The sequence below is a fragment of the Thermobia domestica genome, chromosome 1 (genome assembly GCF_964235325.1).
Source record: "Thermobia domestica chromosome 1, izTheDome1.hap1.1, whole genome shotgun sequence".
In the NCBI taxonomy this organism is placed as follows: Eukaryota; Metazoa; Arthropoda; class Insecta; order Zygentoma; family Lepismatidae; genus Thermobia; species Thermobia domestica.
Genome location: NC_137454.1, coordinates 319828887 through 319900975, shown reverse-complemented (window position 1 = coordinate 319900975; position 72089 = coordinate 319828887). Strand labels below are relative to the sequence as shown.

At 35.5% G+C, this 72089-nt stretch overlaps 1 long non-coding RNA gene across 1 annotated transcript; it reads left to right on the top strand.

The window, feature by feature from the left end:
* Positions 1 to 33774: 33774 nt before the first annotated feature.
* On the top strand, positions 33775 to 45719 carry LOC145667915 (uncharacterized). The gene is made up of 3 exons (XR_014127926.1): positions 33775 to 33932; positions 42668 to 42880; positions 45596 to 45719. It is a non-coding gene; the product is annotated as an uncharacterized LOC145667915 (long non-coding RNA).
* Positions 45720 to 72089: the final 26370 nt, after the last annotated feature.

Here is a 72089-nt window from a genome sequence, read left to right as displayed (position 1 = left end):
TAACAATAATAGTTTAATATTATGAACATATCTCTTCCAAGTAACGTCTGATGAAGATAAGGTTAACTTATTAAAACTGTTACGGCTTATTTTAATTTTAATAAATAAGAATATACTCTGGTCAGAAAAATATTAGTTATTCTGTTGTCTTCTTCGTATCTTCCTTCATTTCCTTGCTATGTTTCTTGATTCTTTTATTGCCTAATTATCAAATATATTTCCTAAACTAACAAGATTCATTTTTATAGTTTTCTCTTGCGTACTGCATACAAAATTGATGTCAAAGTGTTACACTTATTGTAGGCATGTTTGTATGTCATTAAATTTAAGAGATTGTGATGTAATTTCTTCAGTACACTTACTATGAGTTTTGTGGAAGCTGGTGGAATAGACAAAGGAATAAAAACTCTCTTATGTAATCTATCGAACATATCTGTTAAAACATTACTGATATTGAATAAATAAAGTTTGTGAATTAAGACATCTTCGAATGGGAAAGATACTCTCAGAAATAATAAATATACAATATCTCAATTTTAGAAGTTAAAATTCAAATCAACTTCTTTTCGGTAAGATATTTTGTAAAATTTACTTAGTGCTGGCAAGAATAATGACTAAAACACGTTACGTAGATGCAGTTGATACTGCTCGAACATTACAAATAAATTCTGCTATGGATAGTACAGAGGATCACGCAAATGAATGAACTTGCGTTTATAATAATAAGGATTAAGAATATAGGGATATTTTGCCTAGGTGTTATGCAACCCGTAACTCTTAAATGTTTTGACTTTTGTATATTAATGTTACAGGAAACGTAAATTTAGGAATGAAGGGATATGGATAGCCACCACTACCCATGAATGTAATAACGAGTTGACTCCATTAAGGAACTCCGTCGAGGTAATCACTCTTGCTATCGCAAAGAAAAAAATATTCGTTTTGATTCACGAGTTATCGTGTGTAAAGACGGACGCACGTGCGTACATATTAACATTACAATCTTAAATGGCTTACTAAAGTGATTTTAATAAGTAGATTTAACTACTACTCGCATACAAACTCACCTGTCGAAGGCTTGCCATATGGTAATTGGTAAATGTTTAAAATAGTCACTACATAGCCGCAGTAGATCTTCTAAAATATGCACCAGCTCTACTGTCCCCTTAAATGAAAGCATAATGCTTCGTTAATCCAGAAACCTCAGGTAATTTTTCGTGTCAACATTTTAAAGGGATATTTGTTTTAAATACTTGGCTTCATGACCACAAGCCTCATATTCGGGAAATATTAATGTTTGTGGGAATGTAGCTATTATTATTCAGATCTAGTATACATGTAGACTCAATCCTAATTTTCAGTTTACCGCTTCGCTTCAGTTTTCCGATTTTCATCTCTTCCATTACTTTTACAAAGAAACTGGCTGCCCACCTTGTCCTAATGGCTTTTCCTAGCTCTTCTAGGCAAATTGGCTAAAACTACTACATACCTATCCCTACTCTTCAGGAGTAAGCTCTTCGGGACGACCATTTCCTTGGATTATTCTGGCCCCATTCAAACTATAGAGATGCGATAGTATATAGTTATGGACTTTTGGATATTTTTCCTTCACATTGGGTCTGTTTGGATCTGGGGCGGATGCATGACGGACTCCTGGACGCAAAGCGGTGATGATGGTGGTGAAAAATTGTTTTCTCTCTCACACAGGGTTTCTATGGCAATGGTAATGACTATGCCGCTGAGGGTGGACAACAACACATTGTCTCTCTGGATCCGTCTATTTGAACTCATACAATATACAAGCTCACTCAGCCATATAGTAGATATGCATTATCCCAATTTATGTACACTCAAACTTCGGAAGGTAAATCTTGAAGTTATAAGTTGAAAAAAAAACTTATATGAATCTTCTATTACAATTAGAAAATTAATGATAATATTCTCAATGTGTCCAGAAGACGTTTTTCTTTAATTGGATTGTTTGACTACCAGAGTGATGTTAAACTTTCTGTAGTAGTTTGTACTGTTGCATACATCTCATAGTACCCAACGTAACGTAAAAAAGAAAGACGGCGTGAACATTAACCGTGCTGCCACCTATTGAGCACTTTATAATTACCTCTAAACTTACAGTTCCTTGGGGGTCTTTAAAAAGTATGAAACAAGAAGTGGTGAAACCTACCAGTTACAGTTTTAAGAGCGAAGAAGAACGCCATTCTTAAGACGTTGAATTTAGGCTATATCAATAAATAATTTTTCTCAACAACTTAACTATTGAGGCATCGGTGGCTCAGTGGTACAGCGTTCATCTCTGGTACAGGGTGTCCCTAGTGCAATAGCAGATCGCGCCAAGTGGGTTTTGTGGTGAACAAACACCGTGTGCATGGGTTTTTGCGGCTTTTCCCGTTTCCTTCCACTTTCTTCTTTCCTGCATTTCGGTCATTGTCATCAGCACAGTCTCCCTTATCCTCGGAGCATAAATGTGGGATGGTAAGCTAAAAGAAAAGAGCTTACCCAATTTTTGCTCAATGAAGACTTAATATTCAAAGCGAAAATGGTATATCTCTACTACTTTCAGTTTCAATAGAGAGTTGAGTTGAGTTGATTTTGAGTTTAAAGGCCCTTTCAGCAGCGATGCTATATGAGACGGGACCCACTGATTAACGTGGAATCCGAACCACATGAGCTCCCCCTGGGAATCAAATAGGGAGATAATGCTAAATTCATATGGGTTCCCATTGACAATTCTTGCTATTTCTTACCGTTTTATTTCTGATATTTGTAGACTGAGGGACTGAATCACTCTTCCCTAATTTTCCATACGAATGCATAACAACATACTTCGGAAATCTAAAGACACATTTTCAGCCTATTACATTTAAGATAATTTTAAACCAATTATTACGACAAGGAACGCTTTTAAAAATAACAATGTGCACAAGGATGAGTTTTATCTTGAGGTTATTGAAAAGAGAATGCTTTTCATATACTTTTCACGTAGCGCAGAAAAGTACTGAATGTGCTTATGAGGAAAATCACACTTCATACTATTATTATTACTATTATTTAACAAAAGCGCTTTGTAACTTAAGACGTTAGAGTACGGCTTACTTGAGAAAAATACAGAGAGAATTTGAACATTTAATTAACTGAGTAACATTATTACCAACTAAGTATATATAAATATCTAGAATTTATAGACCCGTCGATCTAGTTGTTTGCACATGTATCTTTGCTGGACGTAGTCCCGGATTCAATTCCCAGTGAAAAAGTTAAAATTTGAACGCATCACAACGAGAACATCTCGGAAATATTTTGACAAGAGACGTTTATTGCAGCAAAGGGATCACTTCAAGAATTCTCGCAGACGAAGATGCATACAACAACAAAAGATCATTCCTAATTAGCAGGCTTAAGGGGCTCCATCACAGCGAAATTAAAATACCGCTAATTTTACAGTAATTCTGTGATATCTTCAAATAGATAAAAGATAATCAAAAAGTTGAACAAGACCTCCCTATACAATATTATTTTACATGAGATACCGTTATCACTACTCACTTATCTATTTTCGATTTCAAGCCATTTAGAAACCCGGCATTTATTTTCGCGTTTCTAAATGGCTGCAAACGGAAAGCTACTAGGTGACTCGTGATAACGGTACCTCATGCAAAATAATATTGTCTAGGGCGCTCTTGTTCCACATTTCGATTATCTTTTATCTATTTGAAGATATCACAGAATTACTGTAAAATTGGCGGTATTTTAATTTCGCAGTGATAAGGCCTCTTAACATTGGACTAAGTAAGAAGCTGGTCATCTTCTATTTATAGAGCATAGGATTGTATGGTTCAGAGTCTTGGACATTACAGAAATTAGAGAAGTAATACTTAGGGAGCTTCGAAATGTGGTGTTGGAGGAAGATGGAGAAGATAAAATGGACTGGGAGATTAACAAACGAATGAACACGGATAGGAGAGAAAAGAACGCTTTTAGAAGGAAGGCCAATTGTATTGGATACATCTTGCGAAAAAATAGTCTTCTTCATAACAGTATAGAGGGGAAAATGGAAGAAAAGCAAGGAATTGGAAGATGAAGAATACAACTGATCGATGATTTGAAAAATAGAAGAAAATATTTTGAGACTTAAAAGAGGAAAAGAAAGATCGAGAAACGTGGAAAAACATTTTCAGATCCTAAGCTAAGAAAGAAAGTACACACACCAATAATAATAATAATAATAATAATAATAATAATAATAATAATAATAATAATAATAATAATAATAATAATAATAATAATAATAATAATAATAATAATAATAGAACATAAACTAACTTCATGATTATTTTTGTCCCAATTATTCAAATCATATTCCCGAAATTCATTCACAAAATCTTCACCAATAAAAGAGTTCAAATTTAGTCTCTTTACTCTTGAAGAGTCTTCACGATTATTCGGATACAAAATATTTAAAACAATCCTGAGAAATGCTGGCAAAGAATGGTCAAATTTGATCCTTAACCGATCAGTTGATAATTGATTTTTATGCCAATTTTACCTCAAATCTATCATTCCTCAGAAGTAAATTTTCAGTTGGATTCTGCATGCTATTAGCTTCACTGATCGCAATTAAATTTGTCCAGAAATTTCAGGAGACAAAAATTGAACTTTTCTCGAATATTGGTCCAAATTAGTCGTGTCATTCGTGAAGTACATATAGAAGTTCACGGAGCGAAACTGGAGAAACTTTGCCGTTTGTTGTTGCCACTATCTGGCAGAGCACATAAATGGACAGATCATGAATTACTGTCATGCCGATTTTGATTGAAATGAGTTGGCTGTTCGTGAGAATTAAAATATAGGTATGTGAAAAGTTCTCACACACATAAGATTTAATGAAAGACTATAGTAATTTATTGTAGGTCTCTACAGAATCCAATTGCCTGAAACAAAAAAAGAGTGTAACTATTTGCGAAAATCTCATCAAAAATATCAACAAACACTAGGAATCAATTTTTGTTTGTTAAACTTTAAAGTCCCTTTTAATTACAGATCCTATATAGCAGGAGTAAAAGTGAGGGGGAACGCGGGAGAACGCCATTCCCCACTTCCAAAATAATAATAATAATAATAATAATAATAATAATAATAATAATAATAATAATAATAATAATAATAATAATAATAATAATAATAATAATAATAAATGGCGTCCTTCCACTTCCTAAAAAAATTACAATGAGCAAAGATACGCTCTACATAAGCTAAGAAAAGGATCAATCTAATGATATTTCTATTTATTTGGTTCTTTTTTATTGCTTTTATTGTTCAATGTGAGTATTTAGTTACGTGTCCCTGCTGAAACAGGAGGAAATTCAGAAATTTTAAAATGAGGTAGTTGGAGAAAATTATGATACATTCTTTTTTCATAAAATGCTACATTATAAGTTTCATTCTACAGTTTGAAGAAAACCACTCTGTATAAATAAATTTGAAGTCACTTGCTTTTATTTTATCTAGTTAGCGTGAGACAGGAGGGGGGATCCACCAGGTCCGGGTCAGTAGCGTCATTTCACATTTGGCTTGGGGGACGGGCAAGACCCCTTGATATAAGTAAAATTTCGTGTTTTTCACTGACTTACTACTATTCTATTGATAAAATCTATATAAATCTCAAACTCAGGGGTGCAAATGCCCCTCCCTGCACCCTAAATGACGCCCCTGATCCGGGTCTCCCAAAACTTCCTAACTCAACATACATTTGTACACTTTCTCAATAAAATTATACTTGAGTAGCAGTGGAATGATTGATGTAGCATAAAAAGTTGATCTTACACTTTATCTGTACTGTTTCTCTTATAAAAGCAATCTAGTTCTATCATTTTTTTTTTTTTTTTTTTTTTTTTGAAAATATAGGTGTACGTATCTTACTAGTACTTACCGTCTTTTCAGGTGCAGAATAGTACCTGTCTTTAGAGGTAATGGGTGCGCGTCTGGCACATCACATTTTATTTGTACGATTACAGTAAACTGACAGCATTCCTCATTTGTCATGTTATTGCATTACAAGTAAGGCTGAAAAATTGGGATACTCTATGAACATTTACGATAAATTCATAATCAACTTTCTGCGACAATACCAGAAATTAAATAATAGGCCAACACTTATGAAAATGAGTAACACAGAGTACATTATTCCTATTAGTTGAGTATCAGTCCAGTAGCGTTATTTCAAATTTTGGTTGGAGAAGGTGAAATAAAAATGGTATTTTTAAAATACCGCGCGAATAAGTACACGGACATCTAGAGTTTTGAACAATTTTTGAGGGTACAGATTATGATGCCGGACTGTCCCGGCTAAACCGGGACGTCTGAGAGCACGAATTTTGAACAATATTTCTGAAACTAGAATGAGAAGACCAAAGACGAACATTGAAAATTAACATTTACTAAATTGTTGAATTACTAAGTTATATTATAGGAGATAAATAAAGAGCTTAAATTACTCTTAAGTTTTAATGACAATTTTGATCCTTTATTTTTGTCCTGTACTTTAGTATTCATCAAATACACAAAACAAAATGTTTTCAACTGTTAAAAGTACTTTCAGTAATTTGTCTTTTGCAGTAATAATAATAAATAATCATCTCAACAGTAAATGCGGCAGAGTACATGTGTGCCATCTATCGATCGTTTTTTAAACGACTCTTAACTTGTGCTGTAATTCAGTACCATCTAGCGTCCATGATACGAACTGAAGAAATAAAAAGTTTACTTTTAGTGTTTTAGATCATTTCTTCTCGAGTAGGTTAGAAATGCGTGCGCCAGGGCGTACCCAAGTGGGGGGTCGGAGGGAAACTTTTTGTCTCGACACACAGTAGTATATTTCCTTAAAAAAAAAAAAAACAACTTGTTTACGGGAGAAATGATACGAAGATTAGTTCTCATAGTTCATCTGTACTCTCTCCTTTCTTATCTATATATAGTAGGGATGGCCACAAAGTTTCGGTTCCGGCAGAACCGGTTCTTGGAGATCCGGTTGCTGAACCGGTTCCAGACCTGGATCTGAAAACACGGTTCCAGAACTGATCTTAGGAACCGGTTCCAGTCCTCTAACCGAAAGCCCCCAAAGACTCGTAAAAGAGGCACAAAGTTCACCTTCAAAACACTGAAAAGAGGACCACGCGCTTGCGCCGTCCGCGTCCAGATCCGCTTGTGCCCCCCAGAAAAAACTTTTTGGTCCACCAGTGGGTGTTTAGCCAAATGAGTTGGCCAGTTTGCCTGTTTAGCCAATGAGTTTGCCAGTTTCCCAGTTTGTTTAGCCAAACGAGACAAGCGACCGCCTCCTGGGCGCCTGCCTGTCGCTTCCACCATTTCATCTAGCACACTGTTCACAGCTAGCCGGCAGCTCGGGTTTAGCGTAGGGATAGCCACAAAGTTCCGGTTCCGGTGGCGGAACGGTATTTGTATATCTAGTTTCCAGAAGCGGTCCCGGAACCGGTTCCAGACCTGGATCCGAAAAACCGGTTCGGGAACCGGATCATGTGGAACCGGATCCGTTCAGAGCCGAAAACCGGTTCCACGAGGAACCGGTTCTTGCCTTCCCTAATCTATAGATATAGGTATATAGTTTTACTTTTTTGGGGGGGTAATGTAGGTGGCAGTACTTAACAGTTACTTTTCTTCTTTTAAACTCTACAATAAAAGTAGTTCATTACCACATGGATGTAATTTCTTGTAGTAGGCTATTTGAACTCACAAATTTTAGAGTAATCTCAAAGAAAATTTTTGTGCGTGGCGTTTCTGGATCGATCCACGGTCAAATAAGTTTAAGGTGAGAAACATCGCGTCTGTGGATTTCCTCGGGGTACTTCCATTTCCTTCCACATTTTCATTTCACCAATTCTTACTTTAAACGACATAATCGTGAGACGTTACACTGAAAGACTTCATTTCAACAAACATTTCTGAGTGCTCACCTGCTCCTTGATGTACGCCGTATAATTATATTGTTAATCTGTAAATACCTATATGCAAACGATAGTATGAATCCTGCATAATTTTTCACACTGAAATTCAGTGGCTAATGTCTTAAATAATAATAATAATAATAATAATAATAATAATAATAATAATAATAATAATAATAATAATAATAATAATAATAATAATAATAATAATAATAATAATAACACAAGAATTGCTTTATTGGTCACTTTTCAAACCCAGAAGGTGCTTTGTACACAGAACTGACCATAACAATGAAGAAAATTGCATCTACAGAAAATATCAAATCAGAAGTTAGATGTAAAGCGAATAGACCAAGGGCCAAGGGGGTGATAACTCCCCCCTTAGCAAAGTTTTGCCACTATATTAGAAATGTTTCTTAGGGTCCTTAGAATGGGAAAATAGTTTGTTGGTCTACATATAAGTGCAACACCTGGGTTCTGGGGACCCTTAACACTTTAACACCCATGTATATTTACAGACATCAATGGGATCTCTTTAAATGACCGTAGACCACACCGTTAGTGCAACACTGGAACAAGTTATACCTCGATCAATTTGTAAGATTGTAGGCTTTCAGTTTACGTAATGAACGGGACATTTCTGTGTACCAAGGAAAACTAATTGAAGAATATTTAAGAAAATTTCCCTTAAAATATCCCTTTTCGCGAGTCTTTTAATTATTACGTGGCAACACTATAAACTAGGTGAATAATAAAACGTATTTATGTGTCCTATTGTGTATCTTGTCTGTCTGTAAGTTGATAATAGTAGCACATTCGCCCCGAAATCCACGTGTGCTCAGTTATTCTGAAGAAGAATGGCAAACAAAAAGAAGTCAGTCAGACAGACGACAATTGCAAGAAGAAAAGGATTGCTGTTGTGAATAATCGAAAATTCTGTGTAATACACTACACATAAAACGAAATTTATATGAGGACGAGAAATTTCATCGAAGAAAGCTCCCATGCAAACTTTCAGGTCACAAGGGAAAGTGACACTGCAAAACTGTACCGCTTAACATGAATTTGCACCCAAATTCCTACACAAACAAACACGACCTATCGCTGGAACTACGAAAGTTTCACAATATTGCCCGGTTGGTAAGTCAATCTGCTGAATCATGTGTGGCGGAAAACTGTACACTCTTAGTAGATAATTCACCATATTTGGGGCGTACTGCTATACGACAGTATGTAACAGACATCCTGTTTAATGAGGAACAGTGCGAATTTTGCCAGAAATAGAGCTTATGGGGATCACGAAAAAAAAGAAAGGTTATTTCATGGCGAACTCCAGTGACATGTGTCACTAGAACAGCTGAACGTGCCATTAAAGAAACATCTATTCGATAGGAAGATGAATCACTACTATTACAAATTCAAGAAGTGGATTTCATACCAGCCGAAATGAGGTACTACAACTTGTTCTAGATCGTCAAGCTGAAATTGTTCATGGAAGGAACATACCTAAAGATAAATTCGTGGAAGGCGCACTCTGTGCAGGTATGTCAGTAAGTGTTTTGGTTACTGAAGCAGCTTTATTGTTACTGCGAGCTTTTATTAATTCCCGTCGACAAGCATCAGATCTTTCGTGGCTGCTCAAGGCAAAATTGCTACATTCCAAGAGTTCAGACTCACCTCATCTCCTTTTTTAGTTTATATCTATCGTTTCAGCTGCAAGTAATACAGGCCCTAATCTTCATTAAACCCGAGTCGCCAAATTTTTAACTCAAGATGTTTGTTCAGCTGTACCATGGTTGATGTCAAAACAGATGCTCCTAGATATAACAGCTGATGTCTCACAAGCAGTACAGAATTTATAACTGCTCAACCGTAAGAGCCACTATCTCCATATTCACAAATAGAACTTAAAACAGAAATTTATGATTGTGTTGGATGCTTTAGATGATGTATGCATGCGTTAAAATATCAAATAATACTTTTGATGAAAAGGTCGCTTACTCTGAGGGAAGAACATAGCCTGAAAGTATTTGATAACAAGACGCTGAGACGAATATACGGACCCAAGAGGAATAAAAATGGGAAACGGCGGAAACTTCATAACGAAGAACTACATAATTTGTACGGTTTACCGAACATTGTTAGGGTATTCAAATCTGCCTATCACTTCCAGTTAAAAGGGTAGATACAATCTGCATGAGAGATGAGGTAAATCTGAGCTCTTGGAATATAGCATTCCCGCCGTGGGCGGCCACGAAGGAACTCACTCCTTTTGGTAGTGATTAATAAAAGCTCTCAATAACGGTAAATCTGTTTCAATAAACAAAACACTTACTGACATACCTGCACAGAGTGCACCTTCAAGGAATTTATCTTCAGGTATGTTTCTTCCATGAACAATTTCAGCTTGACGATCTAGAACAAGTTGTAGTACCTCATTTCGGCTGGTATGAAATCCACTTCTTGAATTTGTAACAGTAGTGATTCATCTTCCTATCGAATAGATGTTTCTTTAATGGCACGTTCAGCTGTTCTAGTGACACATGTCACTGGAGTTCGCCATGAAATAACCTTTCTTTTTTTTCGTGATCCCCATAAGCTCTATTTCTGGCAAAATTCGTACTGTTCCTCATTAAACAGGATGTCTGTTACATACTGTCGTATAGCAGTACGCCCCAAATATGGTGAATTATCCACTAAGAGTGTACAGTTTTCCGCCACACATGATTCAGCAGATTGACTTACCAACCGGGCAATATTGTGAAACTTTCGTAGTTCCAGCGATAGGTCGTGTTTGTTTGTGTAGGAATTTGGGTGCAAATTCATGTTAAGCGGTACAGTTTTGCAGTGTTACTTTCCCAAGTGACTTGAAAGTTTACATGGGAGGTTTTTTCGATGAAATTTCTCGTTCTCACATAAGTTTTGTTTCATGAGTAGTGCATTACACAGAATTTTCGATTATTCACAACAGCAATCCTTTTCTTCTGGCAGTTGTCGTCTGTCTGACTGACTTCTTTTTGTTTGCCATTCTTCTTCAGAATAACTGAGAACACTTGGATTTCAGGGCGAATGTGCTACTATTATCAACTTACAGACAGACAAGATCACAAGGAATATAACAAATTGGTTATATTAGAGCAATTAAAAAACTACATATTACATACTATATTAAGTGCAAATACCCGTGTGCACATGTAATAAGAATACATCCCCTACGAAATAACTTCGAGAGTTTTTTGATAATTTCACATACCAGCAGACATGTTCGGAAGTTTTATTCATTGTACAATACCAGAACAAAAAGCATTTTCAAAATAACATAATGTAACCGCACAGCAGTAAAATTATTGCTTTGAAATAATTTCTATTATACCATGGGCCAACAAACCATAAAACCTTCCTGGGGGATTTCTCCTTATTGTGAATCTGACATAATGTAACGAATGAGAAAATCAACTTGAATAATTTGTATCACTTGTTTTCTATAGAAAAATAAAACGGAACACTGACACAAAGTCGTACTACCATGAAAATCAATTATTATGAACCCTTTGAAGACTATAAGATACATATTTCCTCTGCTGCTATTTGATGGATCAAGACGAAAGTTTCAGTTTAAGTTGAACATAAAGCAGGACACGTAGTTTGCAGTGTTGCTACATAATAACTGTATATTGACACAAAGTCATATTCGTACTTCCATTAAAATCCATTATTATGAACCCTGTGAAGACTATAAAATACACATCTCCTCTGCTGCTATTTGATGGATCAAAACGAAATTTTCAGTTTAAGTTGAACATAAAACAGAACACCTAAATACATTTTGATGAGCAAAGAATCAAATCTCTTCTTACACTTTCGTTGTTTAAGAGTACAAAGGGCTAGTATCTACCTACGTTGCTCTTGTCAATTTACTTAATAAAATATGAAATACGATATACGGTATTTTAACTGAAAAAGATAGTATCCTATTAGTTATATAACCTCTCGCCAAATAGAAACAACCAGGAAAACTAAGACCAAACAGAAACAACCTCCGCCACTGCTCATAATGACTTGGCTGGTGAATGTAAATCATACACCACTTATTCAGATATTAATCTAATTTAATGAAACGTCTTTGCCATAGTGATTTTTCAAATATATGGTATTTTATATCTTATTACATTTTGAAATTTGGATAAAATAGCAAAGTACAGCCTAACTCTGGTGCGAAAAGTCGTAAGTTCCCACAAACTGGCAGAAAGTTTACTTACTTATTTTTGTCGAATTATAACATATTTCTTATTAGGTATTATGTTTTAGGTAGGACAAGTTGGTTCCATACAAATTGTTTATTATTGTTAATTTCATCACCGATAATTCGACGTATTTTCCATTTGTATGATACCACAGAAATCGTGCGCACAGCCTGTATGTACTACAGCGATTCAGAGCGTGAGGGTGGAGCTTCCTGCCATCTAGTGGAGAAATGGTTAATCTCTTCAAGAAGTAACATTGCCAAGCGCAATGATGCGAATTGTCACGAGTGTACTCATGGGCGGGAAAATGCGGGCACGGACCCCCAAACAATTTCCTGGTCTCCGTTCGACTGTTAGGTGTTTATTTGAACATATTTGGTAAAACAGATGACGAATGCTTATAATAGAATAAATAAACAGTGCCCATACTTCACACATGAAGTATAAGGCTTAATGAATATAAAACCATAAATTCAAAATTATAAAAATTGTCTCTCTTTTCCCTTCTAGAGGTGAATATGTCTAAAACGCTGCAACACATTTTTACTCATTTTTGATTATGAGTTTATCGAATTTCACAAATCCAACTTAAGTGAACTGAAAATTTTAATGCTGTGAATTGTTCCGTTAGAGGCCGAAGTTTTGTAAAGGCTGAAACACGTTTTCGATTAATTTCAATTAGCAGTTTATGTACCAGACTTCTTACCTCCAACCTAAACGAACATTCAGATAAAGTTTTTCTGTGTAAAGAATCAGAAATTTCAATATTATAGAAACTGTTTCCTTTTCCCATTTGAAACGCAATAACCGAAACATATATTCCTTTATTTTCAATTAAAAGTTTAGATATTGAATTCCACATCTCTAACTTAAGTGAATTCTCATATTTGTCAGTTTCATAATAGGAATCGAAATTTCCCAATAAGAAGATAGAAATTTCCCCCTTTTTCTATTTAAGAGCGGAATCCGAGCTCCCTCTTTGGCTAAGCAGTTAGCGTATGCGCGTTTAGCGTGGGAGGCTCGTGTTCGATTTCCGGTGGGAGCTAATATGTTTCGGATCCCACCTTAAGCTGTAGGTCCACGTCTCATATAGCGTCGCTGTTGAAAGGGACGATAGACTCCAAATCAAATCAAAAGAGCAGAATTTTCGAAAAATGCCGAAACACATGTTCAGTTATTTATCTTGTGAAGCTCATATGCCAAATGTTACCTTCTTAATATGAAATATATCCAGACCAAGTAAGTTAGTGGCAGACGACATCGTGTTTGTGCGTTTTCTCGGGGTACTCCCGTTTCCTCCCGCATTCTCATCCCTTTAATTCTTCCATCATCATTCACATGCCTTAATCAATAGTCTCCCTTTGGCTAAAGGGCATAATCATGGGACTGAATGATTTCAATTCATTTCATTTTTAACTTTAGTATTATTAGTGATGAAATAAAGTGTGAAGGTGAAATAAAAGCAAGGATAGGAATGGCGAAACAAGCCTTTAGGAGGAAGCTGGGACCTTGAATAAAGAGTTGAAAAAAATACTTGTAAAATACTTCGTGTGAAGTATTATACTGTATGGGTCAGAAACATGGACATTATGCAAAAAGGATGAAAAACGACTGGAAGCTTTCAAAATGTGGGTGTGGAGAAGAATGGAGAGAACTAGCTGGGTCAAGCGGAAATCGAATGAGAGGGTATTAGAAATGGTGGGGGAGAAAAAAAATTAGATATTATTAAGAAGAGGAAGAGAAACTAGTTGGGACATTAGCTAAGAAGGAACTGTATCATGAGGGATGTGCTGGACGGTATGGTGGCAGGAAAGAGAGGGAGGAGGCGAAATAAACTACACTTACTGAACGATATCAAAACAGAAGAAGATTTTAGCGGAAAACCTTGGAGTATGGAAGCTTCTTAGCTGCGGCGAGTGACCTGCTAGTAATGGCATGTTGATGATGATCTAATGTGAGATATTTCAGTTTTGAAAATATATATATATATATATATATATATATATATATATATATATATATATATATATATTTGAAACCTCTTTAACTTGCATTAGGATATATATTTAGAAAATCCTTTCGTATCGCTTATTTTCATGGCAAGAGAGTATCTTGTCCAAATTTTATGTTTATCTAGCTATAGTTGTATAGTCTTTATGTTGATGAGTGTTTCATTTTTACTCTTTTAAACAGTGTTATAGATATGAAAGGAATCTCTTCAACACTGCAATAATTACGAACTTGCCAAATACAGTAATTAGTGCAATACTGATCAATGGCATAGCCAGAAATATATCATGAAGAGCACTAATAAATGTCGTAAAGAAGAAATACGTTTACACACATAGATAGGGGTCTACACATACATTAAGCATTATGTAACGTTATCGGCTGAAATGTGGGCCATATGGTCAGTCAGAATACTTTATGTACTCTTGTGACACAAAGTTTAGTATTTTGTTTCAGTACACAGGAAGAGAAAAGGGCTTAATCTAAGCACACACATTTCCTGAAGTTACCTAAGGTGTTTTACATCCTCTCTTCCAAAAGCAAAGGACAATGTATGTAGATGACTGACTATTTGTAGGTTGCTTCAAGTTGCATTGCAAAGTTTTATGATTTTTTAAAAGTCTTTTTAACGATTGATTGATTTGCATTTGCGTCGTTCGTCAACAGTGCGGCTATATAAGACAAGAAGACGTGCAGTTAAAAGTTGATTCTGTGTTCGATGAGATTCGATTCCATAACCTCGTTCACCAAAGGCTCGCATTCTGTTCATTATATTAGGGAAATGTGCAGAATATTTTTTTTTTTAAATGAAAATGTTAGCTTGAACGAGGCCCACATCCAGAAATTTTTGTTGGGAGGAGAGGGTCCGAAATTTTGGGAAAGGGGTTCAACAATACAAGACATTACGTCTATCTAGTATTGAAGCTGAGTTATTATACATCCGAATAGGTGATAATAGAAAAAGTCGAAGAACTAGGTTGTTTTTATTAGAAAAGAAAAGGTACAGATGAATTGGAACATTAAATCTTTATTTAACATCAATCATTTGTCTGCTAAACAAGTACTGTTTTATTAAGCATAAATGTATGTCAAGTTACGAAGTATTGTTTTGGAAGGGAAAGGTCCTGACCCGATGGGCCCCGGGTTTGAACTCAGTGGTGGCTCTTAACGATAGTCACATTGATAAAAATGTAAACTGAGAAAGAAACCTCATTTAATGTTCCAATTATTGCATGCAGGGCCGTGCCGTGGAAAATTAGCGCCCGAGGCGAGAGTATACGACGAGCCCCCATACATATATTCCAAGCAATTTTTCCTATCTTTTTTCTTTTTTCTCCCGAATTTTTCGCCTCCTTACTTCGGCGCCCGGGGCCGTCGCCCCTCTCGCCACACCCCCACGGCACGGTCCTGATTGCATGCAAGAATTAGTTAGGTAAGGTATCTTCTCTTAGCTCCTTCAAGAGCCAGCACTGGTTAAATCAGAGAACATCATTAACTCATTAGGCAGTGATTCCCAATTACTACTGATTTGCGGAGCCTTTTTTTTTATTTTTTCTGGTAAGGTACGGAACTCAGACTTTTGAATTTTGTTACCTGCGTAGTAGTAGTAGTTAAACGGAAGAAAAAATATCAACAACAGTTAAATTATAGACCTTCATTGTGTTAAAACCATACAATATACAATACATACATATAGAAGGCGAATGACACTATTTACATCTTATATAAATTATGAGATGTAAATAATGCCATGGATCTCTATAGGTCCGCGGAACACCAATTGGAAACATTGCACTGGAGTATTATTTCATGGGAACTATTATTACTTGAAATTAAAATATAGCGAAGTATGGTCTTTTATTGAAAAGAAATAAAGAAACATTTAAGCAGATGATCTGACTACGCCTCACCCAGTTGAACGAGCATCGTCATGCTCATCGCACATAACACTTAATCCCAGAGGCGTCAGGACTACAAACCCCCTCTGAGTTCGAGAAATAGGCTATATATATATATATATATATATATATATAAATGAATTAAATGGGTTACAGTCACTCAATGGTACAGCGCTTACCTCTGGTACGTGGTGACTTTGTAGTGAACAACATCGTGTCCAGGGATGTACACATGGTGTGGGTCCTGGGGGTCCGAACCAAGGGCGCCGATCCTGGGGGCGAGGAGGCTTGGGTCCCCCAAAGCTCATGTGGGCCCGTTCATTGTATTTGTAAATTTATAATATTTGGCATAATTTGATTGAAATTTGTCTTTGAAATCCTCATATATGCTTTCTGCATCTGAATACCCCCCCCAAATTTGCAGAGAAATCGGCGCCCTTGGTCCGGACCCCCCGAAATTTCGATTTTTGTGTAAATTTATCCTAATTTTAGGGGCAATTTTAGGAATTCTAATATAAAAACTCTCATATTGAGTTTGGACCCCCCGAAATAAATTCCTGCTTACGCTACTGATCGTGTCCATGGGTTTTCTTGGGCTACTCCCGTTTTCTCCCACATCTCATTCCACCAATTCTTCCAGCATCTTTTATTTGACTGGGCATAATCGTTGGACGTTAAATTGAAAGATTTCATTTTATTTCTAAATCAATTATATACTAATAACAAAAAAAAAAAAAAAAAAAAAGTTTATGTCGGTGGAGAGTCTTGTCTACTCCAAGCATAAATCTGAACATCTGACGCTGCTGATGTTTACTTCACGAAGGAAGTTTTTTTTTTTTTGTTTTTTAATCTTTTATAAGCAATCATTTTCCATTTAAGCCATGGACATTAAGACTCCGTAGCTTTAGTTATACAGTTTACAATAGTATTAGTGCTGTTGTATGTCGATCCAGAGAATAGCCAACCATGCCTCCGTACACTGTCAAGGAGACTTATCATTAGTCGGGTGTATTAACGACCCCAGGCTGTCTCATACAGAAAGAAGCAACCTTGAAGTCAGCGTCCAGAACAAAGGCAAATTTCGAAGCAACAGAAAGAAGAAACAAAGGCTAAGGGCATGGAAACTTCTGGTTCCACGTGTATTTATCCTTTTTCGGAAGCCCTGCCCAATCTCTAATGGACTTTGTATTTTGGCTACGCTAAGAAAAAACTAGAGATTATTTATTGTAATATAACGAAGCTTAAACATCACTGTAAGAAGGTCTTATTTTGAAGGAACGCGATGGAATCTCAGGGTCCTTCACCAAGCGTAGATGTCCATCACTGACGATTAAAAAAAAAAAAAAAAAAAAAAAAAAAAAAAAAAAAACTCGGCCAATTTCAGCTTACAGTGAAATAAGTATGGTAAACTAATCCAATAGCGTTTCTTATTTCTGAAAGAACATACAGGGTGGGCCAAAAATGAAACAACTGTATCATTACTATTGTTACAAAAAATACTCTATATTTGGTAACATACTTAGCTATAATACTTGTCATAAGAAGTTATTTAAGTGCCGGACTTTATTTGAATGCGCTTCTGGAAGCGTAGCAGATTGTTTGTTGATTTCCTTTTGATGCTATGGATAGCGTTCGGTTTGTTGAGATTGTTAACAAAACTTGTTTTATGCTATTTCTATACCAGAGTCTCAATACAACGTTTAGCTTTTTTTGTGGTAATTGAGAAAACAATTTTGTACTTAACATCTTCTAAATGGAGCATTTTGTTCGATAATCTACATAATGTTTCATGAAAATTAACAACAGAACACAAAACCACCTACAAAAACTGGAGACTTAGATAGGGGAAATCCCCGTCCTATTACAAATTTTCTTCAACTAGAAGATAGCCGACTACCCCTTGAGTGCGATAGTTGGGTAATCTAAGGAATGCATCCTAAAACATTGTTTAAAATTTAAGACTCGACTGTATTCATGTTGCTCACCGAATTTTTCCGTTTCGTCTCGAATTTAAAAATATACTTATCATGTTTTTGAAACAAGTACAAATGCGCATGAGACTAGACATGTTCCTAATCTTGTCTCATTTCAAAACAAGACAAGAAGCAATTTGTGGAACGAGACGAGACAAATACCTATCTTATCCCTGAAATTCAAATATGAGACTAGAGGTCCTTAAAACATCTAGCCTCGTCTAAAAAAAATTAGTCTAATTTTAAAAATTATTTCTAGAAATGTATTCACTCAGACGATATATGGATCTTGGAATCAATACCTGCAATTATAAATTTAAAAGGATGCGGTAGAGAGTGCTTAAACTTAATCTTTCTAAATCAATTTTTATTAATTATTATATAAAAGTAGTGAGGTGCAAATTGTTATGTATGGTATGTTCAGAACAATGCACATTTAAGTGCTATTCTATTATCATTTAAATATTGTCGATATGAACTTGAGTGTTTGAAAATGTTCTGTATACGCCTCCAGTATACAGTATCATATGTACATAGGCTTGACATTTCGCTTGCTTGGAATATTCAAGCATCAGGGTTCATTAATTAGTTGATTTTTAGTTTAACGCCCTTCTCAGTACCGACGCTATACGAGACATGGAACTACAACTCAATGTGGAATACAAACCACATGAGGTCCCGGGTTCGATTCCCGGTGGGGGTACTCGGTCAAAAAAGTGTAAAACGCTTTTCCAGGCCAGCCACCCTGAATGAGGTTCTCCTGGGTTTTTCTCATTCACACTAGGCAAATGCCGGGGTGGTACCTAACTTATAGGTCCCAGGCTGCTTCCTTCCTTCCCCAATCCTTTCTTTCTTCCCTTTCCCCGGATTGTGTGCTCGCCGAGGGACGTCATCCCTCAAAACGCGACGGACTAAATGGCCTTAGATGCCGAAAGTCCAGAAATCTAAATCCTAATCGTAATCCAAACCGCATGAGGAAACTACCCCGGGTCGTATGCTAACCATGCAGCTACAAGAGAGCTCTCGGTTGGAAACAATTATACATAGCAAGTGTGTTGATTGTAAGTTGTAAAATTCTGCTTGTGCAGGTGTTGGTAGAACATAAGTAGAGCAAATTACAGTCCGGATCGGTTTTCTCACTACCAGTCGAGCGGTCTCTGGAAGGAATCCTCACGGAGAAAGCTACGTGAGGAGATGTAGGACATTCGTTGCTCCACTTCCAGCAGAGAGGGGTTAGGGTCCCGACAAAGGTCTACTGCAAGGTAGGTCAGGGTTGTGATTAGCAATCTCTCGCTTCTCCACTGCAAGCAGAAAGAGAGGTAAAGTTTTCCAAAGACTGTATTGCAAGAAAAGGAAAAAGAGGAACCCATAGCTCCACTGCAAGCTAAAGGCTTTGGGTTTAGGTTAGATACTTCCTAGGCTCCATTGCAAGCCAAGAAAGAGAATCTGACCAGCTGAGACTGATGACTGTAAATGGTATATAGGTGCTCCTGATGAGGCGTTGGCGCTGCTGTTCCTCGTCGTCATGTGACCAATGATGTCGCTGTTGTCCCACTCAATTGCAGCCATAGTACTCCGTAGTAAGATGCACGTGGTTGTTGTTTGTAAATAGGAGCACATGTTGGATGTTTGTAAATAGGAGCACATATTAGGTGTCTGTAAACACAACCATGCGGGACATTACAATAACCCACAAATGCAAAAGCTGGAGACACTTCCTTGCGACCTTATAATAACTATAATCGTTGGTACTTATTTTCGTAGAATAGACACTAGTGTCTTTGTAGTAACTTACGACTTACGTATTTGAACTTCAGGTGATTATCAGTGTTATTCTCATCTTTGTTTCAAAATAGTTCGGAAATTGAAAGAACAATACTATAACTTCTTTATGTAAATTTCTAGAGAACACAAAATACTATTTGGTAAAAACCAATATTTTTGAGATGGTCCTCGTCCTTGTTTAGTTCGTAATCTAAGCCAACAAAATTATAATTGAATTGAAGTCTTATTGTTTTAGAATGTGGAGCACATCGACAATACTAACTATTTCACTAAATGATATATTCGAAGTAATTACGTAGAGAATTTTTAGGATTAATTTTTAGTTTATCAATATTTTTAAAAATATGAAAAAGTTGGGTCGCAATTTATGAGCATCTAAACATAAAATATTCACAAGACATAAAAATTTAGTCGACCTCAAAGATGGACAACCTAGAAAGGCATAAAAATAACACTTGGCAACTGACCATTGTATTGTGTGAGAATTAGTTACTTTCGTCATAACTTGTCACATTTATTACATATTAATCAGAGTATTGTAAATTTCCCAATTTTTATAACATATTTTACATCGTATTATTCTTGTCTCGTTACGAATTTCAAGGTTTTGTTGAACCTCGTGTATCACTGCCAGATGGTTGGACGTGGTGAGTTATGCGTCTGTAACGCTTCCGGAAGTTCCGCTTGATCTGGGTGGCAGATTTGGTCTCTATCCACCATTCCGCTATGCTATCTCCTGGGGGGTTTAGCCATTTTCATCAATGCCTCACCTACAAAGACAAAAAACAAAAACAAAAGAAATTATAGAGAAGAGATTTGTTGGTAATGTTGATTTAAAAAAAAAAAAAAAAAAAACTTTAGGTGTGTGTGAACATTATGAGGCAAACCGCATCCATCTTTCTATCTATACCCATTTTCGACTTATATGCGATCAGTTTGAAAGATAATTTTAGGGCATCCTGCATTTTTTAGACAAGACAATATTTTCCCGATACAAGACGACACATCTTTAAGTCTCGCTTTGTCTCGCTTGCATTCCTGGAGACAAGATGAGAAATTTTTCGTTTCGTAGGCAATGCTAGCTCCTACTAATATATATATATATATATATATATATATATATATATATATATATATATATATATATATATATATATATTTGACCTACGATCCATTTACCCACTCCAACTCTGGTTGATTCCCTCCTTCATAACCTTGGCGTTGCATAAAGACGTAAAAGAAAAAAAACAACCAAAAATTCTAACTTGAACCAGAGAATTATTCAGTTAGACAAGTATGTGATTATTATTGAAATCAATAACTTTCTTTTTAACTTTAAACATGAATGCATCCTGTGATAATGATGGCGCACTATCGAAGGTAAAGTCTGTATTACTTCTTCTTTCTTTACATCACGTGACCCGTAAGTGGCGTCCCAGCCTCTGGCAATGAATCTTAGAACAAGTTTTTGTTATTATTATTATTGCAAGTTGCTCTCTTGTTTCTTCTTATCCTTCTGGAACTCTACCACTGCCTAGTGACCTAATTCGAGGCCAGCTATAAAAATTAGATCAGGTTTCTCTTCTTAAGAAAGATCACATCTATTTTCTTCCGTTTCTCTTTGTGCCCTGCCAACAATATATAGACAACAAAATATATACAACATTTAAGCACGGCCGCACACACTCAGTTTTGTTTTGTTTTTTCTAATGTACTTTTTAGATTCATAAGCTCCTAATGGAAAAGTAGATGATTTATTTTTGTTAGGTGAGCCAGGGTATTAAGGATATAAATCAACTCTGAACTCATCTTCCTCGTTTCTTATGTATTGTTTATTCTTTTTCACTGTTCCTTTCATAGGAAAATATCTTGACGTCATCGATATCTTCACCTACACTGTTCTTCCCTTTTTTCTGTCTTTATTTGTTGTCTTCATTTTTTTCCTGTCTACATATTAGTTTTTCTTAATGTTGTTCATTCTAGCATTGGATTTGATTGTTCAGTTTCGCGTCCTTTTCAGCAGCGAGGCTATATGAGACGTAGCTTAATGTGGAATCGGAACAACATGAGCTCCCGCCGGAAATCGAAGCCGGGTCTCGCACACCAAAGGCGAGTATGCTAACCGCTTAGCCACGAGGAAACTCTTCTAGCTCTCGAACTGCTTCAGTCAGATTTTAATTGTAGTTTTTCCTGTCTCCATTCTCTTTATTATTTGTCTTTTGATAAGGGCTACCAGACGTCCGTGTTTAACAGGACTAGTCCGTATTCATAAGATTTGTCCTGCTCCTGACGTCTGTACTTATTTTTCATTAATTGATTGATTTTTGGCTTACCTTTCCTTCCAGCAACGAGGCTATATGAGTATTTATTTTGGAAAATAAGTGTCCGTATTCTTTATCTACAAGTGATATTCATGAAGTAGGCCAGAAGTTAAAGAAAGTAAGAGTTTTGTAAACACAAAAGGAGGTCCATACTGATGATGTTAAATTGTATGATCAATTAGTAAATTTTAAAAAACTAAATAGTACGCACAGAAAAAAAGACAAAACCTTCATAGATACTCCAATGCGCAAAAAGTGAGCAAAATATTTCAATATCTCCTAATATTAAATATTTTACGAACTATTAAAATTGTGTGTATGTTCCTTTTCAGTTATATATATTAATTTTCAGTTAGTACACAGTGAACTAAGCTTCTCTTAAGTGTGTTCTCAGGGATAGAGTTATCAGCACCTTCTGCTAAAAACAGGAGCTTTATAACAATGCTATTCAACCGGGGGTACGCGAAGATGTTCCTGGGGATACATAATCCTAAAATAAACATATTATCCAATATTTATTGAATTACCATAGTTGGAGAATCCTTTTCTCTTTCCAATGACTTTTTTGCGTTAACACCAATAACTGAAACACAGAAATTGCTTGAATCCAGAATCAGCTCTGATTCTCGCACTTTCAAAGATTCGACCAAGAATCGAGGAGTTGGCGTCCCGGAAACGAGTTCAGTCATCTCATTAACAGGTTAGTTCTAAAGTTACTTTTAGTTTTTTAATTATTAACATTGTCCTCAGTAAGCGAATTATCAGGGAGGATGAGGGGAAAATCCTTCACAGTAGAACTGGATGTCTCCCATATGTTTTGAACTTTCCCATGTTATTTTTTTTTTCGGATGTGCACTTTATCCCCCTGCAAATAGTCTTTTGATTAGCACACTGATTGTCCTTTTGTTGGGTCTCTATTTGCCTTCATTTTTAATCAACAGATCATGTATATTAAGTTTAATAAGTTCATTTCGATTTCATTTCTTTTAAACAGCTTCAGGGGGTACACAATTGGATGGCGAACTGTGTCTAGGGGTACGCGAGGAAAAAAAGGTTGAATAGCACTGCTTTAGAACATCTAAAATTCAAGAAGAAATTGCAGGTATTTCAACAAATCAGTGAGGCAAAATAGTTTTATATTTCGTTCTGAGATAGTATGCTAGTATGCATGTGTCTGTTCGTCTGTTTATCGTTATCTCTTCCCACATATTCTCGTATTACTTTAGATAAGTAATTATAGACCACTATTGTTATGTACCATTTGTGAAATTTGCAACACCAAGAAAGACACTTGCGAATGAAATGAAATTTATATCATCAGGGACGTAACTACAGGGTGGTTGCATTGACAACAGACTACGGACCACCTGTGATGTGTTATGTTTGTTTATTTGTTTTCATATTTTCTCAAGGAAGTGTTCTTAATATTAAAAAATGTAAACACATGGTATTCATGTCTATAATTATTATAATGCATACCATTCTTAAATCTTACGTTATCGCCGTATCGAAGGCGGCAGACTTCAGTCTTATCGCGAAATATCATAATGAAACAAAAGTAAGTGTTTATTGAACATGATACCAAGCGGCGAAATGTAGTAATCTATCTTTTATCCAGCACTGATGACCAAAATGTAACTCTAGAGAAAATTAATCCAGCAAAATGCTACGGAAGGTATAACGCAGTTTTTGCCGTAAAAATATGATTTCAAGATTTTGGTAAGGTAATTTTACAAGTATGACGAGAAAATGAAGCTAAAGCACTGAAAATACATATTAAGATTAATTATTTAATTATTGATTTTTTTCAATTCAAAATATTGCAGACAATCGTTTTGAATACGTGGATTTATCGAAAGGAGTACAACTTCTACAAAAGTTCCTTGAAGAGCTGAAAAATTATCGAGATAAATTTGAAGAACTGAAGAAGGAAAATTTAATAGCAAATAGCTGATGGCGGAATGTCCATGAAAGATGATGCTTTGGACATAAATTTATTACTTGGTTTGTTTGATGTTGTTTTCCAACACAGAGATTATAGCTGTGTAAGACGGGATCTAGTGTTTAAGGTGTAATTAAACCATTACTAAGACTCGTATCCGAAACATTATACAACCAGTAATCAAACCCAGAAACACGCATACAGCAAGCACGCGCGTTTGGCACTCAGCTATGAAGGGCAACTGTGCATAAGTAATTTTTTATTGTGAATAAAAATTATATACATTGACAAGTAACAAGAATAATTATTGATTGGAGAAGAGGAGATTGACACTAAAGTATGTACTTTAGTTCCTTTTTCAGTGGGCATATCCTATCATATTTAAGTCAGTAGAGAATACTGTATACCTACCAAAAATTTAGCATGACGTCACTGGTGCCATTAGTCCGAGGAAGACACACACGCCTGTTAGCCCTGTTTTGGGCGACAAGAGGCCTAAACGTCTGCAACAGATCTACTGTTATCACGGATCGGAGACTACCAAATCACAAATAAGCACTAATGTCCCAATTGGGTTGTCAGCAAGGGCCTGCAACTATTTTGTTGATTCAGTACCACAATAACGGCTGCCACTCGCCATATTTCTCTTGTGGTGTCCACACAAGAAACATTGACCAAGTGCAGTGTACACCGAAGAAATCATCCAATTAAATTTCTTAATGTTTCTGTGCCATCAGGGAAATGTATTATAACAGCAGGTTAATAATACCTTTCCACATACCAATAAGGTTACCCAACGCGGTCTCAAAGACATGGATTATCTCCTCTAGCCTGCACAATCATACAACGTGTTCTCATTGAACATGTGTGGAACTAGAGTGAACGGCATTTGGTCCAGTCTGCAAACACAGGTACAGAAGCCTATTGCACTACCAGGGAAAGAAATATGGAACACCATATCTTAGGATGAAACCCAACACTTCAGATTATAGGTCTTTATCAAAGCTGGAGAAAATACACAGCTTACTGAAATGGCTTTTGGCAAATCCTATACATTATTTCTTTAGATGTAGGAACATAAAAGTACGATCATGAGCAATGTACAACATATAGGTTAGTATAAAATTTCATTCACGTTTGACCATGGATTCTTATTTTTCATTTCTACTACTAACCACGACTGTATACCAATAAGCTCTTAAATGTATGGCTTTTCACTTTTGAAGTCCCCGAAATGTCATGTTGATTACAAAAATAGATAATAATTAATCTCTGGATTTCTTAGACAGATTTTATATCCATTTATTTGGCAGTTTCGTAGCGACCTTGAGATTCGTGATGTCATTTTACAAATACATTTCTTGATAAATGGGAATTTAAAACAATATAACTGACTAGATGTACGAACAAACACTATATTAAATGGTTATTAGTACCTTGTTACTTCCATTATATAAGAGTAAATATATCCCATTGTTTCAACATTGTCACCAGAATATAAACACAATTCAATATGAACATGGAATAAAATTTCAATGAACATTGAGCGTGGTTAAACGAAAGTTGAAGGCTTTGGTTCATATATAGAGATTTTCGCTCCGTAAAGCTCGTTTGTTTCATTTCTTTAAGGATTGGAACTCTTTTCAGCTAATAAATACCAGTTTTTACTGCTTTCAGTAGTGCATGTCTTTCCATGTAGTACATTAATTGCTTCGGTCACTTGATGGGGTCAGTGTTGCCAGGATCGTATTAGGTTATTTCTTCAACGATCACAATTGAAATAGCAACTGTTAAAAACTTTAAAACAATACTTTTATAAAATGCACTTAAAATAAGATTTTTATGGGGTAATTCAGTGCTATTAAATTTAACAAAAGTTTAGAAAAATTGCAGTAGGAAGGATAGTTTCTTTTCTTTTTTGTGGAGTAGAATGCAGAAAGGGGCTAAAAGCATATAGTGCTTTTCTTAAGATTGAGGGCTTAAGTTTTGAAGAATATTAGGGAAGTGGTTCGCTTCCGCCTAATACTGTTAGTCTTAGTCCAATTTCTTCATTTTACTCGTACGGAAAAAGTCTCCTTCTCAGAATACTTTTTCTAAACTTTTGTTAATAAGGCAAGAACACTGAATGATCCCAACGAAAAGAATTTTATTCTTTTTGGTGTATTTTATAAAAGTATTGTTTTTGAAAGCTTTTAATAGTTTTCTTTCTTTCTTTCTTTTTTTTTTAAATATTCTTTTTGCATTCCGCAAACAATAACATGTTAATGTAACGCCTAGTTGTCTGCAACCAACCAAACCTCTCTAAGATTTGGGTTGCATAAGCAGCTGGCGCTCGATAATTGTTTCTACAGTTTATTTAAGGAACGTTCAATAATACCTCGTGTAAACAAATACACGTGGTGATTGTTTCATTTTATTGGTTAAAGTGCTTTGGAACATCAAAGCTGCAGGAGAAAATAGTTCATCGTCTAGTAAGCTGTCTTTCAATGTTTCTATTGCTTGTAAGGCTCATTACCAGAAATACAATTTCCTTACAATTAAGTAACATAAACAACACTGTACCTAAGAATTAAATTGAATTAATGCAATAAAAGAGAATACGCATGCGTAGAAAGTGGCTTTGACTCACCTTACGCACGAATCACAGTTTACACTAACAGGGTACAAGTAGCCTACGTGATCTGAAGCGCTGAACGATAGCCAATCATCCGATAACTAGCGGAGTAATACCATTCTGCAATGTTTACATTAGGATCAGAAGATTCATTGAATGGGGGCAGACTACTAAATATTTTTCAAAAGCTAACAATTTATCTTTTGCCAGTTTTTCGTAAGTGAAAAGAGATAATGAAATGTAAATTACCTCCGTAATAGATAATGTTATTCTACACCCGAAAATACGAACCGGAAGAATTTTTCAATGTTGCCATCCATAGAAATTACAGTAGGACCAGAATTTGAATTACCCAAAAATCTATATTATGGCAGCGACTAGAAAAATGAACTCAACGGCAATTGATGACTTACCATGCTGTCTGTGTTCCTTGTTAATTACTTTTAAAATAATATTTGTATTTTAATTTTACTGTTTATTAAAAATTATTTATTTTGTACTCTTTATTACAAAATAAATACAAAATAAAAACATTAAAACGATAAGTAACAGATTAACATTATGATCAACCCCTCACGTAGAGTTTTCCTTCATTTTCTTCACAAAAAAGGTAACCTAGCTTACATAACATCACATGTTATCAATGAGCGGAATATGAAATCTACATATAATCACTTTGCAGTTAGTGGAATAGACATTTTATTTTAATGTTATTGCATTAACCACAATAGTAATGAAGGATATCTAGGTAATAACAGTGAAGTTGCTTAAAATTCGAAGATACTACGATTTCTAACACAAACTCTGTAAACTATTCTGTCACATGCCAAATCTAATTAAATATTACTATTGGACCTTAAACATGTCGACTTCGCTGTTAGACAATAATAAAACCAAGACAATATACCTTAGACCAATGAGGATCAAATTGTGTCCCTCAAATAACAATGTCTCCCTGATTTGTTCTTTTTTTTAAAAAAAAGAAATCCATACGTAACAGGAAGACCTGAACCAAAACTCGATCTTTTTAACCGTAAGAAAACATTTTCTTCAAACTTTTGGCCACCAATATTATTCTGCAAGATAAGGTCTATAGTATTCGGCCGATTTTCTTTTAAAAGAAAAATAAATGTTTCATAGAATTACTTTTAAATGTGGGGGCGCGGTGGCTCAGTGGTAGAGCGTTCACTTCCGGTGCTTGGGGTCTCTGGTTCGATCCCAGCTGGCGCCGTGTGGACTTTGTGATGGACAAACACCGTGCTCGTGGGTTTTCTTGGGGTTCTCCCGTTTCCTCCTAATTTCTTCATTCCACCATTTCACTCATTTCTCATTATCACCGTCTCCTTTAGCTTAACCGGCATAACCGTGGGACGTTAAACTTAAAGATTTCATTTCATTTTTACTTTTAAATGTTCGTGGCTTAGGCTATAACTGGGCAGCCTAGACACTAACTCAATGCTGTATATGCTGTATATTTCCAGCAGGTTTATTATTAGGGTAATCGATGATTATATTAGAATTTCCTTTCTCGAATTAGGAGGAATATCCTGAATTTAAACAAAATTCTTCAGGTATCAAATTACACCTAACACAGACACGTTATGAGGGGAAAGCTATGTTATCTAAAACACTTACAAAATGTGCAATATAGACTAATGATTGTTAGTAACGTTTGTAGACTTCGACCAACGATATGTATCTTCTATAGATATATCGATCTGACTCTATCGCAAATTTTAGTCGTTCTCCTTTTTTAGCTTAATGTCTCATGATTCTGTACCGAGGTGGAGGGAGGCGGCGATAATGATAATCATCGAAATGGTGGAATGAAGAAAGTAGAATGAAACAGAACAATCCCCCGCGCGAACAGTAGTAGTCCATCACAAAGCCTACTTGGCACGAACTGGAGTCGAGGCAGCTACCCCACGCACCAGAAGTGAACGATCTCTCTCTGAGTCACCGTATCCTTAAAATGTTTCGTCTTGGCAGTGATGAAATCACTTCCCGTTACGTTATTATTTGACAGGTTCAACGATTCATTTCTTCTTTCAAGTACCCGCCAGAGAGTGGATTCTGCAAGTTCCTGTTTCGTGTGTTTTTGTTTTAAATGTTCATTGCAATTTTCATTAATGAACATTGTATTTCTTACCCAATAAAATGTTCCCTGTACAAATCTGTCTATAAAGAATAGAAGGTTTCTATTTAAATATATGTTCGATAAGTATCTCACGTTATAGGCTTACTAAAAGGTAGCAACCTTAGATTCTAGTGAAATATGTAGTACTTGATATTCCATTAATAAGCACAATCTATTCACCTATTCTGACCAAGATTCCTTTTTATTAATAACTACCCACTATTATTATTATTATTATTATTATTATTATTATTATTATTATTATTATTATTATTATTATTATTATTATTATTATTATTATTATTTGGTGTTGATGATTAATTAAAAAAACATTATCCAGTGTAGCCCCTCCTCGATCGTAAGGCCTGTGAGTATGGAAGCAAGACAAGCACAGTACAAAGATTCTGAGAAGATATATCAAAAACATTGATCTGGCAATCCTGTGCAAGAGCTTAATGAAAAACAACAATAGATGCCGTGGAAAGAAAACTGGTCCACTGGGACATGGGTTGGGAGTTTCTTGTTGATGTAGTGTTCCACTCCTTGATAGGCAGATCACCTTGAACTTGGAAGTGGTTAGCTTCCTGAGCAAAATTATCTTTCTGCAAGTTGTCAAGCTAGGTTATGCCACGTGCAAAATCTAATTATAAATTACCATTTGATTTCAAATATATTGACTTTGCTGTTAAAATAAAACTAAGACAATAGACTTTATCGTAATTAGTGTGTGTACAGCGTACTAAGAAAAACTAAATATATCGGAATTTGCTCTTGGCTATGTAGTTAGTGTTTGGGTCTATGGCGGTAGACCCTTGTTCAACTTACGGTGTGAACTCACTTTCGGATACCCCATTAAGCTGTAGGTCCACTTTTCAAATAGCAGCGGTGCTGAGTGGGACTGCCCTAAACTCCCAATTCAACGAACTAAGGAATTTCATTGATGTCTATGCATTAGAATGGTCATATAAAGAATAGAACGATAGTAGATTATGAACATTACAACATAAAAAGTGACCCATAAAGAATGGAACTTTTGAAATGTCTGCCATTTCTGTTCTAATAATTTGGCAGTTTAAAAGAAATAAAATAGCTCCCATTAATAAGTTACTTGGTGTGAGTGAAATGATGTTATTGTTAGAAGTTTGCAAATTAATTACAGTAATTCTTATATAATTCATTAGTAATTACCTCTTCACATTCTTCTGTACGATGCATTCTTTATTATTGGTGGCGTTTGCAGAAGTCTCAAGTTCTTATAATTTCAAGTGTTTGTATGTGCACGTACATATCTTAATATGGTAAATGTTTAATTTTGCATAGGCTAGTATTTTGCTGAATGACGCGGTTAAAACCTACTCTTGAGAACGCCACTGTCTATAACATAGGTTAGCGGTATCAATAATTTCACATAGTTTAATAATATTGATAATGTTCAAATATGTAAAGTCTTTATATCGAAGCATTGCATTCCGAATATTTTTTAAAACACTCTTTCTCCTCTCTCCGTCCAACTTCGACTCTGATAGCTTTTTACTCTAGTTTGGACTTAGTATTAAGCTGCATGTTCATATTTCAAATCGTTAAAAGTATCTAAAACAAACTGATACTAATTAAAATACAGTATAAGAATCAAATAAACTCTATTAAAGACAATAAAGAGGATCGCGCGAGATACATGGGCTTAAGTTTATGAATACATTTACGGATACACGGGCTTAAGTTTATAGTAAGGATTAAGAATATGAGTATCTAACTATATTTGAGTAGCTGGTTATGCAACCCCAACTCTCCAGTGCTTTGAGATTTGCATATTACGAAACATATTTTCTATGAACAAATGGAACATGATTATGAATAGCCACATTCAGTATTGATTCTACGGGATGGCACGACGCACAATGGTCGGAAACTTGGAAAAAGTCGACAAAAATAGTTTATTCCGAAACAATGGAAGTTGACGGACGTCTCTCTATCGTTCTATACGTAATTGCCCTTTCTAAATTGATTGCAACTACTGCAAAAGTGATTCGAAGAACCCCTACTGCAATACGTGCAGTCATATATATAGGGTGTGCAACGACATCTTGTATTTCGACATCTTGTATTTTCAGTGTAATTTTAAATATATTTTCTTATATTTCTGGGCAATGTCTGATTTTAAAGTATGCACTAACCAGTTTGAAGAAGAAGAAGAAAATACGAAAAAGGAAAGAGAATCAAAATTGATTCTAATCTGATGATTTCTGATGACTTTTGTCTTTACGTTTTCATAGCAACGTTTTGTAAATAAACGATATAATTCAGGAATCATCATAAAGGGATGTACGCATAATTAAAAAGGTGTGTATTTATTTCAGTAAGTGTGTGTCATAATGAAAGCCACGAAAGCTAAAGGCAGCATAATCTATTTTAAGTGATTTTAGTAATTTAATCTAGCTATAATTATAATTGAGGACCTGTGTATAACGAGTTACGTTATAGGTGGTCCAAAAGTGTGGAAACCCCTCGCATAAAGGTGAAATACTGCAGAACATAACCAAAGGAACAATGTAGGGGAATAATAAAGATGAGAAGAAATTGGGGAGGACACAGAAAGCAGCCATATTGAAATCCACCATCGTGAATCACACATACAGTTTTAATTTGAAAACATAACATCTTGACGCCTTAGGTGAATTGGACATCGCTAGCCAGTACGAAGTTATGATAGGTGTTAATATGCATCCAAGAAGCGGTTACAGGTCCAACGTGCTCTCCCTCTAATTGTATGTGCAGCTAATAAAAAGACGGTGTTAAACAAATGTGTATTTGGTCTTAGGATGCAAAATTAAAGTTCGCGATTTTGCACTCGCAACATCTTCGAAAAAACCCTAATACTTACTGGAATGTAATTTAGTTCAGGATTACGTTGTTTCGGTAAGATTAAAAGATTCAGTGTAGAATCTTCTTATATACTACTGCACTGACGTGAAATATACAGTAGCTCCAAATGACTGATAGTTTATCACTGCAATATGTATGAGGCTTTCACTTCAACTTTGATTTAGGGACGAAGGGGAATCCAAATCACGTACAAGACAATAGACGTTTTCCCTCTGTAATGTTCAGATAGCGGATCTCGATTTCGACCACAAAAACATTACTCATCACACATTTCCAGTTAGATGGGCCTGACTCCTTCAGCTGCATTTGGCTGCAGCTACTTCCAATGCTCAAACTTTGTACTACTCATGGACAACTCAATAAACCTTATTTTGTAGATAAGCAAGGATAAGCTTAGACTGCAGAGCTACTAACATCATCGTATATGTAACTTTTCGGTAACACTAACAAAGCAATCATATAAATGATATGACAATGGATAACAAATAAAATTTTTCACTAAACACACAGTATTTGAGTCCAATGTACTATTTAACCGCTTTCATTGACCTCAGAAACGATATAAATGGTTAAAACATATCATATTGTTTGGTTCATTTTTTACCGATTTGTCGGTATTTTTATTTGTTCATGTTTACCTGCATTTTATGGACACCGAAAATATCCCTATGTCCTGAAACTCCGGATTTGGAAGCAGGAGATATACTTACAATCAAATATCAATACCGATTTCATGGGCATCTAAGTTGAAAAAATCTATTTTTGACCGCTTTTTCTTTTTCCGACCATTGTGCGATGGGGAGGGGGAATTATCACCTTCCGGAACATTTCTCAAATCGGACTGAACTTGGGTTACCAATATTCCACAGTACTTCTTGCAGCCCATGCTTGTTCAAAGTGATTTTGTATCGTTTGGCCTAATTCTCGTTTCACCTAACCAATTATCTGACACTTTTATGACAGATAAATGATAAGAAAAGCGATGATAATGAAAATGTGAATGTAGCAAATGTAACAAATGACTTCAAAGTTCATTCATTACTTTCAGAATTTTCTCTTGTAATTTCCCTCTAGTTGAATTTCCACGTTTTTGTATTGCCTGCCATTTTAGACGTAACGAGGTTTAGGCCAATCGAGGATCTTTTCTCATCTAAAATGGCGGACACAAATCTTATCATTTAACTGTCATAAAAGTGTGAGATAATTGGTATGGCGAAATGAGCATTAGGCAAAACGTGGCTACACGGTTCAAAGTTCCCCCTTGGGAGAAACTTTGTGAAATCATCATGATCACATTAAAAGTCACCGTTAATGGATTGATTGATTGGATTGATTCCGTTAACGAACTCGGGCAAGAAAATCGCTCTAGCTATCTATTACTGATGCAGAATTCAGAAATTCGCTTCCATTCAAACGTCATCGTGTGTAGTAACGGACATACAGATGTGCTAACATAGTTTTATACGCCTCACTAGTGTGATCGTAATAACTGAGGAATACTTTAGAAACTGAATATTCTAAATTATATTGCGTGTAAACGAAATGATTATATATATTGCGTGTAAGAGAAATAATTAAATATCTTTATATAGATGTTTAATTATAAATGTTCTGGTGAAATATTTTCCTTTCATTTTGCAAAAACTGAATTTAAAAAAAAAAAAATAAATAGCAGATATTTCGTATAGCCGCTGTGTGTAACCTTGAACGTTCATGTGTGATCTGATTTGTAGTGAAGCTACCTCGTCCAGACGTACAGCATGCATGACAGAAAGTGAATTATTTTTTCTTTCTTTTCGGAAGTCTTAAGAAGACCCGAGCAGAGCATGTTGCAGCCGAAATTTATTGCTCAGGTGTTCGTAGTTTCATTGGAACAGGGAGTGGCTGATTCTTTGCATTAAATAAGTGGATTGGTTCCTGAGGAGAAATTCTGAAATTTTCCCTCACCCCACAGTATGGTTGCTCTTGGCTTTTATGGGTCTGGGTTACAGGAGTACATTGTTTCAGATCATTGTCAAGGTTAACAGCTTCCTTCCGTCTGTCCAAAGCTTGGAAACAGATTTGCTATAAAAGCTTCCGAACATCTTCAGGGTGGTATCATTGTCTTGCTTCAGTTAGACGACCACTTGTAGCTGCCATCATGTTCAAGCTGGTAAGTGAAATACATCTGCACATACTTCTAGTATATCGCTAGTTACTATTCAATATGTACTGTATACACTTCCATTCCGATTAATATATACAAAAATTATCAGATGTATAACATTATTTGAATCATGATGTGCAGTATTTGGTAGAATTGTATTACAGATGGCACTAGTGTGAAACTACTTCTCAAAACAGTATTATTCTTAAAAGAAAACTTTTAGATTTTCAATTTTGTACACATGATTTTGAAATTTTGTAACATTTTTCCAGGATAAAAATGTTTTTGAGCTTTGTTAGTAGTCATTATTACTTTACCGTCAATGCTTTATTTTTACGCCACCTTTGAGATAATTCTATAGTACACTTAAAACCTGTATGTAGATGTTCATCTGAGTTATATCTGTGGTACATATTGTTTCTTTGCCATAAGAGTCACTCAAATGACACTCTGTAGGAGCAGGTAAAAATATTTATATATTCTTGAGTCTTACATCCCACGTTTCTATCATTTTTAGCCTAAACGAAACAAGTAAAAATACGTGACGATAATGAAATAAATTTTGAAATAATTATTTGAGAGTAAGGCTCCCGTTCCCTTTGGAAATCAAGTGAGTTCAAATTGTTTTCACAAAGAAAATATAACTATGCGCAAAATATAATTGGTCACTTGAACTTTCGATCTGCTTTATTATTCGAAACACTTACAACCCAGATCGTCAGCGTACTTCTTCTAACACTTGTTCCCCAAATGACACAATTCGCAACATTGTTTTATCAAACATCGCACGGGGCACCTATCTAAAGAACTGGTAAACACACAGCAAACTTACATCCCTTGGACAACGAAAGATGTATATCCTGGGGATATCGAGATGTCCATGGCACGTCTCATTTCTGCCAGTGGACATTATGTGAAACTCTAGATGTCAGTTTATGCTCCCTGAAAAGGGATTTCGTGGAATTTCTGTAAGATATTTCTGGGATCGTTGCGCGATAATCTCATGATAGGCACACTCCATTGAAATCCAAAGAAAATTTTAAGGATATTTCCATTGTTTTAAGGTTTCCACTGCAAGTCTGAATTAGGACAGGTCATAAGACGTCCTGTGAGACGTCCAGTGATCGTCTCGTAGACATTTATTGTTATATAGGAGAATGACTTAGAATTCAGATAAAATGACTTACAAGTGTAACGTAACTTACATTTCAGGAAATACACGTGTATACTGTACTAATGTGGCCCTCCGACAAGTTGACCTCTTGAGGATGCGATGAGGCAAGAAGAGGATAATTTTATGGAGTTAAATTTATTTTCAACAGAAGAGATGTAAATTTACAACTTGGCACTAGTTCTTAATTTGCTCTTACATAAAAGCAACAACACAATATAGATGCAATGAAATTAGCTTGCATCACAATCTATTTTTTGAGGGGGGGGGGGGTTGCGTTCTCGTCAGAGGACGACACTAGTAGTCTGACAAATAATAATAATAATAATTTGTTGGCCAGTGTGCAGCCCCATTGATCTCCAAATTTGTAAGGGTAAAATAACACATACGCAGTTAATTGCACTTTACAATGAATAAAACTACACATTGACGTGATTAGTCTCCCTCTTGCTCAAATCCTACGTAGATACATGCCTGTATTCAAGTGGAACCTTTTTCCAATTATAGAACATGATCACCACTTTATCCAATGTAAATCTGAAGATTTAGAGGGACTACAGCCAGGAGCGCCCGAAGAAAATTTTCTATGGAGCTCATCTCCATGGTTGCTATATTACATCTGGTAGTTCTTGTATTTAATATACGTGGTTTGCTATATTACATATACATTTTCGTGAGCCAGAGGGAGGCCCGGGCCCCCCTGCCCTCCGTACGGGCCCAATAGCTATAGCTCCCTCTCTCAAGCGAATCAGCGTTTGTATCTATAAATATACAAGTTTATTTTAGAAATTGTAAAACAAAACGATTGTAAATTAAGAAACTACTATTTGTTTATATATATGAAACTTCAATTTAGTGAGCAATTTCTACTTATTGTCTCATGAGAAAAATATGTACTGAAAATTACGTGATAAAGTAGTACAATGTCAGTATCTTTCTGGCACACATAAGATAAGAATATAAATTTAGAATTTACACTTATCTGATCAAAAAAATGTCTTGCTAGACTGAGATAGAGCTAGTGATGATAGAGCTCTCACCTCTGGTGTGAGAAATCCCCAATTCAGTCCTAGATTATTTGAGTCTGTTGCGGACAATATCGTATCCGTGAGTTTTCCCGAGAGTCTTCCGTTTTATTCCATATTCCCATTCTACAATTTTTGTATATTCTATCAGCTTCATTAATTATAGTCGCTTTTAGTCTCAAGAACATACATTTTTTAAACGTTGGATGTTATTTTTTTTTAAAAAAAAATCCAATGAAAAAACAAAATTATATCGATGAAAGTTCAGAAAACATAGTGGAATGATTTTTATATCCTGTATCTAACTCGTATGAGCGACCTATCATATTTCAACAGAGTTTAGACTCTGTTAAAAATCTACGTTTTGTTAAAAATAATTTGAACACGAAAGCACATAAGATAGTGTTGTGCGCTGTTATATCTAACGTAAATATTCTTCGCACGTAAGCACGTGTTGTGCCAATTAGTAATGATAAGCTAGTGGCTAGTAAAGGTCCTGACACTGATATATTAGCTATGAAATTTTAATGAAATTTGTACGTTAATTTGTAACAGATGATTTAGTCTTCCTATATAAACCGGCTTTTCTGTTGTGTAACTATCGTGTTGTATAAGGAAGAATTAGCAGCAGTATACAGTGAATAGTAGATTCACATAGGTTTCATAAGTAACTAGCTGATGAACATGTTTATGACGTATAAGAATATCTGAACTCCACCTCTCTTACAATATGTATTTGAATCGAAACGAAATTATAAAATCCTAACTTAATCAAAGTACTACATTCAAAAATTCTATTTAAACAATACAGCGGTTAATATTTCCGAAAAAAAAATTAATCCTACTCCTAACTTAGTATACCGGTACTTATTTCATGACAGAAATTAACCGAAGTGTTACGTTCAAAAAATCATTTTGGGGGCCACGGTAGCTCAGTGGTAGAGTCGTTACCTCTGGTGTGGGATCCTGGTTCGATCCCTGGCCAAGTAAGTTTGTGGTGGACAACATCGTACCCATGGGTTTTCTCGCGGTACTACCGTTTCCTGCCACCAATCGTTTCGTCATCATTCACTTGCCTTAATCATCGTCTCCCTTAGCCTAAAAGGTATAATCGTGGGACATTAAACTGATATATTTCATTTCATTTCAAAAAAATCATTTTGAATGATTCAACCGTTTCGTCACTTTTGTCATTTTATGAATAGAAACCGGAAAATTAAAATATTATATAAATTGAACTCTTAATTCCTTTAGAGCGGATTTTATTAAAAAAAAAAAAAAAAGAGCTTTTCACCAAACTTGTATTTAATATGAATTTTATATCCCGACTATTATCTTCCTAATTTGAAGAACTTCTGAGTCGGTTAGTTAATTATCAGTTTAGTATCCATTTCAGTAGTGTGGTAATATGTGATGTGTACCTACAGCTTAACGTGGGGTCCAAACCCTATGAGCTTCTGCTGGAAATCGAACCCGAGTCTCCCACAGAAAAGACGTATACACTAACCGCTTAGCCATGAGAAAGCTCTTGATTGACTCGTGAAAAGGTGAGATTGCACAATTTTTGGATTTTTTGAATCTCCTTTTCCACTTTAGATACGCATTTTAATTAAAGTAACATGATAAAAAAAAAAAGCTAGGTCAACGCTAAAGCTAACTTCAGTTTAAATGGTCAATGGTATGAAACTTGGAGGCTTAGTGATAGAGTGCTCGCATTAGGATCTTGATTCGAAAAAAAAAATGAAATGAAATCTTTGAATTTTATGTCCCACGGTTATGCCAGTTAGGGTAATGGAGACGGTGATTATGATAAATGAGTGAAGTGGTGGAATGAAGAAAGTGCGAGGAAACAGGAGAACCCCCAGAAATCCCACGAGCACGGTGTTTGTTCACCACAAAGTCCACAGGGAACTGGGATCGAACCAGGGACCCCAAGCACCGGGGGTGAACGCTCTACCGCTGAGCCACAGCGTCCGTCTTATCCCAATTAATTCTGTGATTAGTCTCCTTAACATGTTTGTATATGGTATTGGTATCTTTCTTCCTCCTCACATCATCTTTATGTTGTTTTATCCTTTCTTTCATTCTCTTTCCTGTCTCTCCTATATATGACATATCATAGTTCTCACACCATACCCTGTAGATGACTCCTTCTTCCTCTTCATTAATCTTTTTGGTGCCTTTTCTATTCTTTTTCTTTATTGATCTTAATAAACTTTCTCCACTCTTTCTATAAGTTCTGACCCCTCCTTTCTTTAATAACTTCTCCAGTTTGTCCGTTTCTTCTCCCATACTTTCTATACCATGCCATTTTCCACTCTCATCCTCTTCATTCTTCTTTCTTCCTCTTTTCCTTCTCCTGCGTTCTTCTTCCTTCTCTAACTGTCTATAGAATTTCTCTATGCTCTCCTTCCTTCCTTCCTCTTCGTCCACCAGCATTTCTTTTCGTCTTATCATATTTGTTATGAAATTTCTCTTCGTTCTCCTATCCACGTCGCTCCTCTCATGGCAGAACATCTCCGCTGAGCACACTTTCTGGTACCACCTCGTAACCAGCCCCTCTCCTTGTGTTATTATGGTCATGTCTAAGAAGTTTACTCTTCCATTTTCTCCCAACTCCATGTCCAATCTTATGCCTTTTTCTTTATCCTCCACACTATCCTGAAGTTCTCTAATTGTCTCCTAGTCCCTTTCCACGAGCCTAGACAGTCGTTAACATACCTACAAAACATGATTAAGTTCTTACCCCCTTCTTCTTTCACCTTTTTCTCCCATTTGTTCATAAGTACTGTATTTCTGCCAGTACTGGGCTCAGCCTCGAACCTATACTGATTCCTTGCCTTATTTTTACCACCTTATCCCTCATTATACAATAACTGTTTTCACAAATTACCTACAAAGCCTTAACTACCTTCTCTTTTGTCCATCCTTTTATACTATTACTTCCCATCTCTTCCTCTATGACACTTATTATCGATTCTCTACTAAGGCTCGGGAACTTAGCCTTAACATCAAGACTTCACATAAGTGTTCTGCTTCCACTAAGATCCACTTTCCTTAATACTTTCTTGGCTTCTTCTGTGTTCTTCACTCTGCTCGATTCTTGTCCTTCACTTATGCTTCCACAAATCTTCTTCAACTCCTTCTCTAGTGGCTCCCAGTAGTTCTTTCTACAGTCTAGTACGGGTCTGAGCTTCACCTCTTTCGTGTGTAATTTTGGGAAACCTTTCGTTCTTGGTATCCTTCCTTGTGTTTTTATCCATTTCTTGAAACCTCTTCCTTCTTTCATTACTTTCTTCAATAGATCCTCTTCCTTTATGTCCTTATCCCCTATAACCTCATATGTGTCGTCACATAAATCTTCCAGTTTCTTCTTGTTCCATTGTTTCTCCATAACTACCACTGCTTCACCTTTGTCCGCCTCTTCTATTACTATGTCCTTCCTACCTCTCAACTTCATAAGACCTCTTTTTTCTTCTTTCTTCAAATTCTCTTTACTCCTTTTCTTCATGCTGTTCTTCACTACCGCTACTGCTCTCCTCCTTATCTTCTCTCTCTGTTCTTCTTCTTTAACGTCCGTTAAGGCCTCTTCTACAGAGTAAATCAGCTCTCTAAAGTCTACCTCCCCTTCTTTCACCTTGAATCTGTGACCTAAACTAAGAAGTTCTTCTTCCTCTTCCGTTATTCTCACATCCTCCAATACCACTACCCTCACTTTTTCCCTGTTTTTTTTCTCTACACCACCCTAAATTTTTCCCTTTCTTCATCAGTATCTCTTTCACTTTTTCTTCAAAACTTGTCTCCCACTTCTCCAAACTCTTCATAACCACTTCTCTCACAAGCACTGTCAGTCCATCTTCTATTTCACTTATTCTCTCTGTAGTCTCTCTACTCCTTCGTTCTTCTAATTACACTCCACACTAGTTCTTTTTCGGCCTTTTTTAGTACTTTCCTAAACCTCACTGATGTGTGTCTACTCCTATATATGTCTGTATTTTCATTTATCTTCTATAGTGTCTGAGGAAGGATATGTTAGATATCCGAAACCGTTACATATTATAGTTTAAAATAATCAATCCAAAGCCATGGATATTCTTGCTATGTATTTTCTCGAGGTTCTGCTGTTTCCTTTTACTTTCTGCATTCACCAATATAATTCATCTTCGTCACCGTCTTCTTCAGCCTCGGTGTATAAGTATGGGATATTAAACTTCAAAAGAAGAAGAAGAAGAAGAACGGTGTGAATTTACATAGCGGACAAACAAATATGCTGTTTTGTATCTAAGATTTCCTATATTTTAAATATTAATTTTGCCCTTACATCCATGTAGCGAAATGATTGCCTTTGGTGCTTGTGAATGTCGGATTTGATTCTTGATTAGGCCACAGAAATTTTATTGTTCGCCTAGAATTTACTTGTATTTAAAATAGAATTGAATTGTGTACGAAATCCTTTCGTATAGTTTTCTTTGTTTGTTTACGAAATATTTTTGTCTACTTTTTTGTTTATGAAGTCTTTTGTGCGCTTTTTCTGTTTATGTTACCTTTCTGTACGCTTTATTGCCTATAAAATTAGTTTGTACTCTTTTTTAAAAAAATTAAAACTTTTTTTAAATGATACACAAATGCTAGTTTAGTTGTAAGGGTCTATAAAACTAGAATAGAAATAATGGCGAATAAGGTTTCTGATGAAAGCAATGCCAACCCTGTAACACAGCATATGCCTGTAGTTGGAATGAAATTTCTGTTTTACGTCGCGCGTTATGCCCTTTAGGATAAAGGAGACGAATGATTGATGAAAGTATACAAATTGGTGGAATGAGAATGTGGGGGGAATAAAATAATCCAAGAAAACCGATGAACACGATATCCAGTACAAATTCTGTGGCGTGGAATCGAACACGTGCCCCTTGTACCAGAGGTAAACCTCTACCACTAAGCTACCGTGCCCCGCAGGAATTTATTTCGGTCAGATCCAAAGCTTTTCGGGGGGGGGGGACTAAATTAAGTTCGAGGATAAATTATATTTAAACTTACGAAATCATTCCTAAAATTAGACTAAATTTACAGAAATATCGGAATTTAGGGGTGTCCGAACACCCAGCACCCACCTCCTGCGTAAATTCCTGCCCCCAAGTTTGTATCGTATTCAGATTGAATCTTATAAAAACAGTAGCCACTTATGTACTTGTAGAACGTCTACGTTTTGCGAAACGGGTTTTCTGGTAGACATATATCTGTCACTGAGATGAGAAGAGTATCCATATGTTTGTAAACTGAATATAATAAATACGGGTTAAACTGGTTTCTTTTTTAAGGTTAAAAGTGAAACTGAACTCGGTAGGTGAGGTACAGAAATGTCTTCCGGGAGTTCAAGGTTACATGAAAGTGAGATGTTTCTCTTACATAATCTTATAATCGCATTTTCTCTTCTTTTTATTCCGGGTTTATGGTCGGTAACTAATTATTAAAATTAACATTCTTTCTTTCTTTCTTTCTTTCTTTTTTAAAAAACATGGTGTTTTGTTCAAATTTGTTATCTACATTTTGCGAGTGACATCTTTCTCAGGACTGGGGCATGGTGATTCAGATTAGATCACCCAATTCTGGTTCGGCGGTCCCCTTGTTCGACTTCAGTCCATATGAATTTGTGGTCAATAACTGATTTTTCTGTGAATTTTCTTGGGTTTCTTTCGCTTCCTCGCACATGTTCATTTCGTCAAATATTTAACAATAATTTGTTTTGATTAATTATTCATCTCCTTTGACGTGAGACGTTAAAATAATGATTTTTTTTTTTTAATTCCTATTGATAATGATCAAACATGGCTTTTACTTGTAAAAAGACTATCTCAATGAATGCTTCACACAGATTTTATAACATATTAAAATTTTAAGAACAACATATAATCTTCCTCTGGTTTAGTCTTCATTTTTGTCTTTGGTACACGAAGTTTCAGTTTAGAATCTCGGTGAGAGAAAATCGAATGCATCACAGCGGTTCACATCCCACTTTAAATGGTAGGTTTCGTCTTGTATAGCCTTGCTACTGGCAAAAGTACCGGGGAATTTGAAGTATGCAGGCAGATCTTTCGAAAAGGGACACCAGGTAAACAAAGTTGGGAACTACTATTTTAGAAAATGTAAAGCTATCACTTATGACGAAACTTTGTTGCAATTTCTGTACACCCACAAAATCGAAGATATGTGCGGTTTAACAGTTTTCCATTTTAAAAAAAGAAAGTTTGTTTCAGATCCAGGAAGTAGTGCTCACATAGCGCCGATGCTATATGAATCGTGGACCTTAAGTGTAAGGTTGAATCCGAACAACTTAATGCGTTCAAATAATAATCTTATTTCACCATAAATCGAAACTGTGACTGTGTGTATGCCCTAGCCACTACACCACTAGGGCTTTTTATGTTGTTGTTAACTCATTTGACCCGATTATTGATTTGATCGGAGGCAAATCTATCATATTATATAAAATAAATGTTCTGTTTATTAATGACTGTTTTTTTTGTGTTCTTTTTTTAAATAAAAAGATCCTCCTGTTCGCCATCTTGGCCGCAGCCTCTGCTCAGTATTACTTGCGCAGTCCTTACTATGGTGGAAGCTATGGCAGCTATTATGGTGGATATCCTAGTGCTGGTCTCTATGCCAACAGAGGATACTATGGTGTCTCTAACTATGCTTCCCCATACAACTATGGAGCTTATGGCGGATACGGATACGGAGGATACGTTTATGGTTAAATGGTAAGTGTGTGTACAAACTAAAATAATCATAGATATATAAAGCTATCTTAATATTTTATGCAATTACTGTTACTGGTCATGTTAACGAATATTTATGGCCTTTTACCTAGATTCAATTATTCAAACATGAATGCTATGCGTGTATCAGCTTCTGTTTTACTTCCATTCTTAACGAATTGTCTTCCTAATTAAAGCTATAGAAATGGCGTATCAAAGTTTTCTTTTTCCTTTGTCGTGATGTTTCTATCCTTTTTCACTGATTTCCCATACTCTCCTTCAATATTTTTCTCGTTTGCCTTTTCAAAATAAATTTGCATTATAAATTAGCTGACATCACTTAAAAATTCAATTGATTATTAAATATTACATTTATGAAATTGCAATATTTAATTTTCACGAAGTAAGAGGCATTTAAATAATTTGAAAGTAGAATCAGTAAAGACAAACCAATAAAATTTCATTCATTTCAAAGCAATGAGAAAAAATAATATATAGAAATAATTAATTAAAAAAGCATGATTGCTCTAAAATATTAAGGTACAAAATAAAACAAATTGTATTAAAAAGTAGATAATAATTCTGTTTTCAAGAAAATTGCGTTTTTTTAATAAAAAAAAAGAAACTACTTATGTATAACTAAAAATGAAAAGAATGACAGGCGCTCTCATATACAATCAATTTATAAATTCTTCAATTCTCATTTGTTTACTTATTTTGCTTTTACACTTTCACATAGTCTTTAAGGAGAGTAAAATGAGAATCTTATTTCGTCATTTAGAGTTTTCATTGATTGTTTCTAAATGGAAAGGTGATTTAAGAAACTTGTGAAGAATGGTCTAAAAAGTTATCGAGATTCATGTAAAGCTTCATTTTTTCTTTTATATTTTTTGAAGATATAATACATATGTATATGATCCAATAGAGCTTACAGAATTTCATTAAGAGAGGGTTCAAGTTCCCAAGTTCATATAGTTTCAGGATTTTTGCATAGATATCTTAATATGGTAAATGTTTATTTTTCATAATATCTCCTTCAGGGACGAAGGTGTTAAAACTCAGAATTTTTTCTTTCGTGTACACCATATATATATATATATATATATATATATATATATATATATATACAGGGTGCGGGACGTAAAACCGGCCCGTAAAGTGAACACATAAAATGAAATGTAATGTATTGAATATGATTAACTACAACACATAAATGAAATGTAATGTATTGAATATGACTACTCACCTTCACAGCAGTCTTCACAGCAGGTGCTGAAAGTGTCCTCCGCCCACTTCAACACACATGTGAGCACGATTGAGGAGATTCATATATACCCTTGTCAGTTCTATTGTTGTAATGCTATTGGTGACATCCTGGATCCTGGTCTTGAGTTCTTCAATTGTGTGTGGATTTGTTTCGTATACTCTTCCCTTTAACAGTCCCCATAAGTAAAAGTCACACGTGGACAAGTCTGGTGACCGAGGAGGCCACAAGCCTTTGCTGATTGTCCTCTCTGGTGTAAACATCTCATGCACAAGGGACAATGATGCAGCTGATGTGTCCCCTTAAAACACGTCTACAACTTCTCTCACTCGCATGAACCTGTTGACTCAATCTCCTGGTTGACTTTCGAGGACTTCTTGTCATTATCTCCTCCACCTGCATCTTTAATTCAGGTGTGCAGACAGATGGTCGTCTGTTTCTGGGAGCATTTTGAACCGATCCTGTACGCCGCCATTTTTCAATCAATTCCTGAATGGTGCTTTTTGCTGGCACAGAACGTCCTGGAAATTTCTCCCGAAACAAATTCTTTGTTTTCACAAAAGATCCGGTGAGAATGAACCCTTCAACAATGGCAACACACTCGGGTATCGAATACGGCATTATCACACACTGACACTCACCCGGCTTAACACAACGAGGCCTTTTTCTCAACTGCTTTCGACAAGTTTCACTGGCTGCGGCTGCACGTGACTGCTGCAGGTGACGTAAGTCGACCCGACCTCGACACGCCATCTCTTGGTAGGAAGGTAGATTATTTAAGTGTTGTCAAAAACACAATATACCAGAATATTACGACGGGCCGGTTTTACGTGCCGCACCCTGTATATATATATATATATATATATATATATATATATATATATATATATATATATATATATATATATATATATATATATATATACAGGGTGCGTCATACAGGGAATGACAGTAGGAAATTACTTTTACAGCAGTGGTTGATGCTATTTGTTAAATAATTATCTACCATTAACATAAATAGCGGAAAATATATTCTCTTTATTGTATCTTTTAGCATATATATATATATATATATATATATATATATATATATATATATATATATATATATATGCTAAAAGATACAATAAAGAGAATATATTTTCCGCTATTTATGTTAATGGTAGATAATTATTTAACAAATAGCATCAACCACTGCTGTAAAAGTAATTTCCTACTGTCATTAATCATTCAAATGTGTATGTGTATCCATAAGCGAGGCAGCGGGCCTACCCAAAATTAAAATTCTAAAGCCGCCCCTGCCTCCCATATAATCAATTAATAACGATATCAAGATTTGAAAATTGATTGCATATTTTTTGAGTCAATTTATTAATGTATTTACAGGATGTTTCATTTTCAAACTGCGTATTATAATGACTAATAATGGTTTTATTCTACTTTTTTTTTTTCAGATTTTGGCTTGTTCGAAACTGCATCACCCCACTCATCTTCTTCTCAAACCATCAGCATTTTTATAAAAAAAAATCTCAGTCTGTATCTATGACTAAATAAAAAAATCTCTGCCTTGTTTTCTAAGTTTTTAGTTTTCTTCTTCATTTTCTTATTATTATTAGTTGTTACCCTCAAGCCTTCGGCTCGTCTATAAATTGTTTGCAGTTACCGATTTATCCTGGCATCAGGTAGGAGTCAGTGCACCTAGCAATAAGTATTAGTATGACTGTGAACTATTAGATATTACCTTTACTAAAAACTGAGGCGTCTTGCTAATATAGTAAGGATTATTATTATTATTATTATTATTATTATTATTATTATTATTATTATTATTATTATTATTATTATTATTATTATTATTATTATTCACTCGACATGGAAGTGCGTCGGGACCGTAATACAGCAAATTATAGATGCGTTAAAATATTAAATGATACTTTTGATAAAGTGGATAGTTTCAAATATCTAGGATCAATATTACTAGAAGAAAATCATATTCACGAAGAAATTAAATGTCGACTAAAAGCAGAGAATTCGTGTTACTATTCAGTTCAAAATCTCTTGTCGTCGCGAATTCTGTCGAGGAATTTGAAGCTTAAAATATATAAAACTATAATCATGTCTGTTGTTCTGTATGGTTGCGAAACATGGTCACTTACTCTGAGGGAAGAACATAGACTGAAAGTATTTGAGAACAAGATCCTCAGACGAATACTAGAGCCCAAGAGGAACGGGAATGGAGAATGGCGGAAACTTCATAACGAGGAACTACATAATTTATATGGTTTACAAAAACATTGTTAGGGTCGTCAAGTCTAGGAGGCTTAGGTGGGCGGGTCATGTAGCTAGAATGGAAGAAAGTAGAAACGCTTTCAAAGTCTTGACTGGAAGATCAATCGGAAAACGACCATTAGGGAGACCTAGGCGCAGATAGGAGGACAATATTAAGATGGATCTCGCAGAGATTGGAATACAAAGTAGAAACTGGATGCAGTTAACTAAGGATAGAATTCAGTGGAGAGCTTTTGTGAACACGGCATTGAACCTCCGGGTTCGACAGGCCATAGAATTAGCTCGTTATTATTATTATTATTATTATTATTATTATTATTATTATTATTATTATTATTATTATTATTATTATTATTATTATTTGTATCAAATACTGCTCAGAATAATACGAGGACTCGTAGGCGTAGCTAGAACTTTTCATATGGGTATCCACAAACGTAATTAATTAAAGGAGAATTATTCGTACGGGCATGTACCAGGGGCGGTTCCAGGACCGACTTCTGGGGGGGCGTTGGGTTGTCATACTGCTACTTTTAAGGGCTCCAAACTTTGGGATGGGTTTTATTTATATATATAAAATAAGAAAGTTGCTTCTTCTGGGGGGGGGGCGATCGCCCCGATCGCCACCCCCTGGATCCGCCCCTGGCATGTACAAAGTTAATTAAAACAGTATTTTTATATGAGTATGCACAAGGGTAGCTAAAGCAGAGATTTTCATATAAGGTGCACAAAAGTATTTAAAGTTGAATTTTTCATATAGGTATGCACAAAGATAATTAAAGCAGAATTTTTAATAAGGGCGTGCCCAAAAGGTAATTAAATCAGTAATTTTGATATGGATAAGCACAATTGTAATTCAAGCAGAATTTTTGGTGTAGGTGTGCACAAAGGTAATGAAAGCTGAATTTTTCATATAGGTAAATTATGTACAAAGATAATTTCAGCACAAAATTTTTCATATGGATGTGCACAAAGGTAATTAACGATCACTCACTCTCTCACTAAACATTCCCACGTTCTCATTTCATTTGCTTTTAAGTGTATTAAAAATCAGATAAAATATTAATTTCGGTAAACTGAAGAAGTATGAATAACAAAAGTTTAGAATATATTACAACTGATTTATTTATTTCTACACATTGCTGGGTATTACCAGAATTTATGATCCTAAGCCTTGCACGTATGAGAGATGACGTCACACGACGTACAGTTTCCTGAGATAAACAATAAAACATTTGTATACTGTTTGAGTGGAAATAAAAAAAAATCAATATCTACACCATAATAGGTCTCTGAAGGAGTTGCAATAGTATTGGGCAGCTGTATACGCTTATTCAAAAAATTCTTCCATCATCATTCACTTACCTAATTCAAATATCTCCCTTAACATAATGCATAAACGTGGAACGTTAAACTGAAATATTTCGTTTCTAAAAGTGACAGATGGTTAATGAAAGTGGAACAGGGGCCTCTCGCACCAGAAATCACCGCTGTATCTGTGGAAACCGTACACCGTACCTTCACTGTCTGTGTCAGTCACGTCGAATTCATGCAAGCGAATGACATATTTGTATTCTATGAACCAAATCATCCTCCTTTCCTCTATATACCTAGTTTCGTTCCTGTACTTCAAAAGACTGAAAGGCACCTATCTTTAGAGCACGGCGTCAAGGGTTCGAATCACGCAAGGAAACTTGAAATTTGAAAGTATGGCCGTGGTTTCGGGTTCTACATTGAAATGTAGGTCCACGTCTCATCTAGCATTGATGTTGAAAAAGGACGCTAAACTTCAAAATACGAGAGATTGAAAGCAAATATTTAATAATAGTGAAAAAAACTTTGAGCCACGCATTTTTCCTCATGGGTCGAATTTCGCAAAATTCCGTCTTATTTAAGGTCGAAGACTTGAAAATGAAATTCTTAGTTTTGTGTCTCGCGATTATGTCTCTGTGCACTAAATTAAATAGTTAATGAAAATGAATGATTCTGAAAGAGTTTGTGAAATTTGAATGTATGAGGAATTGGGAAAACTTCTGGACACAATGTTGTTCAACAAAAAGTACATGTCTTGGGATCAAATCAGGGACACTTCGTACCAGACGTGAGCGTCCTCCACTGAGTCATTGATCCACCATGTACAGTACATAATATTTTCTGAGTTCTGAATTTGAAATTTTGGACATCGGATGAGTTTCTCAGTGGGTTTACTTCTTTGAACAGATGTAGAGGGTTTATAACAAAAAGACTGTAATAGTATTAAATTCAGTTACTTGCAATGAGATAAGAAGAAAAATAAGACCTTTCATCCAAGATTTGTGTGAAATTTTAGATACACTCATGTCCAAAATGCTTGTCGTATATCTATAACTGTCTTCTTGTAAGAATATAATTTGATAATGATTTTGCAGGATACTTTTAATATTGATACTATGTGTATAATCAGGAAATGTATATTTGTGGTAAATTTCATAGGAAAAGAATTATAAATACAAAAATTAGAATGAGTAAAACAAAATGTTACTAAATGGACAAGAAAGATTTATTTTCGTTTTCTTGTTCTTATTTACTGCTCTTTTCGTATGAAATTTGCCACATACATGTCTTCACCGATTATATACATACCAACATTATAAGAAATACCGGGCGAATGCATTATCAAATAATATTCCTACAACAACATTTTATAGGCATGCGACAATAATTTTGGACATGAGTGTACATTTGTTTGTCTTAAATTTGTGTTAAATTCCCGGTGTTAAAAGTAACGCCTAGCAATAACTTCACTTCGTATTCACGTTTATTTGTAGGGAAACCCAGAAATGCTAAAATGATTTCAGTGCACGTGGTGACGGAAGAAGATGTTGGAATTTGAGATGAAAATGAACGGAAATACCTGACACATTATTAATTTTCCATCCACGTTTCCATCCTATTATATTCTATATTGGCCACTTGCCACTGCATATTCACAGTGTCTAATAGAGAAGAAACTGTCGTCATACATTAGTTATATTTTCTGACAACATAGCATTTACAAATAAATGGTACAGGTACTTTCTCACTTCCATTTTATAAATTAAATAATGTCATGGTGCAGTTATAAAGTGATGGGGAATGACCACGAATTCCAGCCCCGGTCGTGGCTCTGATTCCATGTTAAGATTGGATTCAGTGCTTCTTAACCTTGATGTTGCATAAGGTTACAAAACACATAATACGAGGGCTGTTCAGAGAGTAAAGAACATTTTGAAATAAAAAAGTATTAGAATGAACAAACCAAATTGTAATATACACATTTGAAAGACACACTCTTAAGCTATTTTTCCATATTATTTCTATACAAATTAAGGCACTTATCATACCGTGGCACAAGTTTTATAATACCGTCGCGGTAGAACTCTGCGCCTGCGATTTCAACCACTGGCTTATACCGGCATGCAGTTCGGTGTCAGTATCAAAGTGTTGTGTAGCGAGCTATGTCTTCATCGCTGGGAAGAAGTGGTAGCCAAATTCGTGTTGTATAGTGGATGATCGAACACCTCCCATTCAAAACTATCCAAGGGCTCTCGGGTTGAGTTGAGTTGAGTTGATTTTAGTTTAGCGTCCCTTTCAGCAGCGAGGCTATATGAGACGTAAACCTACTGATTAACGTGGAATCCGAACCACATGAGCTCCCGCCGGGAATCGAACACCAAGGGCTCTCGGGTACGCTTGGTCGTTTTTAAAATCATTTCACCATTGCCTCATAAAGCCTTCACTCATCATTCCATGCCCTTACACTTCACACAGTTGGCGATAAATTTCAATTGGCTTGTGTGTGTGTTTTTTTTTTTTTTTTTTTTTTTTGCCAACAAAAACCTAATCACAGAACGCACCTCACAAGAGGCGGAATTTTTTATTGCAGCGCACATTGTAACACGTCACAGAAAGCACAGTAAGAGCGTCACAGTCCTCATGCTTCCACAGCTGGATCTGTACAGCTCACAGATGACGAGAAGAACCCTGGCAGAAATAGTGTGACGTAGGTATGGGCTCCCCCACTTTTTGCACGGAGGTTTCAAATGACACTACGGAATATCACACAGATAACTATCCGAAGTAGCAGACGACATCTAAGTATAGACCACACCTCAAACACCAAAAATGGACTTGACCGTGTAGTTGATCTCTCCTCGCTTCCCCTGTTTTAGGGTTCTTCTCGTCATCTGTGAGCTGTACTGAGTGTGGCAGCGTTCTGACACCAAAATGGCGATTCTAACCCCGTCCACTGTCGCGATAGGCCAAGACGTCTGGTACTTACTGGACAGCCCTATAGAAGGTTTGATTTTAATCTCTCTAAGTAATTAACGAATATATACGTATTTATATATTTGCGGTGGTTTAGTAGTTGAGCACTTACCGTTGGCGCGTGGGGTTCCTGGTTCGTTTCCAGTTCCAACCAAAAGGGCTTTGTGGTGGACAAACATTCTGTGTGTGGGTTTTCCAGGGGTTCTTCAATTTCCTCCCACTTTCATAATTCCATCTTCATCATTCATCTTATCACCATCACCTCTCTTAGCCTTGTTATGTAACTGTGGGACGTTAAAAAAATTATGGTAATTTGTACATAATTTGATTTTAAGGATAGAACAAACACTGAACTCTTAAAAATTTATTCATTTACAATTGGACATGCTAATAATAAACGATAAGTGTCACAGTCTGCGTATCACGCTAATCTTAACAATAAATAATAACAGCAATAGACGTTAGTACCTGCGCTATCGCTTTCCTGTATAGAGTTCGAATCAACCGGAGGGATGAGGGGGATATTTCTCCCCTCTCTTTAAGTAATTTCCCCCCCCCTCGTTAGAAAAGAAGAATTTCTTTCTTGTCAGGGAACTACTTACCTCATTTCACTTTTGTATCTTACATCCTATATAAGCATCTGGAATACTTTCCGTATCTCCTAAAAAAAGCTTGAATCGAACCTTGTGTCTGTACGATGTTTAATGCTTAACATTTGGAAAATAAGTCTAATGCATTTCACTATGGCTAGAGACAATACAAAGACAAAAGTACAATGACCCACAGTACTGTCAAGTAGATGATTAAGTTTTAATCGCTATTTAAGAATTCTAGATTTCTGTAAACTGATACTATGTTAAACGGATTTTGGTATGTCAGAAAGTGATATAATAGGAAAAGTAGAAATCGATAGCCCTAAAAGTAATAAGTATCGAATTTAAAACACCATTTAATTAATTAATAAGTCAGTGGTCCGCAACCAACGTGGTCATCAATTTTAGAACGCACACTTTTTTTTTTTTTTTTTTTTTTTTTTGCAGCTTTTGAATGTGCACAATTGTAGATGTGCATTAAATAATTATGAAACACACACACAGTGAGGTTTTTAACAGCTATTCCAGCTAAAATAAATTAATAACGATTTGAGAATTGGCAAATGACAACCCCGCATCTATACTTTAAATTGAATTACATTTACGAAGGGGGTGGAAATATTGTTGTTATTCTGAGTGTTAATAAGATTTTTTTTTTTTTTTTAATGGTAGTGACAGTGTCACCGATTTGGAGTTCGAAATTTAGTTTCTACAATTAACACGTGCACCATTTTTTATAATATACGATAATTTTAGAAAACGCAAATCGATAATTTTGTTTCATGACAGGCACGTAGCCAAGGGGGGTGTCCGGGGGTCCGGACCCCCCCTTCGAGACCAGAAGTGAAAAAAATAGGGAAGGATAAAACAAAGTGAAATGAGAAAAAGAAGGATCAGCGATAAAAATAAACTACAGGAAGCTTTCGGTTATATTTTTTATGAGGAAATTTCTATTACTTGCAATACATGGTCGCGAGGTGAGCGATATATACTGGAAGAGTCAGGAAATTTGAAATTTCTAGAAAAGTTGCGGAATTCTCAGAATTTGTGCTACTAGTCAGGGAGATTTCAATCTTCCGAAAGCATAGTGCGGTTGTGTAACAGCGTGGACATATTTTATCATAATTTTTCGTCATCGCATCCTTGCAATATCAAACATGTTATTTCAAATACAATTTTCTACTGCTCTTTAACCTGTCATTTGAAACAGACAGTAGTTGACGGAAAAATAAAAACAAACATATATGTGGAAAGAAAGTTCTGTTAACATTTGATTCAACAGAAAAAGGAACGCAGATATTGCAAAATATTTTATAAGACATTATTGAGTATGTACTTTTTATATTAGTGAATATGTACTTTTTATAATATTTGAGGTCATAATGAAAGGAAAATTGTTATATTTGAATAGAGGAAGGATGTAAAATACATTTTTTCAATATGTTTTTTTTAACTCGAGATTTCTTTATAGTTTATTAAAATACTTACCAACATATCCTCACAAACCAATAAATGTTGATAGTAAAGTAGTTTAGATTGATCGAGCTCTTGGGCCTTCAGAATTTTGTCACTCCCCCCCCCCCCGTTACGAAATCCTGGCTAAACGAACTAATATATGTTGCAGTAAAATTGTTTAGAATGATCGAGCCCTTGGTGTGATGACCACAGTATTTCATGTTACGGACCCCCCCCTTCACGAAATCCTGGCTACGTGCTTGTTCATGAAGTTGGCAACTTTGATTAATAATTAGTAAAATCAATATTGAGGGAGATTGTACCAGTCAGTGCCTCCAGTGGTAGCAACAATATTTAATACTACACAGAGTCAATATTTTGTAGAAACTTATAATCTTACACTATTATAATTTATATCATTATTAATTAAAAACCAAGCAAGTGTGTCACAATGCCACAGACGTTCAGTAAATTGTGTCCTCGGTCCAAAAAGTTTGGAAACAACTGGGTTAAGGTGAGTATATGGGTGCGTCTACCGTCAACAGATGTCAGCACGTTTCTTGTTCCTTTCTAATGTACTTTTAACGGAATAAAAATATTCGCAATAATTTAATTCAAGAGAGAAATATTTCTGATGAATTAGGTTCATAATTAGAAGTGGAAAGGATTTCAGCAATATTACAACACTCATGAGAATGTATTACTCATGTGTATGCTCGAAGTTGGAATATGCTGTTGTAATTTGGAACCATTCGCAACAAAAGTATCTTCACCATCCCTCAGAACAATGGTTCTCAACCTAATTCCTACCACGACCCCATTTTATCATATCTTCTTGCCAGCGACCCCATTTTATCATATCCTCTTGCCAGCGACCCCTTATAATTTCTGGTTTGTAAAAAGCTTGTGTGGGATTTTTTTAAAGTAAACCACGATATCCGTCTATTTCTATAATACTTAAATTCATTTCTTGTATATAGTGGATACAGTAACTTCCCTAAAAGCAAATGGATTAAAACCAAATTTGGTCAATTCATTCATGTTACAAATATCGAATCCGATCCGTCATACTGTTTCAAAATGGAGACCGTTTGAAAATTTTAAAAATTCATAACTCCCTTAATTTTTGGTCACACGATAAAAAAAATAAAGTGATTTCTAATTTTGGTTAAAAAAACTTGGACAGTTGTTAAAAAAGGTATTGAGTACTTTAAATGACTTGATAATGTGCGTCACGAAGATTGAACCGAACATTGCCGCAGTACTTAAATCACAACATACTCAGGTTTCTCATTAGCTTTCAGTTTTAATTGTATTTCAATGTGCACGTGTTGTTTCATTTGAATTTTTCTAGTATTTCAATATAGAGGTTCTCATTAGTTTCATATTGTATCTCTTTCATTTAAATTAGATTTTAAACAACTCTGCACCTGTTGAAAATATTTAGTAGACCTATTTTTGTTGCTCTTAACAGGATGTATAAAAATAAAAAATATACCTATCAGAACAAAATTCAAAATAATATTTAAAAATGTTTTCCAGAATTAGATTCTAATTAAATTTATCTCTTCTGCTTATCTTCGGGACCCCTTGAAACAATCCCGCAAATCCCAGGTTGAGAAACCCTGCCTTAGACCAACCATTGTCCTTGATCAAATTGTTCCAATTTCCCTTACCTAAAAGAGGGAGTAACATTCTAACAGAGTACTAATCTTTGGCTAGCTTGTAAAAAAGAAAAAAAAATATCGCCCACAAATTGAAAAAGTTGAATCAAAATTTCTTAGGTATTTAGTATACAAAGTAAGTTGAATTTATTCCTCGCTTGAAAACTATACCACACTGGTAAACAATTTTTCATTAGAACAAAGGTGTAACATTGCCGATCTGGTATTGCTCCAAACTATAATTCCAAATGAATTCGATTGCTCCAACTTTATATAAACATTAAACTTCTGTCATTATGTCATTATTAGCCTCTTCAACGAAAAAGATTAATTGAGTACAAATGAGTGTGTCATCACTTTATCGTCATTACAACAAATCAAGCCAAGGCATAAGAGTAGTAAACACCTGTGTTTAGTGGTTTTCTCCCGCATAGAAATGACTCCATATGCTAATGAACAGAAAGAACTGGATTTTTGCGATAAGAGAAAACGGTAGTGAAAGGGCTGAGAGAAACAAATGTCGAAGGCCAACCAGGTATTAAGAACTACGTGACATAGACACAGCTGTCCTCTCTTGTTGGAATGTTATGAATGAAGCAAGGGTCACGGTTCTTGATTACCGTTCTAGGGTCATTGTTAATGTAAACAAAAAGTTGTAAACATTGTTCTACTAAATTATAACTTCTCTTCTCTCATTAATAACTGATTTTTCAAGTAGAAAAAAAAATTGATTGAGTTTACGACTCTCACATGTGTAAAATTTCAATTTGTAAGCTTCTAAAAAATACGTTTCACAATTTTCGACAAATCATATAGCCTATGTTCTTCCTTTTGTGTACGTCATTCAACAATGCAAGTGTTTGTTCTTCCGGGAGTTACGTTATTAAAAACAAAGAATTTAGCTTAAGTATAAGCAATTTCTGTTACAATAAAATCTGTAAAGCAGAGTTTCTCAAACTGTAGTTACAAAAAGTCTGTCCCTGTGATTCTCTTAGACATAAGATGGTCTTAGCCTTTGCGGGGCGTAGGGCAAGGAAGCCCCGCGGGGCCCTGGGACACTGGTCCACTTATTTTTAATGATGAGTTTATATATTAAGTTTCATCTTCCGATTTGACAGAATCGTGAAATAGATCATTTTTCGCATAATTTGGAACTCCCGTTTCCTCCTTAGAATACTCATTAATCAAAGTAACATGATTGAAAACTCAATTCGAGGAGATACGTGATAACAACATCCAAAATTAATTCCAAAGAGTTCAGCCATTTCTCCTCAATGCATTCACAAACAAGATCTTTCTCATTTTCATATGATAAATTAGATCACAGTTGAACACTTGTTACAGAGAGTTTGATCGATCGCAAACAAAATTCATTACGCATGATTCCCAAAACATTTTTCTTTCAATGATATTCTGCGCTGGTGATGATATCTTTTGATAAATGCATATTTTAAACCAATTCTGAAACTAAGCATGTACTAAGAAATACGATTGAAGAAAGTAATTATAAACACATTAAGGTTATTATTTCAATCAAAATTTTGAAGTACAATTTTGCAATTGGGATTTTTGAGTTTTATTGTGGGGTTTACTCCCCCCCAAAAAAGCTGCTAGGGAAAATTCCAACAACTCTGATATAGGGTTTCACACGAGGGCTTTAGAGCTTAGGTTGCGTCCATGAGACTTTTCGCAGGAACACAATTTTACATTAAAAATATCGCCATCGAACTTACTTTTTTTAAAACATTAAAGTAACATAACAAGTCAATTAATCATGAAACTTTATTCTATCCTAATCCAACGAATCCACATAATCCAGCGAAAGAGTCGATGTCATTGAAAATTAAGTGAAAGTGAATGGATCTTCGTTGGTTCCCGAAGTGAATTTCTATAGGCCACTAAATCCTTATAAAATCTTTTGTTGCTTTGGGCTTGTTGAAACTGATAATGTTACTGTAATTTGGCTCGCGTTTCTCTGTGCATATCTTGTTTCTTCTCCTTATCACTGATCATGTCATCATGGGTTTCCGCTATTCGCTCAGGGCGTCCAGTTACCTGAATAAGCTTTTGAATCCAAAGTTTTCATAAATTCAATCTTTAGTTATACCATAATGATGTTATTAAAAATGGCAAAAATTTCCGAAATTGAATAAAACTTAGCCTACAAAACAAGTAATTTTCGTAATGTCATGCCCAAATTTCGATTTCTTCTACTTCTTTTTTCGGGAGAGAAATGGTAAATTTTGGGTTGAACTGCGTCCAGCCATTTGACGAGAATGTGCACTTCAGACTATACACGATAGGTGATGTAACATTCACGTGGTAAGTGTTTGAAAAGGGGGACGATGTTCTTGGTAATTTTGTCAGCCTCTACTATGCATATTTCAGGCTTCAAAACACGATACTTGAATATTCCATATCCGTTTTGAGGGTTGTGAGCGGGTGCTAGTATTTTATTTTTCAGAGTTGGCAATCCTATTCTAGATCAGCTGTTAAGTGAGTGGTCGTTTTCTTTTTAACAGACTGTACCTACATTCAAGGCAACTTTAAGGTAAGCTTTAACCTTTTAAATTGATATCCTAAATATTATTAGCTTTCCTGCATCTTATCCTCTTTGTGCTGTTCGCTTCGCCACTGTCCAATGAAAAGTCACAGCAAGCTTTAGATATTTTATAGAGTAATTAACTTAATTTTCTGTTTCAAGGTTCACAAACAATCAAGATGTTTGTGGTCAGTTACATGAAAACAATAACCACGACCTGGTTAGCTAAATTGTTTATTGTCTGGTCTGTACATAACGCTTTCTTCTTCCAATGTTATTCCAGTAGATGAAGAATCTTCAATCCACGAATGTAGGTCAAAGGTTAGCATATGTTGTAATCAAATAGATCACTAGATGTCAGCAAGGACATTTAGCTTTAGAAATTTTGCTTCTTGGAAGTTGTTACAGCAACCTAATGCAAATTGTCTCATAACTTACATTTCTAATCACCAACAGCTGTTTCGTTCGTCATCTTTATGTAAAAAAGACCTCAGAGTATAAAATAGTAATATTGATCAAGACACTCATACTCCTTCAAGGAGAATAAAATTTTATATTTAGCAGTTAATGCACTGAGTCTGCACAGGTTAATCGTAATTGAATATAGATTTAATTACTTGAATGTGAGCCCCCACACCAGGGTTGCCAACCATGCGATAATTTATCGTGATATACGATAATGCCCTTGCGATAATACGTGAATATACGATAATTTTAGAACGCACACTTTTTTGCAATTTTTGAATGTGGAGATAAATTGAAGGTTTGCATTAAAGAATTATAAAACACACATTTTTAACAGTCATTCTCGCCAAAATACATCAATAACGATTTGAGAATTGGTAACCCTGCATTCCTGCATCCATCACATTTATGTGGAGGTGGCAATATTGTTTGTTCATGATAGATGGCTCTATTATTCGCTCACGTGAATGTTAGCGCCTTTGTTTGGATGTGAAAACCAAAGAAGTTAGAATCGTTCTGTGGCAAGTGAAATTACGTATCGCGTAATTACTTTGCGTAATTAAGTATGATAAGGATAGTGACACCGATGTGGAGTTCGAAACTGAAGATTAGTAGATAAGTTTATTATATATTATTGCTATTATTAGTAGTATTGTACATGTTTATATAATTATCACGCCTATAACGAATATACGATATTTTTTTGTAATATACGATAATTTTAAGGACGAAAATCGATAATTTTGTTCTCCGAGGTTGGCAACGCTGCCCCACACACTGTTCGCAATTATAAGATTATTATTAAATAAAGAAAAAAGTAAGTTTTGTTTTATTTTATTTATTTTTGAGATTCAATTTCCATGTTTCTTCTGAGCAAACTGCTCTATCAGTACGGAGGGCGTTAACTCTGTAAGGACTTATTTTGGATGCAGGAAAGCACATACTGGAGCCTGGCAATCTCCAGACTACTTGGACGATTTTACATATTATTTTGAAAAGAATTAATGAAACTGTGTGACTAGAATAAGTATATCTTAATATAGGATAATAAGTATGGAGTTTTTCAAAGAATATTTTCGTAATTTGATTCATTTATATTGAACCGAATTTGAATGTGCCACTTACTTAGGGAATGCCGTTTTTTCACCACTGGTGTGTTCGAACTATAGGCCACCTCTACCGACTATTTTGCCCGGAATCGGAATTTCCATTACAGGAAACTGCTTTGCAGATGGACTGTGGATACTGCATCCTCCTCTTTAAGGATTTCCACATTCCGAAGACGGTAGTGACTCGACGATAGGGCAGACGGCCCTTGAGGAGTTCGAACGCACAATAATCCATTGAACTGGCATCCGGACTTTTGACAGGGGTATCAGTGAAGGGAATTGCTGAAATGTCAGTTTCCTGTTCCGTACGGCGATAGAATTCCAGCGTTGTTTTCGCCGTGTGGTTGGATGCTTATCTTGGTGCAGTTCATGTCTTGTCCGCTGATTGCAATGATTTCATCCTGGTACGTTTCAGTCAGGACACGAGCATGGTAGTACGCAGAATTTGTTTTTGACGTTTTGCTTCACCTTTCGGAGACACAGTATGCCCCTGTACGAGAAACCAGCCACAAATATGAACTCTTTTGAGAAGGTCTCTGCGCACTGGAGGGTATGTAATGGTACGAAAACTTCCACCCATCACCCGCGAGATGACGTTCATACAGCCTCCTGCAGTTCCTTTTTCTGCTGAGCCATATGACACGATTCTAGGACGTGCGTATTACTCTTGTGAACGACCGTGAGGCGTAAATTCATGTGAATGGCGCAGTTGATTTCGCGATGTGAAGCATTTGCTGGCCATCGCACGCTGTTTGTGATGATTTTCAGAGGTCATAATACACTGAACTACACGCAATAACGGAGGGGTTCTCCGAACCGAAGTCAATGTTCAAGATCTGAGTAATTATAGAACTATTACCTATCTGGATTTACCCTTTCGCCACATTAGGTCGGATAGTCGGAAGTTTACTGTACATTTTTTAAACCATAAGGAAGGAAACTGGTTATCCTATTCCTTATCTACTCTCTTTGTGGGATAATAGTTACGCTAAGTCAGTCTGGTAGAGTCTGCCGTCGGATAGAAGTACAATACCCTCAAACAAAATATGTACTGTATATATTGCACACTGTTGCATTTATTCTCTATCAATATAGCTGAGTTCAAAAAAAAAAAAAAAAATCAAAAGCATTCTTTATTAAGTACAGTTCCCTTTTCCTTGTTCTTTCCATGGTCATATTTTTATCGTTTATTCACTTATATTTGCGAGAGTCGCTCTCCGCAGAACGAAAGTTTTAATGAAAAAGCAGGAAAGAATAACATACAAATATCGTAAATTGTAATTTGAAATATACGTAAATCGTGACTGCCAAAGCCTTGTGTGGAACGTAATTCTCTTGTTTGTTATACGTGTATCCAGTAGATGGCCATTTCATGCAATATTTCAATAATAAGCAAAGGGTTGGTTACGAACGTGTCCTTGGAACGAATTGCATGGTTTATTATTCACACAGGTTGTCGTCGCTGTCTCTTCAGTTCCCCGGTTCTAGTATCAATCATTGTACCTAAAGCCTATGTTCGTATTTCTGCCTTTAAAAACTGACACGTTTTCAAAACTAGTTAGGCTATAAGTAATAGTAATAACTATAATTATAATTATTATTATTTTCAGAATGTTATCTTTTTGAAACATGTCTTATCTTTATGAAACATGTCTTCCATCATCCACTCCTATTGATCAGTTCTTTTTACACTCTCTTTACAATAGAATATTTCGTCAATCACAATCTAACTAGCCATGGGCGCCTGAAGAAAATTTTCTAGGGGGGCTCATCTCCATGGTTGCTATATTGCGTATGGTATTTAATGTATGTGATTTGATATATTACGTATACATTTTCGTGAACCAGCGGGGAGGGGGAGTACCCAATCCTCCCCTTTGGGTGCCCATGCAACTAACTGAATAGTCTGCATAACTTGTTAAAAGTGCTCTCCTTTTCGAGTTTAAGGGCAAATCATGTAACAATTTGGCATCCGATATTTTTTGAATATATACCCATCACTGATCACAAAACTGCCGAATGTCAGAAAAATACCTAACGGGAGGGGAGGGTAGAAGGGGAAAGCCGAAATTTTAGCCGTTTCTATTATTCACTATATCTCAGTAACCATTGGGGCTAGAGCATCCGATTTTTTAAAATTTTGTTTATCTAATTGTCAGCTACAATTTAATATTAATGCATTTTTGTGCTAAATATAACGATTTTCTTGTTATTTTCATTTTTACTCACAAGGAAAGGACATGAACATGTCATCCGTACATTCGAATCAAACCTAGTCTATTCGATAAACATGGCACAAAAAATTAGGTACCATGGACAACGGAGTAAGTCCATGGGAGTATTATCAGTGTTAGTATAAAGAAAATCTTAGACTCTCAGTGAAATAGCTATTGAATCAACACTGTTAATTGGAAAGTCATGGTTCATTCTCTTCAGCATGAAACAAGCTTTCCAGAGGTGCTATGTATTGGGACCCATAATGTACTTGAACACGGAAAATTGGGAGAATGTAGGGAAAATTCCCTCCAGAAATCCCTGTCATCAACTTTGGACCCCTCTGAAGTGGCTCCGGGTAAAATCGCACAATCCAAATGTATCTCTAAAAATACTATAGGTGTTAGGAGATGAGTGTACCAAGTTTTGTATTGATACACGGAATAGATATGAGGGAAAAATGTGTATTGTTATACAAGCTTCATGTTGGTTAGTACGAGGGTGGGCTGATAAGTTCTTGGTCCGACCCAGAAGGACTTGAGTTGCAGGCATGAAAGTGTGAAGCTATTCAACGTAATCTCCTCGAAGGTCAACACACTTGGCACTTCGATGCTGCAACTTCTCCGACCCCTCCAAAAAAAAAAAAAAAAAAGGTTTTTCAAGGTCTGCAAAAAAACTGTTCCGCAGCTGTTATCACCTCTTCATCACAGTGAAATTTCTGTCCTTTCAGTGCTGTTTTGAGTTTTAGAAACAGATAATAATTAGAATGGACAAGATCTGGCGAGTAAGGTGGGTGGTCAATGCACTGAAACCCTAGGTTCCTCAGAAAATCCATTGTTCTGCCAGCCTTGTGGACGGAAGCATTGTCCTGCAAGAACAAGACACCTCGTGTCAACTTTCCCTGGCGCTTTTCTTTAATAGCGTCCTTTACCTTAGCCAGCAGACTGCAGCAATACTCTGCAGTTATGGTTTGGCCCATTGGAAAGTAGTCTGAGGGCAAAACACCATCCTTATCCCAGAATATTGAGGCAAGCACCTTCCCTGCGGTCATTTGTGCTTTGAATTTTTTGGGCCTTGGAGATCCTTAGTGGCGCCACTCGCATGACTGCTGTTTGGTTTCCGTATCAAAGTAATGCAACCACGTTTCATCCTGGGTAACAAGCCGATTCAAAAAATCGTCCTTGAAGTTCGCAAAATGCCGTAAAATCATCTGCGATGATCTCACACGTTTGCGTTTCTGATCCGCGTTCAAACATTTCTGAATCCATTTCGCAGAAAGCTTGCGCATGTCCAACTGATCATGGATTATTGACCCAACACGTTCTTTGGATATGTGCACTTTGTCAGCTATCTCCTGAAGCGAAATCCTTGCAGTTACCTCTCAGTGCAATGCTTTAATATTTACAAACGTAAACAACAAGCTAGAAAGAAAATTATACTTTTATTGAGAAGATAGAGAGAGAACTAAGAGTCCTGTTTTTTCGAATTACATTAGCAGCTTCACATATACTCTCCATGTGTATGACGGAGACGCAGCACAAGTTCTAAAAGGCACAAGACCTAAAAATCATTTCGCGGCACAAGTCCTTAACGGCACTAATCCTAAACGGCATAAGTCCTAAAAAGCACAAGACCTAAAAATCATTTCGCGGCACAAGTCCGAAACGGCAATAGTCCTAAACGGCACAAGACCTAAAAATAATTTCGCGGCACAAGTCCTAAACGGCACTATACCTAAACAGCACTATACCTAAACGGCACTGGACCTAAAAATCCCTTGTGGCGCTACCATCGCGTCCGTGCCAATATGAAAGTTTTAGATATACTGTTTCATATAACAGAACTAGATTCTAACTTAGTTCTTACAAGTAATTTGTATAAATACATATTCTATCGTTCTGAAATAATACATAAATTAAGCAAGTTGTTCTTTCTTGCTGTCTGCATAATAGCATTTGTGTGATGACAAAATATTAACAACCTATCAAATGTGATTCCCAGATCTTTCATAATGTCTGTTTTTTCTATTGCCACACTATTGACCTCGTATTAGTAACACAATGTTGTGTTTCAGTTATATACGTCATATTTTTTTTTTTTTTGGGTGCTGATTTGAAGTAAATTATTTTTAGACATATATTTATCATATTCAACTCTTTCGATAGCAAATAGTTATACTCGTAACTAACTACTCTTTACTCGTAACCATTATTAACAATAGTTTTAGTACTACTAACATAGCTGTTACCGTTGGAATTAACTATTAATAATAATAATAATAATAATAATAATAATAATAATAATAATAATAATAATAATAATAATAATGTATTTCATACTAGCAGCGTTCACCCCGCTTCGCTGCGGTCACCCCGGAACGCAATAAACTTTGTTACTTAGATAATTTTTACTTTTTCGCTTTCAAGTGATTTATAGCGCCTGTTAGTTATGTTAACCCGCCGAGTCACATGGTCATGCGGGTTGCATATAAATACGTTTATTTTTATACCTATGATGAACTAATAACAAAGGATTTGTACGTATGGACACCTGAATGGTCAATTATCTCAAGACACTGGTAATTGAAAATTAAAGTGATATGATAAAAACCATCTAGGGTCCACATCCTAACAACCCCCCAAAAATGAAAGAAATCGGTTCAGCCGTATTAGCGTGATGAGCGGACAAAGGATTTTTTGTACGTATTTACACCTGATTGGTCAATTATCTCAAGACACTGGTAATTGAAAATTAAAGTGATATGATAAAAACCATCTAGGGTCCAAATCCTAACAACCCCCCAAAAATGAAAGAAATCGGTTCAGCCGTATTAGCGTGATGAGCGGACAAAGGATTTTGTGCGTTCTCTTTTATATATATAGATATGCTTCATTTTTGAGACCTGAGAATTTATTGTACGTGAAGTTAAAATCAAAGGTTATCTCACAGATAGGTTAATGATGGCTTAACACCCAAAACAAACTCTTGGCCTCCCCAAGTGGAGGGGTTAGTCTGTGTTTAATAATTACAGCAAATTAATAATGTTTATAATAGAATGTGAAAGAAACACTTTCTTAAAAAAATAAACTACATCAACATGTTAAAATAATTAAAAGAACCTAATTAATCATCCACTTTGTACTCCCATTTGCTTAACTGGACGAACCCAGACCTAAAGGAAAAGTTTTCTGCCCAAATCTCATAAGCAGTGGGAAATTTTAATACTGTAGAAATTGACCCTCCTTCCCTTTTAGAAATGTAATCTCCAAGACGCTGAAATATATATTTTATTACTTTTAGTTAAAAGTTGAAATACCGAGTTTCACGCATCCAGCTTAAGCAAATCCTTCATTACGTTATAAATATTTCCTGAATAAGTAATAGGGAATTCGAACATTAAAGAAAGTTCACCCTTTGTACTTTCCGTTTTATTTATTTATTTATTTTACAGTGGAAAGTTTCTATGTCAAGTTTCATTTTACTAGCTTCAGAGATTTACGAGATACACTACTCTTTAAAAAAAATCTTACCCCACCCTTTTTACGATACGTATTTCCAAAAATTCTTTCTTATATCCTGCTTTCGGAAGAAAACGATTTTTTAAAATTAAAATTTAACGACTCTACTTGTACTAGTATGCCCAGAAAGTCACTTATCTTAACTCTTTTATATAAGAGTACAGAAGATAAACACAGTCAAACTCATTGAGTTTCATGAACAGTTTCCGATTTCTTTCGACTTAACTTATTCGTACATTTCCCACAAGCTGTAGTTTTAAATTCACGCACTGTTAAGACACAGGTTTCAAACAGGTAACAAACTGAAAATATAACTATAATAATACATGTATTCATGTACGTGTAAATATATATATATATATATATATATATATATATATATATATATATATATATATATATATATATATATATATATATATTGCCATATTGAAGCTTTCATAATTTGGAAATATACCTTTGGTTTGCTTTTAATATGTTAAAAAGCCTACTTCCCTAGAAAATTTTGCAGGCTACACCTCTAAATGACTATGTATTGGTTTCTTCAAACGTATTGTGTTGCATATTAAATTAGTAATTTAGCGTTATTTGCTGATTTTTTTCTGGCTTATACATATCAACTCTATCAAAACGCACTGTGAAATATAGTAACTGTCTGCATTCTTAATATATATAGTCGTTATTAAGTGTTCACTTGTGAAATATTTAGTGGGCTTTTGTCCTAATTAAGCAAACTTTGGTGGGGTTTTGTCCTACCTTCGGAAAGTTAGAGTGGACTTTTGTCCTTCTCTTAATAAAATACACTCTACAGAGTATATTGCAATTCTAAATGCTTGCTTGGCTTCATAAAAGTCTGGTAAAATATGCTTTTTAAACATTTTTAGTTAATTCTTTTTTAGGAATTTGTCATGGGATTCTCGTATTTCCATTTGAAAGAAACGAATTTCTTAATCAATTATATAATTAATTCTTAGAATGAAATAGGTTGCATAATGTAATTCATGTGTAACTGCAGAACAAAACAAATAGGGGAGACCGGGGCTGGTTGACACAGGGGTAGGTTGACACACTGCAAATCCACGTTTAGTGGTTGGTACCCCCGATACTCATGTCATACGAGCGGCTGCCTACGACACAGTTGCTGTTGTACTTTCATGGATATAGGAGAGCGTTTCAAGAGTTGAGAAGAAGAAAACGTTTTTTAGAGGGGCAAGTAAATGTTTATAATTCTAGTTTTTATGTAATTTGAGGTAGTAACTTATTAGTAAAGAAAACAATGAACGACGGATTTCAAAAACTACTATTTCGCCTACAATAGGCATTGAGATAAACAGTGTATGACTCATAGTCATTGATTCGGAAGCAAATAAGTTGGCATGGCACAATGGGGCTGCTCGACACAAAAGGCTTGGGGTAGGTTGACACGCGTGTTATCCAATCCAGTATGTGTGATGAAATATATTTTGAATGTATTTTGTTAAGTCTTATGGTGAATGTTGTTTCATTTTCAGAAGTTCGACATTTCCTTCTTTCAGTTTGTTACTGTAGACCTATATTTATTGATCCAAACTTCACTTCGCTTCATATCAACCAGTACTTCCCTACCGTCTCATCTAACTTACCCCTTCCCAAGCGTTTCCGATTTAGCAGGTCTTTTTTGTCTAAGAAAGCATTATTTTCCACACTTTATTTCATTGGCTAAACACGTAATGATAACAGAGGGGGGAGAATCTTTGAACGGGTGTTTGCTGCATATCTGTCTTGCATTTCTGATCATTGAGACGAAGGACAATGTTTCTTGCATTCCTAAAGCAGCAGAAGAGTTTGAAAGAAAGAAATGCCAAGCAAAAGAATATGATTTTTAAAGGTAAGATGGAGCGAGGAACGTTGAAATAATTTTTCTACTGTATTAAAGATAGGAAATCTACTGTTGTTTTTAAAAAGTACTCAATGAAGAATAGGGAGAAAGTAAAATAGGAAGTGGAGGGGAGAAGTAAACATTTTCAAACAATAAATGTTTTTTAGTTTACGTCTATAACAGGCTACCACAAGAAGTACAGATTGCAACATGTGTTATATATACCAACAATAAACTAAACGAATTATGGATCCAATGCTCACGTTGCAAGAAATGGGCTCACAAAGCATGCATTGACAGAAGCAAATTCTATTTGTGTCATAATTGTGATTCAATGGACGATATGTCTGAGTAGAAAACACATGTATGTAACGTTTTGTGATTTAGTGTAGCTAGATTTACTTTGTTTTGAAGTATCTATTAGGTCTACGTTAGCTATAGGTAAAAGTATTTTGATTTTTGTTCTGTTTTGTTCTGTTTTTGTTGTGAAAAGAATTACCTAAGATCAATTATAGGCGTATTCCAATCTACAGTTCTTTTTGTTGTAGGAAGAATTAATACGCAGTTTTGATAATACTTTTGGTTGTGCTTTTTAGTTAGGAAGCACAGAACTGATTCACTTTTAAAGAAATTGTGAACGTTAGCCTGCATAGTATATAAGTTTTCAGTTGCCTACGGCAGACCTACCACTCCATTTGGATTAATTTGTATTCAGTTGTTTAATGTAATAGTTCTAGTAGTCATTTTCGTATTTATTAACTAAAGTGTATAATTTGGAAATACCCTGAATATGAAAGAAATAGGTACAAGGTATTTCGATATATGAGTGTGTCCACTTACCCCATACAGTGTGTCAACCAACCCAGACTCGGGGCTAGTTGGAACATTTCACTTAATGTTACTTTCACACATCTAACTCCCACAATATAATAAAGATAACATTAGATGTTGTTTTAATAAGTAGGAGAAAGTATAACGAGTTTGCCAATACTTCGTTTTCTTCTCTAGAAAATTTACTTCACCAGTTATAGCCGACAAATGAAAAAGTGTGTCAACCATCCCCGGTCTCCCCTATAGCTGTTGCCGTTGGAATTAGCTACGTTCGTAACATTATTGACAACTAATTACTGCATCGTCGCAATTTCGTGTGGTGGTGGCAAATTTCAGAACTAAAACAGGTGAATGAAAAAGGCGCAAGACCTAAACGGCATAAGACCTAAACAGCACAAGACCTAAAAATCATTTCACGGCACTAGTCCTAAACGGCACCAGGCCTAAAATTTTGGTCCAGTGTCTATATTTTTAGGACTTATGTCGTTTAGGTCTTGTGCCGTTTAGGACTTATGAATATTACCCTGTATGAAGATGTTTCGTTGTCTCCGGATCTTACTGAGTCTGTCCGGATCACCGGATCACTCCGAGTCATGAGTTTGTTTGAATCAAACCGGGACACTCGAGATCATGGGTCTAGCTGGATCACCGGATCACTCCGAGGTATGGACCTTTCAGGATCAAACCGGGACAATCGAGTTCATGGTTCTGTCCGGGTCACTCCGGCTCATTGGTCTGGTCAACTCAACGAGTCTGCCGGGTCATGTGTCTGACTGTTTCTGAGTCTTCTGGGTCACGACCTACAAACTTTGTAATCTATTTCACCACTGAAATGTTGTATTGTTTGTGCTGAGTATTTAAAACTAAGTTCAATAAATTCGTAAGACTTATACTGGATAAATGATTATTCCAGGGCAGATGCTTTGTTATTTTTTGTGTAATATTTTTGCCTTATATCAGAATGCATTGAAAGTTAAAAAAAAAAGCACTTCAAGACGTACTGTCGGGGACGGAAGGGGATGGGAGTGAGGAGAAAGCTAGTTTGGCTGCCGCTGTTGATGTGACTTCCTTCTTGTAGAACTCTATAGCCGCCAATGGTTAGAAGCAATTAACTCACACACAATGATCTAGCTTTTTTGTTTAATTATTTTAAGTTTTTTTAAAGCAGGTAACAAATCTGATAGTAATTAACGATGAAATTTGGAAATGGGTAAGTATAAAACTAATTATGTGCTACGTAAGTACTTCATTCTTGAGATGCTTCTCTAATCTCAATTTGGGAGTTAAAAAATATAGGAAAATGACATAGAAAATTTTCTAGGAGACCCTTATCCCTAAACGTTCCCCTTAACCCGGCGGCACTGGCGCCTGTTAATGTGAATTGACGCACAGAGACCCATTTGTTAAATTTTAAATCTTTAAATCATACTTTTTTTCTGAAAAATTTTTGTTGATAATTTTATTTTGTTATCACAAGGTAATAAATCATGTTCAGAATGTCCATTGAAAAATAAAATTTTCAGTTTGAACTCTAGCTAGAACCCATGGCCAGCTACTAGTAACAGGCTACAAAAACAGGTGGCACGGGTCTGTGAGACTTGGCGCCAGGGCCGCCGGGTTAAGCAGAATTTTGCCCCTCTTCCCAATTAGGAGGAAAACATCTAAGTTCGTAACACTGTTATGTGTCATTCGATATGTATATAAATCATTGACTTACTGTACAATATTCACACGTGACATCTATGTAACTCATATGTGAAGTGTCAGTGTAAATCATATTTAATAACATGGTTACTCGATCCATTTAAACAAAACTGCTCCAGGTTTTTGTCGGGGCATTCCGTGTTATTCCATTTTCTCATTCCAACTATTTCTGTATCTTCTTTACTTGTAGTAATCAATCTTCTGCTTTAATTAATCCATAAGCCACAACTATGAGATAATATCCATAAGCCACAACTATGAGATAATAAACTATTTCAATTCTCATTTCACCGTTTCTAAAATGTCATTTTGTAGAAATGTTCTGTTTCTCAAAATTATACTAGGCTTATTCCTTCTCTGAGATAGTCTTCATAAATATTGTGGACATAGAAAAAAACATGGTCAATGGTATCGTCTAGAACTATTTTAAGATATCGTTCCGGTGTTCTTCTAGAACATCAAGAAAAATAACTCAAGGTATTCTAAATGACTATGTATAACCGACTACAAAGACTTTTCACTAGTAAAGTTTGAAAAATACATTTTAAAAAATCTGTTGAATTTATAGTAACAAAAATGAATGTAATCTTAAGTGTAATCGCAACACGGTTGAACAATTGGACCGTTTGACATGAATTTTTGAACATACGTGGTGGTATCAAAAAGTTTCGAGACTAATGCTGTTTTACAAGAAAGTACATTATTTATCTACGTTTACACATACCTTCAAAATAGTCACCTTGTACAGAAATACAACGCTACCAACGTTTCTGCCACTGCTGGAATATATCCTGAAAATATTTGCGAAGAGTGTCAAGCACCTTTGAGCTGGATCTTCAGCTTCGGTAAGGTGGCGAAGTCCGCTAAATCTGGCGAGTAGGGTGGGTGCAGTAGTGTGATCATCTTGTTTCTGGCGAGAAATTCATGTGTGAGGAGAGCACGATGACAAGGTAAATTATCATCGTGGAGCAGCCAGTTTTTCGCACACCACAGATCTGATCGCTTTCGTAAAATGTAAGTGTGATTAATAAATATTCAGGAAAACATGTTATATAAATTGGGCATAACGGGTCCCATCATTATTGGCACATTTGAACTGCAAGAAATTAAGATGATTGGAAATTCTCAAAAATTGTTAGAGTATATTCAATAAAATTTACATTTTACGTAGGTTATGATAGAACTTCAAAAATTTGTGGGAAGTGGAAGGAATAAGTGAGTCTTGATATTTGATTGACTTTAACTGGAAGAGTGGGAATAATGTGAAAAACCTTAATAAATCCGTAAATAATATTGTGTTAAAATCGAACACTATTTCCGAAGGATATCAACGTATTTTATTTATTTATTTTTAACCTGGGGATTTGGTTTAATCTCTTGTTCTCCATTGATTTTAAATCCAAACAGTGGGAACGATTGTGAACTGTGAAAATGTTAAGCTATATTCCATGAAAATCTAATATTTTTGCAAAATATACGTTAGATCGTATATTTTAAATTGAGGAAAGAGAGTAATCCATATCATATTAAGGGGTTAAATTCACTGCTCATTCTTGACTTACTTTAATTGCATGCGTACAGTTCCGTGCTGTGGAAAATCAGAGTCCGGGGCCAGAGAGTACGATGGCGCCCCATACATATATTCGAAGTAATTTTTCCTCTCTTTTTTCCTTTTTTGTCCGGAACTTTTCGCCCCTTATTTCGGTACCTGGGGCCGTCGCTCCGCTCACCTCCCTTCACGGCACGATACTGCAAGTATAGGAGATTACGGAAAAGAGTCAAAGAACACATACATAATCTTCTTTATATCAAAATCGAATGAGTTTCCTATAAGTTATCATAAACTTAAACAAACAAAATTTTAAAACATAAAAATAAAAGTTTGAAGGTACTATTACTACTTTATTATTTAGACATTTTGATTCCATGAAGAGTAAATGATTGTAAAGTCCTAAGAGATATGTACGACATATTTACACCAAAATCCAAGAACATTATTATTGTTGTTTTTTTAATTGAGGAGGAATAATTCATCTCACATGAGAGGTCTGAATTCCAAGCTCATTCTTGACTGATTTTAATCCCAAATACTGAGGCTAACGGAAAAAGTCAAATAAAAAGTGTTTAATACTATATCAAAGCTGAATGAATTTTAGAAAATTTATCGTAGAACTGTCAAAGAAATCAGGAGCAGAGTGCTAAAAGGGTAAATTCACTACTTCATTCTTTAGTGATTTTAACTGTCTGCAAATGATTGGGATGATTGGGAACCCTCAAAGGAAATGTTACGCCAAAATCGGACATGTAATAATTTCTCTAACGCTCACTTCGAATCGAGTTTCGCTAACACTCACTTCAATAATGTGAATGCTCACCAACTTCATTAAATAAAGTTGAAAGTTGGGACATTTTAAAAAGTCCCTGAGATAGATCCACGTCAGGACGCGGAACGTTTATTCCAGAATCTAGACTGTCTCAACCAAATCGGGGCGTGTGGTAACCAATACATATGTAGTAAGGAGGAAAGCGGGATTCAAAATTCACGCCAAATACAGAATATTTCACACTGCAATGTATTCGTTATGGTTTTCATTTTACACGTTACAAAATATTAGCCTCGTTTGTGACTTAAAATTTTAACATAGATATAATACCAGCGAGGAAATGAACCAGGAGCATGCTATGCCGAACGACAGACTTAGAATAGCACAGAAACAGAAAATCATACAGAAGAGGCTAGACAACGAGAGAAACAGAATGAGAACAAACAGAGGGAGAAGAAACCACAAAAGAGCACAGTATTGAAGATTGAATGCTCAAACGGGAAGAGACAAGCCCATTAGAGAACACATCGACTAGATCACGCGTGCACCCAGAATTTTTTCTTGGGAAAGATCCAAGCTGTAGTGGTGGGAGGGTCCACTACTACATGAAACTACATCTATTGAACAGATATTACGCAAAAAGGCGATAAGTAATTTTAAAATACTTCCATCTATATTTTCAGAGAAAAATGATAGGACTGAATTCTTTTTATAAGAGAAATAGTACAGATGAAGTGTAAGATCAAATTTTCATGCTAGATAGTTCATTTCCCTGTTAAACAAACATAATTTTATTGAGAAAGTGTGCAAATGCATATTGAGTCACAAAGTTTTTTTGCAGATACAGTGGACCCCCTGTGGGTATGCCCCTAGGTTCGATATAATAATATTACTTCAGTTTCATAGATTGGAAAGTGCATCCTATAGGCGAGAGAGTAAGGAAGTTCATACTTTTTGCAAAGAGTTGGCTGTACAGTTCGAAATGAATATTCGAATAGCTTGGTCGGCCGGATTTTCACCATTTCATTTCAAATGAAAGACGCATGCTAAGGGGTGGATGGGAAGAAGCAGGCCCGTATCCATGGGGGTCTAGGG